The following is a 72,089-nucleotide window of genomic DNA, read 5'->3' on the forward strand; positions in this document are numbered from 1 at the left end:
TAACAACAAGGGGATCCCACAGCCCGAGATCAAGGCATCAAAGCAATAAAACACAAGCAAAGACAGGGTAACAATACGCAAATAAAACCAACAAGATAAAACCAAAACATAACCAAACATAAACGTTAAAAACCCCAAAACACCAGGGAGAAAACCATAAAAGAGAAACCAAAAACCCACAACTAGGGGCAATAACAAAACAGAGAGCAACAACAAGTTTAAAAAAAAAAAAAAGCACCCGTAAACACGCTAGATAAGACCAAGAAGATCAACCCGCCTGGAAACAGCTCGAGCACGAACCGTAGAGACCATAAGGTGAAACAAAGCAAACTCTGACCTCGATCGACCTCCATGCAGCCACCGATTACGCTCCTGCCAGATGTAGTAGATGGAAGCACACCGGAATACATGGAACAATTTAATACGCACTCCTTTACCTGACTCCACTTGGCACAACCAACTCAACTCGACATCTCAACCCGCCACTCGATGCGACGAACCCAACTGACGTAACACCTCCCTTTTTCTCCTTACTTTTCAGCAAGGATTGGTAAGTCTGCAACTCGTTCAGGAGAGTGCTAAGGAAGTATTCCACTTTGTTAAGAATCGTATTGCTAACAAAATGGAGGAAGCTCTCCAGTAATGAATGCAGGATAATGCTAATCTGACTGTCCTCGTCGATTTTAGACCCATTCATCTCCGCCACGTTAAAGTGGACCATCATTTTCAGCACGTGTTCATAAACAGAGGTACCTTCCTCTATTTTGGAGTTGAAGATGCGTTTCAGAGCCTCATGCTTAAGCTGTCCAAACATTCCCCGCAGAGACTCCATGATCTCACGAGCTGAGACCTTAGACTCATGTTTTTTGGCCAAGACGTCACTAAGACTGGCCAGAATATAGGCTCGGGCCTTCTCATTTACCCGTATCCAACGCTCGTACGTTGTTCGAACATTTCGAGCAGCGTCCTAAGGTGGAATAAGAGGACATTCCTCAGTAAGGACAAACTTCAGATCCTCAATTATGAGTATCGTCGTGAGCATATGTTTCCAACTTGAATAGTTTTGGCCATTCAGTTTTTCGGGGCTAAGCAAATTGATAGTGGTTGATGCCATTAAAAAAACCGTTGTTGAAAAAGAATGAAAAACCTTTTTTAAGACTTTGCAAAAAACCACTTTTTAATTAACCAATTGATTTTTAGCAAAACAGATTCCAAGTACCCTAAGTGAAAAGACTTCTATTTTGTAATGATGCCCTAGTGAGGCAGGACAAACATCATCGGTGGGGTGATCGGATGACCCTTCACTAGGATGAGACAATCTCAACCATTAGGCAGAACCAACTCTTGGAACTAAACCTAATAGCCACCATTTGTTCGGTCCATAATAGTTAACCCTTAACAATCCTGCGTAAGTGTAACCCTTCGTTTTCGGCCCCAGAGTCCCGCCCTAATGCGCTTACCGTATGGTAAAGACAGATTAGGATAAGATACTAAGTAACCTTATCCTCTTATAGGAGATCAAATAAAGAAACTCGCAAAACAGCCATTCCATAGGGGGACACTCCCAGGGTGCCACGAGGCGATGCGTAGAAACTTTATTCAATCCAACGAGGGAGACCGAGGGATATGCTGTCGCACTTTCCGCTCCCACTTACTATGAACACTCTCTCCATCCACCTTGATATTGACCTATCCAAACACCATCCGTTGGGGGGACACGCCAAAGGTGCCTCGAGGCCGAGGGTAGATCTCACGGTGTGGACTATGAGGGAGAAACGCAAGAGGTGAAAATGAAGCATCAAATGCCCCAAGAACCTCCCACTGAATGTTCTACCTAGGGGTTTATTAACCTAGACAGTCCGACTACTGATTATGATCAGTCATTTGTAAAGTTTGCTCAAAAACAACTTTTGTCTTTAAAATACAAAATCCAAGTAGTCACATTAAACTCTTTAATGGACTGAACTTAGTCTGCATGCATCAAATCTATCTAAATTACCTTTTCAGGTAGGTTCCCAGGTAGGGGTGTTCCGTTGCCGTCATCTTAAATACCCCAGCCTAGACAGAACCCGCCTTCGACAAAAGGTCTACTATAGATAGACTTACTACATATGGATATTTTAGTTCTAATTTCATTTTATAACCATTTATAAAATAAACAACTAAAACACTCATCCCACATAATGAAGTATTTATAACGCTTATAAATATAATGAAGAAAAAAAAATTAAAGCATACATAAATATAACCCTTATATTATATGATGCATGAGCATGTATTTATGTAAATTAAAACATGCTTCTCTAAATTATAACACTTATAATAAAGAATATATCATGATCTAAGGTGGGGTTTATCTATATGTGCATACCATATGACATATTAAAAACCTACATCACATGTAAAAAATGAAGAATTTATGGACTGGGATGATCCTTTACAAAACCGAAATAACCCTATCTATTACATTTTTCATTGAGCAAACTGGTTCACAGGCGAATCGGGTATTGAACTACCAGGAGGACTCCATCGTGTAGTAAATGCCGTAGGTAGACAATCGTTCAGCGCACATTAGACGATAGGAGCATAATTAAACGATCGCATAGACGACGACGAGGCTGCAAAGCCTATCGTCTATGTGATTGCGTAGCACAACGACAAGTAAACGATTTACCTTGCGTTATTAAGCGATCGTTTAGTCATTTACTAAGCGATGAAGCTTGCTGATCTAAATGATCGTCTACGCGATCACTGAACGCGATGTCAGGTAAACGAATTACCTTGCGTTACTAAGCGATCGTTTAGTCAGTTACTAAGCAATGAAGCTTGCTGACCAAAACGATCGTCTATGTGATCACTTAACCCTGCGTCAGGTAAACGATTTACCTTGCGTTACTAAGCGATCGTTTAGTCAGTTACTAAGCGATTAAGTGTGTTGACCAAAACGATCGACCAAGTGTGCACGTTAAGCGATACGCGAGCATCACCTCGTCTATACGACCTAATACTCAGTGATCACCTAACCGATCTTTAACACGATGCGATCAACCCTTGATCGCTTACCCGATCGTCTACACAATGCGGTCATCAGCGATCGCGTACCCCATCGACTGCACGATGTGATTAACACTTGACTGCATACCCCATAGTTTAACCGATACGATCAACAATGATCGCGTACTCCATCATTTAATCAACAGCGATCGCGTACTCCATTGACTGCACGATGCGATGAACACTTGATCGCATTCCCCATCGTCTGTACGATGGGTCAACATTTGATCGCATATCTTCCTTGAAGAACCACAACGCTTGCTCCGATCTTTTTCACGAACGATTCAAAACTCAAACAGACTTTGAATACAGACTCGATAATGATTATTAATGCCCAAAAACGTAGGGGTCTTTACAAACAACCGCAAATGTAAAAGAATTAAAACAAACTGAGGCTAACATCCACGAAAACATCCATAAATCCGCACATCCACGACAATTTAATAATTAAACAGTGTAGACATGCACCCACCAAGAACGTATTTGCAATTCTTTTGTAGCAATGAATTGGAATATCATAAAATCGAGTGCTAACATCCACGAAAACATCTATAAATACGCATATCCACAGAAATTTAACGATTAAATAGTGTAGAAATGCACCTACCAAGAACGTATTTGCAATTCTTTTGTAGCAATGAATTTGAATATCAGAAAATTGAGTGCTCTGATACCAATTGAAGGAACTCTTATTCATAAGTACCTACAAGCGGAAGCGAATCTTTCCAATTCATTGTGACAGAATTACCGCATATACATTTAAACATACTTTCATGATACAAAAGAGATCAAGAAATCATACTAGATGAAGATTTCTCAAGTCTGAAGCCCAACCGTCTACCTCGAACAGTCACCATTCGAACAGAATGAATGGGAGAAGACAACACCACTTAGAGCCCTCGTATTCTTGGAGTGAGAATCCAAAGTGTGGGCTTTGTTCGGATTTGGTAGAGGGAATGAGAAAGAGCGACCGTACACAATGATTAAGCAAGTGGGAGAAGAGATCATCTATCGCATAGACAGGATGTTTGATCGTTTAGGTGAAGTATATGATCGTGTAGTAAAAGTAAACGATCGTGTAGAAAAATGGTGAGCGATCGTCCAATACGATTGTGTAGGAAAAACTAAGCGATCGTCTATGCGATCGTTTAGTAAATACCGAGAGCTAAACGATCGTTTAGTAAAAAGATAAACGATCGTTTAGATAATAGCGCGACGGTGTAATCGATATGTGATCGCTTAGCAATATCGTATATATAAGCGATCGTGCAGTCCTATCGTATAGGCACTGATTTTCTAAATGTGACACTATCTTCTTCACAATATCCGTACACATCGAGATCAACATACCGTCTGCTATTTATAATGCACTCATCCGTTATTTTAAACGAAGAGATGCTTTCCCATTTCCTTTAAAGTCGTCCATTTAATGTGAACTTATCACATTCATAACTTATAAATTAATATCAAATATTAATTAAAATATTTTTTCCTCTACTAGATATAAATCATATTTATATCCAATTTCCTCCAAATTAATGTATCTCGTACATAAAGTTAATTATATCATATTTAATTAACTCGTTCAATTATATCATATATAATCGAACTCCCTCTTGTCAATTTGAACAATTCAAATTGACCCAAAAATTGACTCTCAACTTGTATCCAAGCTACCAAGAGGATCTTATGGACCTATAGCTTGAAGCTCCAACGGTACGTGAATAGCTGACTAAACTCTTTAGTCACGATATCCACCATCCGTTAACTGCCAGACATTCCACTAAAGACCGACAATTGAACTCTTCTTGCCATAGATGTATTTTTATGTCCATTGGATATAACCAATCATCAGTATGATGACTCTTCACAGATCCTTGTAATTATAGTAGGTCAATTTACCATTTTGCCCCTATAATTACATATTCCTCCTTAAGTACCACTAATCCTTTTAATGAATAATACAACATAGTCCTACTATGTGTGAACACCTCTCGGGCCATGAGAAGGTGCGTGGCGCCACATCGTTCAAGCCCTGGAATCAACCCTTAAGGGAGCTATCTATCTACTTGCCCCTGCCACGGGAAAGGAGTGAATTTCATCTTGTGTAGCTGAGTTCCCAGCTCCCAAATCAGACGAATCCCCAAAATGGTAGATTTGAGTCGGCATTGTGGCCACTCGCACCCATACAAATCAAAGGACCGCCTTCAATGGCAGGAGTTCCCAACTCACTCAGGATTGAGGTCATGTTACCTATGGTCATCCTAGTGAAGTGAAGTTTCAGTTATGAATGGAGTTATATAACGAGATGTTAACACTTCGTGGTCAGGTTTTGTATAAACTCTTTGTATAGGATGCCCCGGCTTGCATGTCCCCTACACGAATGATCAGGATCAGATCATCTGTGACAAGTCACAACACTTGTGACCATTCCATAAAGTGGGTCGCATCCGTAGCGTTACCAAGATAAGGTTTACCTCCTATATCCATATACTACATACCATTTTAGTTATCACTCAAGACATGATCCACTTGTATGTCACCACATACATGCTTAAGTTACATACAAATAACCAGGGATCTTAAGTTTATTGGTTTGTGATAAAATGAAAAAAATATCTAAATGTGCAAAGTCAAGTAGTGAAGTAAATATCATTTATATTATACATCATAAGTGTTCGTACAAAGTTGTTTACAAACTACTGGACACGAGACTTTAGGGCACAAACCCCAACACCATTTACTCGACTCCACTTGGCACAACCAACTCAACTCAACTCGACATCCCAACTCGCCACCCGATGCGACGAACCCAACTGACGCAACATAGCAGACCACACCTCTCTGCCAAACCCACACTCGAAAAATAAATGATCCCACGACTCTATACCTCCCCCACATAGAAGACACCCCCTCTGACAACACACCCCAGCTCCTCAACCAATCCTGCGTACCCAACCCGTCCCTCACAGCTAACCACACACAGTAGAAGTGCACCCTTAGGCCCCACTGCTTGAATAAGACCCCAAATCTCAAGAAACTCCCAAGTCACCGCAGTAGTATGATGTCAATTTCAAAATCTCGAATTCTTTTGAGTCATTCTCTTCAAATAATTGCAACTATTCAAGTAGTTACTAACAAAAAAATTGGTTAGCATTGTACAATATAGAATAATTTGTTGAGGTCTTTTTAAATATAAAAAAATATTTAAAATATTTACACTTTGTAGCAACAAATTCCAAAACTACAAACACTTTTGGAACTTTTTGTTATAAAGTATAAATATTTTTTGGATTTTTCTATTTATAAGAATTTTCCTATTTTATTTATAAAAAAAATGATAATATAAAAATGTGAAAAATAAAAATTGTTACATTTTTCAAATCTTAAAAGTTTATGGTAATTAAAAAAAAAAAAGAATGATTTATTTATTACAGGCTATTCATTATATTTTAATTTTTTTTAATAAAGACTACAAGATTTCACTTGCATATGTACATGTTTCTCAACTAGTTTCATAAAGTCAATTATATGTTGGTCAAATTATATATTTTGTTGATATCTAAACTTTCAAGTTTGTATTTTTTTAGTAAAAATCTCTAAACTTTCAAATTTATATTTAACATGTACTAAAATAAGTTTGTATTTAAACAAATTATTGAACTTTAAAAAGTAACTAATAGGTTTCTAAAAAATTCAATTGTATCTAATAGATTTAAAATGTTTAAAATCTAAAAAATGAATTGATATATTATATATAAAATTAAGTTGGATGTTTAATAAGACCCGAACTTTTAATTTAGTTTTTGGTAGGTCTAAGAGTTTTAAAAAACATTGATTACTATCTATTAAATATGAAGTTAAAGATAGAACTGTTGAACATAAAATTGAAAGTTAATACATATAAAATACTTTTCTAAATTTAGGGATCAAATAGACACAAATTGTAACAACCCAACTTCTTAGGACAACTAAAAAGGGGAATCGTTACTGCATGTATGCATAAATGTTCATATTAAGGGAAAAATAAAATAAAATAATAGGATTTTGGATTGCTTAAGTGTATAAAGAAACCATTTTGACTTTAACTCAAGATTTCAAATCGTTTGACACGGGGTACCTTTTAACATGAAATAAAATAATAATAATAATGATAGAAAAAAACATGAGAAGACATAAAGGTTCAAATGCGGAAGCGTTTCTAGTTCCATTGGCACTGTCACGGATTCCTCATGTCAGTCGCTCGAGTATCCTTGTCCTTACCTGAAAAACATATAAAGATAAAGGTTGAGTATAAAATACTCAGTAAGTGATCCCATTACCAGGATCAGGCTATGCATCTACAAGCAGAGAATGTTGGGCCCGTGGCTCAAACAACTACAACAGTTTCAAATAATGAAAAAAAAACAAAAGACGTATTGTCTTGCCTTGACTCGCATCTCTAGTGGCCTGATGGCACACTGTCAAACATGGAAAAAGAAACATGAATGTGAACCTGTTGATTCGCGTATGTCTAGTGACCCCAAGACATACCATCAAACATGGAAAAAGAAATATGAACGTGAACCTGTCGATTCACGCATGTCTAGTGGCCCGAAGGCACACCGTCAAACATGGAAAAGTAACATGAATGTGAACCTGTCGATTCATGCATGTCTAGCAGCCCGAAGGCACACTGTAAAACATGGAAAAGTAACATGAACGTGAACCTATCGATTCACGCATGTCTAGTGGCTCGAAGGCACATCGTCAAACATGAAACTAGATTCGTCGGTCATCTGAAATAAAACATGCATAAAGGCGAGACGGTAAACTGCTCTATTGGTCTAATCATGCATCACATACGTAATTTTAGTACTGTTTCCACCGCACAAATCATAGCATAATATGGAAGTTCAAACATGCTCATAATACTCACAACTGTCATGCAATAAGTATATCAAAAAAACAAAATCATGCTTCTAAAGTCCATTAATTAACTTTGTAAATCTAATCTAGGCTGCCTGGCACGAAGGCACCGGTAATAGTACCACTTACCTCGCGTCACGAGTCCAAGAGCAATTCAAGAAATCAATCACCAACGACGAATTGAATTAATGTTCCTAACACAGAAACACAACTTTCAACCTCAACCCCAAACTCAAAATTTAAAACTTAGGCAAAACTCCAAAATGTACACAACCTAATCCATAATCCCCCATAAAACTTATTGATGCGTGGAAAATGGAGTAAATAAATATGCGTTTATCGTTCATTCTCCATGCGTCGCTGGTTATGTGCTGGACTAAGGGATATGCAATATGCGTCTAAAAATCTATGCAATGACCATGCGTTCTTGCCATAAGTTTTCTTGCTCTCTTACCAAGTATAATGAGATCGCAAGTTTCTCGGGTGATCCGAGGTCGAACTCAGGGACTTCTAGCTAAATGTTATGAAGTAATGTGTTGCGGCAAAGAATAAAAGAATATTGAAGTTTAAGGGCTATGCGCTACTCCTACTCCTAACTGAACGGATTAAGCAATGGAAGTATGACTATGAGAGTTAGAGACGCGACAACTATTAACGCATAATAAGGTGTATAGAAAAATAGATAAAATGGTGGAGGGGATGACTTCACCGTATCAATAAGCTTGATCGCAAGGGTAACCCTAGCCAACACAAGTTATGCGATTATGCTATACACAATTGACTAAGACGCATGCGATGCATATGCGATAGTGTCGATAGGACTTATGTCTAAGTCTCTATTCTTGCTTACGCGCTCCCACACATAAACAAGGTGACCGCATACCACCGTATCTTACTTCTGGATGCATGTGATCGCATGCTTTCATATCCTATCTATAGGGTGCATGTGATGACATGTAGAAATACATGTCATCTTAGGCCTTTTACTTAGAATTATGAGGGCTGTTAAGAAGAATATGTGGAAATTATGTTAAGAATTCATAAGAAATTGAGTTTGCGGCGTCAAACATTAAGAATCTCAGCTAATTCATTATTATGCATTCAATTGTCTATTTTTGTAGCTAACGCAGGAAGTGGACGCAAACGCGGAAACTGGACTATCGCATAGATGACTGCATACGGAGAAACTCTCCATCGCAAAGGCAAACGCGTTCGATCAACGCATGGTTATTGCGGTAATTAGCCGCATGCGTCCATCGCATGGGAGTTGTGCTCGTCAAGCGATTGCGGTCATCGTGTAGAGTTACGGTGTTAAGCGAATGCGGTCACTGCATGATTGCGGCTACACGATAACACATACTAATGGGATCAACGTAAGGTTGGTGGAATGAACGCATCAACGCATATCTCGGGAAAATCAAAAGCTGATGTTGACATTTCACCTACCACGCCGTTAACAGCAGAGATTCAAAAAGGACTAAACGCGCCAAATGTCAGAATCAGAGCAGTCCATTAATGCTGTCAGCGATCCAGGCTCTATATAAAGAAGTCGATGAGCAGAATTTCAACTCATCTAAGGTTTTTGCCTAAGGTTCGCCTAGGGCGGATCCTTGTAATCCAGACAAATGAGTGAGAAGAAGCTTGAGAGTTCTTCACCTTCTTCATCCATTCCGAGTGACGACCAGAGCCTTCGACTGGAGCTAGATCTCGGGAGAGTTAGCTCCACCGCACATCCATGGCACCACCGACAGCCTTTACGCACATCCGCTGGAAGCAAGTCTTTGCTTTCAGCTGGTCATTTCATTTTCTCTTCTTTTCTTATATTGTATTTTATTACATTTTGTGATTAAGGAATTAATACATTGTATGTTCAATACATTTCTGTGTTTCCTTCGACTCCATTTCCATCTTCTTTACTTAGCATATTTAACTTTCATTGCATCACTTAGTGAGATTGCGAGAGTATCGCATACTTAGTCGTGTAGATTAGGGATATGAAGCATGTAGCAAACCATCGAGAGGTGTGCGTTGCGTGAGTGTGTGAGAAAACCTTATTTTCTTAGTGTGAAGCTGTAGCAACGCTTGTCTATAGGCGAACGCTATACTCGTCTATGAGTAAAGTCAGTAACAACCAACTGCCGGGAAGGGTAAGTGGTTGGTCGCATTAAGAAATGTAAGTCATTGTTCACTAGAGATAGGAATAATCTTATGTCAGCAAAGTTCATGCGGTTACCTTGTCTATGAGCGCATCATTCATCATTTAGACATGCTTGAGAGAGTAGTCTAAAACCCAAATCTAAGACTCGAGAGAGCGGATTGGAATGCATAGGCAAGAATGGGGAACTTAAAGATAAGCTTTGTTTGCTTTCACACAGCTTATGCACCCTACGGATAGGATATTGCATGCGTCCAGGAAGTAGGATATGGTGGTTGTATGCGGTCATCTCGACACTTATGTATACCCACTGCATACGTCCTAGATTTAGGCTTTTAGTGTGTGTAGCATGATCGCATGGCTTGCGTTGACTAAGGTTGTCCTTGTAGTCACTTTTAAGGGTTGCAATGAATCATCTCCGCATTTTATCTATTTTCCCATTCTTTTATTTCATGTCATGAGTTTCTTGTATCTACCTCTCTTTCATATTCTCATCGCGTTATCTGTTAGCTAGAAGTAGAAGTAGTATTAGCTTAGCAACCCCTCCATCATTCTTTTATTTAATCGCCACATGCACATTACCGCATTCATTTAGATATAAGTCCCTGAGTTCGACCTCAGATCACCCGAGAAACTTACGTTCGCGTTATACTTGGCGTGAGCGTAAGAAAACTTGTGACATAATGGATGGTCATCGCATACATTTGTTAATGCATAGTCATTCCAACGCATGACCATCAATACATGACAATCAACGCATACTTCAAGAACATGCATCGCATATTGCGTCCACGGAATTTTAGTTGTTGAGTAATTGACATCTAATTTTTCGTCATTGGCATGCGCTGTGTAATAGCAAACAAAACTCATTCCTAAGCCTCTATTTTTGCTTATGCAATCCAATCTGACTCTCCCAAGCCTAGATTTAATTTTTTGGACTACTCTCCTTAGTATGCCTAAATGATGAATTATGCACTCATAAGACAAGGTAATCTCATAGGCATGGTTGACATAAGTTTATTCCTATCCCTAGGAACACTGCTTACTTCGCTTAGTGCGTTCCACTACTTACCCTTTCGAGCAGTTAGTCGCCGCTGATCAACTCATAGACAAGCGTTGCTACAGCCTCACACTAAGCAAATAGGATTTTCTTACAACATTCGCGTAACGTATACCTCTCGGTGGTTTGCTACATGCTTCATATGTCTATGTCGCATGATTAAGTATGCGATACTCTAGTAATCTTACTTAGTCATTGCAATGAAAATAAAGGATGATAAAGCAGAGGTAAATAGAGATGGAATCGAAGGAAATAGAGAAATGCATTGATCACAAAATGTATTGATGTCTTAAGCCACAGTGTAATACACTACAGAGATAGAAGAGAGATAGAGGGCCAGATGGGCAATGTCTTGCTTCCATCAGATATGTGTCAAGGTTGTCGGTGGTGCCATGGATGGGCAGTGGAGTAGTCTCTCTTGAGATCTATCTCCGATGAAGCTCCGGTCGTCACTCAGAATGGTTGGAGGAATGAAGAACTCTCAGAGAATGTCTTCTCATACTTTCATCTGGATCACAAGGATCTGCCCTAAGACAGAAGCTTGGATGATTTCAAGTTGTGCTCCAAGGCTTTTATTTATAGAGCTCGATTGCCGACAGCATTAATGGTCCTGCTCTGAATTTCTGCTGCTAACGGCGTGATGAACCTGCTCTGATTCTCTACTGCTAACGGCGTGGTAGGTGAAATATCAACATCATCTTTTGATACTCCCAAGGTATGTGTTCATGCTTGGTTTCCAAAGTATCATCACATTCCACCATCTTGCGTTCATCCCTCTATTATGGTTATTACTCTGTAGCCGCAACCTCTATGGACGCATGTGCTTAATAGCCGCAACATCCATACATCGACCGTATGCGATCGCCTCTGCGATGGTGAGATTCACCGCATGAAATCAATTCCTGTGTTAGCTACAAAAATAGACATTTGGACGCAAAATAACATATAATAGTGGGTTAGCCGAGATTTTCAATGTTGATCGACGCAAGCTCACTTTTCTCATAAATTCTTAGTATAATCACCGCATATTCTACTTATCAGCCATCATAATTCTAAATAAAAGGCCTATAATAACGTACATTTCTGCCCATCATCACCTACCCAAATTCATGCTTAAGGTACTGGACAACTAGCTTAAGTACTTAAAATCCTAGACCTAGAAGCCGGAACGTCAAGCCTAATGTTAGTTTGAAATCGAGAATTAATGGACATTAGAGACATCCCAACAATAAATCCAATAAGCACAAAAAAAATCTCACCTAAAAATCCAAGAAACGGCAGTTGGTCGAAAAACGCGGACCAAAACTGGTGGCTCAAAAACCCAGACCGACGTGGACAAACGAAAACAGAGAAGAGATGGTTGACGGTAGCGTGTCGGGCCAAGTCACTCAGATCTGAGTAAGGAATGTGTGGCAAGGTTGGGGACCACGACGACGTGCGACAGCAACACTTGATGAGCCGATGACCTACGACAAAGCCATGGACTCTGACAGCAACGTTCGACAGCAATGCATCTAGAAGAAATTGACCGACGGCGTGCGGCTAGCGAGCTCCCAGAGGACGAAGACTCCAGCTTGAGGGTGAGTAGCGGCGATGAGGGTTTCCTTCGGGGGAGGACTTCACTTTTCTTTTCTTTTTCTTTTTTTGTTCTCCCTACTTATGCCAATATATAATATTTAACCCTCTTTCCTTTTTCCTTTTAAATTCCAAATCTCACACCCCTTTTCCAAAATATTTTAAATCTTCCAACAAAACAAATTGAATTAACTTCATATAATTAAATCTCCATTTGTAAGCCCAAAAATTAAACCCAAAATTCCAAATAATTAAATTGTATTTTAACTTAACTAAATACTTAAACCTCAAATTCTGATTTATCCAAGTAGTTCAACATAAATTAAAGCTTAATTACAAAATAAATTGGGGTGTTACATTCTACCCCTTTAAGAAACTTTCGTCCTCGAAAGTCCTAATCCTGAAAAAGCTCGGGATAATGCGCCCTCACGTCATCTTCACGCTCCCATGTTGCTTCCTTGATCTAATGATTCCGCCAAAGGACCTTCACCAAAGCTATCTCCTTGTTGCGTAAAACTTTCACTTCCCTGGCCAGGATTTGAATAGGCTTCTCTTCGTAACTCAGGTTTGCATTCAAATGCAAAGGCTCATAATCCATAACATGAGATGAACCTGCTACATACATCCCCAACATGGAAACATGAAAAATATTGTGAACTACCGAAAGAGATGGTGGCAAGGCCAGTTGGTAAGCCACAGGACCAATCCACTCTAGGATCTCAAATGGCTCGATGAACCGAGGGTTCAGCTTACCCTTCGCCAAATCTCAACACCCCCTTTATAGGTGCCACTTTCAAAAATTCTTTATCACCTACCTCCAACTTCAGATCTCTACACCTAACATCAACGTAACTTTTCTGCCTATTTTGAGCCGTTAACAATAGGGCCCTAATCTTTTATATCGCCTCGTTCATGGTTTGTACTAGCTCAGGTCCTAGCAACTTTCGTTCACCAACCTCATCCAGCATACGGATGACCTACAATTCTTCCTATAAAGGGCCTCAAATGACGACATGCCAATGGTTGCCTGATAATTATTATTATAAGCAAACTCTAGGGGTGGAATCGGTTCGATTCGGTTCGGTTTGACGGCCAAACCGAACTGAATCGAACCGCTTTTGTTTATACATGAAACCGAACCGGTTCAATTCGATTCAGTTCGATTTCAAGAATTTGTTTGAGTTTTTTTCGACGAAGAAGAAGAAGAAGAATCGGCCTGGTCAATGAAGAAGAACCAGACGGTCTGGTCGAGTCGTCGACAAAGAAGAACCAGACGAAAGAAGAACTCTAGTACAAATCTGATTTCGTAAGGCAGTTTGGTAATGAAGACGAACGGCGGCGGTCGACGAAAAAAAAATCGGCGACAGAAATCCTAGTTGGTATAGATCTGATTGGCGAAGGGGAAGGCGATTGCGAAATGGAAATGCGAAATCGATAGCGTAAGCCGTGAGGAGTGTGGAGGGCGGCGCTCGAGTGCTGAAGATGAAGTGAGTTTAAATTAGGTTATTTATGTATTATTAAATAAATATTAATATTATATATATATATTTATATATAAACGGTTCGGTTTGGTTTAGAAATCGGTTTTCAAGCTTTGAACTGAATCGAACAGTTTAAATTCGGTTTCAACAGCCCAACGAACCACATCGAACTGAAACATTCGGTTTTGCAATTCGGTTCGGTTCGAGTAGTTTTTTTGTCCATCCCTAGCAAACTCTATCAAATGTCGTTGAGAGTCCCAACTCCCTGAAAACTCTAACACACAAACACGTAACAGATCCTCCAGTGTCTGGTTTAAACGCTCTGTCTGACCATCAGTTTATAGGTGAAAAGCCGTACTGAAATCCAAACGAGTACCCAACGCTGCCTGAAGGCTCTTCCAAAAGCTGGAGGTAAATCGAGGATCCCTATCAAACACGATGGAAACTGGCACCCCGTGCTACCTCACCACTTTTTTTATATACAACCGTGACCACCTATTCACTGAATATGTGGGCTTTCCTAGAATAAAATGTGCTATCTTGGTGAATCTGTCCACTATAATCCAAATTATTGCAAAACCCATCGTGGTTCACGACAACCCCACAATGAAGTCCATTGAGACATTCTCCCACTTTCATTCTGGTACGCTAAAAGGTTACAACAAGCCTGCTGGTTTTTATCTTTGGACCTTCACCTGCTGACAAACTAAGCACTTACTGACAAACTCTGCTATCTTCATTTTCATGTCATTCTACCAGTAACAACATTTTAGGCTTTGGTACATTTTGGTACTGTCAGGATGTATAGAAAAGGAGAGTTATAAGCTTTCAACAACAAATCATTCTTGAGGTCACCATTCGCTGGTACGCATAAGCGTCTTCGAAAAGTAAGACCATCATCTACAGACTTGGATAACTCATCACTCTACCCTGACTTCACCTGTTGCACTATTTCTACCAGGTAAGGATCACTCCGTTGAGCATCAATGATAAGGATCACTCCCTTGAGCATCAATGATTCTTTGTCTCAAACTCGGTTGTACAGATAACTGTGCCAACTACACGGAGACCTCCCCTACCACCAGTGCTATCTCGACCAGCTCTAGGTTCGTACATAACCGAGTCTGTCTGGTGATAAGGGCTGCTGAATGGGCTACCTTCCTACTTAGAGCATCCCCACTACATTTGCCTTCCCTGGGTGGTACAAAATCTTGCAATCATAGTTCTTCACTAACTCTAACCACCTACGCTGCCTCGTGTTTAACTTTTTATGAGTGAAAAAGTATTTTAAACTCTTGTGGTCGGTGAAAATCTGTATCTTTTCGCCATACAAGTAGTGCCTTCATATTTTTAAAGCAAAAACCACGCCTGCCAATTCCAAATCACGTGTAGGATAGTTTCGTTCATGGCTCTTTAACTGACGAGAGGCATAAGCAACTACCTTACCTTATTGCATCAATACGCACCCCAAACCTCTCTTAGAGGCGTCACTATAAATAACAAAACCACCTGTTCCATCCGGTATGGTGAGAACTGAGGCAGTAACCAACCTTTGCTTGAGATCTTGGAAACTATCCTCACAAGCCTTACTCCAAATAAAGGAAGCTCCTTTTCAGGTCAACTGGGTCAGAGGGGTGGCTATGCGGGAAAAGTCCTTCACAAAACGACGATAGTAGCCCCCAACCCTAAGAAACTACACACCTTTCCGATTGTGGTTCGACGAGGCCAACTCGTGACTGCTTCAATCTTTGCGGGGTCAAAAGATACACCTTCCTTGGACACCACATGCCCTAGAAAGGACACATGCCTTAACCAAAACTCACACTTGGAAAACTTAGCATATAAATTTTGTGCCCTCAAGGTCTCTAGAACCTTTCGTAAGTGCTCCTCGTGTTTCGTTTTTGTCTTGGAATAAACCAAAATGTCATCTATGAAGACTACCACAAAGGTGTCAATAAATTCCTTAAACACTCTATTCATCAGGTCCATGAATACTGCAGGAGCATCCGTCAACCATAATCTTTTCCTTTGCCAACATAATTTCCCCAGACAGAGTGGATATCGATAACACATAACGCAAGGGCTCTAATTCTAACATGGCATGCTTAACAAATATTGATTATATAAATGAATGGGATGAACCAGAATCAAACAATACCCACGCAAAGTGTCCCAAGATTGGGAGCGTACCTGTCACAACAATCCCTGCTTTCTCAGCCTCCTGCCGAGTGGTTGAGTAAACACGACCTTGTTGTTGCTAAGGTCTATTCGAACTCCTCTGTTCATGGCCTACAGACTCGTTCCCGTAATCGTACATGTTTCTATTAAGGCATCTATCCATCAAGTGCCCCTCTTGTTTGCAATGGAAACAGACCCCGATGCTGAAGGAAATCGAACACGAGGATTTCCATGAGCAGCAGAAAGATCATTCCAAATTACAATCGTATATGAACTTTACAATTACAATCTCAAATAGAAACATAAGATTATGAAAAATACATAAATTATAGCATGCTATTCAAATAATCAAGGACAAAAGTAACACACTTTTGCATACTCATCACAAAGCTCATTGATCACGAACGCTCGATCACAGCAACACAGCAACACACGAATGCTCATCCAACATGACCGCTACACAGCACGAACACCGCGCATTCGAATTAAGTGATCGTCAAAGTCACGAACACAACGAACGGTTTCCACATAACCTCAACAATGTCAAGTTGAGTATGACACCACCAAGAAGATTACCTTGATATTCTCGGTGTGAGAATCTAGTGGGTGGGCTCTGTGTGGACTTGGTTTGAGGCAGGAAACTGGAGGAAACACAATCGTGTAAACGATCGAGCAAGTGGGAGATGGAAGAACCTATCAATAGGTCGATGCCCAATCGTTTAGGAAAAACTAAGCGATCATTTACTAACACTCCACAATCGTTTAGCTAACTCTAAGCTGTCGCTTAGTAAATCTCATTTACTTGACAACTCCCCGTGAGATATTTTCGAGAGAGGAAATCTCAAATCATCATCTTTGCAAATCTTACTAAAATTAGGAAAACATTTTTCCTTTTATCTCATGGTTACCATGAAACCACCAATAACCTCCCATTTAATTGGTTATTAGAGAAAAAAAAGATAATTATCCAATAATTAATATTATTATAAATATAAATGATAACCAACTTATCATACTATATTTATTACCTATAGTTTTAACATTTCATCTCATGAAACATACAAACCATAGCTCTTTGTCTATTTTATGGCACTTAATGTAAATCTCATTTACATTAATCCTCCACTTGATGTATCTCATACACCATACCGATGATATCATATATAATCGAATTACCTCTTGTCAATTTGAACATTTCAAATCAACACCAAGAATTAATCCTCAACTTGAATCCATTTAGCTACCAAGGGGACCTTATGAACCTGTAGCTCGAAGCTCCAACGGCACGTGAATAATTGACTAAACTCTTTAGTCACGAGATCCACCATTCGTTAACTGTCAGGCACTCCACTAAAGATCAACAGCTGAAATTGGACTGCTTAAGTGTGTAAAGAAACTATTTTGACTTTAACTCAAGATTTCAAATCGTTTGACCCGAGGTATCCCTTAACATGAAATAAATAAATAAATAATAATAATAGAAAAAAAAACATGAGAAGACATAAAAGTTCAAATGTGAAAGCGTTTCTAGTTCCTTTGGCACTGTCACTAATTCTTCTTGTCAGTCACCCGAGTATCCTTGCCCTTACCTGAAAAATATATAAAGATAAAGATTGAGTATAAAATACTCAGTAAGTGATCCCATTACCGGGATCAGGCTATGCATCCACAAGCAGAGAATGTTGGGCCCGTGGCTCAAACAACTACAACTGTTTCAAATAATGAAAAGAAACTAAAGGACGTACTGTCTTGCCTTGACTCGCATGTCTAGTGGCTTGATGGCACATCGTCAAACATGGAAAAAGAAACATGAACATGAACCTGTCGATTCACGCATGTCTAGCGACCCGAAAGTACACTGTCAAACATGGAAAAAGAAACACGAACGTGAACCTGTCGATTCACGCATGTTTAGCGGTCCGAAGGCACACTGTCAAACATGGAAAAGTAACATGAACGTGAACCTGTCGATTCACGCATGTCTAGCTGCCTGAAGGCTCACCGTTAAACATGAAACTAGACTCATCAGTTTTCTGAAATAAAACATGCATCAAGGTGAGACGGTAAACTGCCCTATTAATCTAATCATGCATCACATACATAATTTCAGTACTGTTTCCGCCGCACAGATCATAACATAACATGGAAGTTCAAACATGCTCATAATACTCATAACTGTCATGCAACAAGTATATCACAAAGACAAAATCATGCTTCTAAAGTCCATTAATTAACTTTGTAAATCTAATCTAGGCCACCTGGCACAAAGGCACCGGTAATAGTACCACTTACCTCGTGTCATAAGTCCAAGAGCAGTACAAGAAATCAATCACGAACGATGACTTGAATTAGCGTTCCTAACACAGAAACACAACCTTCAACCTCGACCCCAAAACTCAAATTTTAAAACTTTTAGGCACAACTCCAAAGTGTACACAACCTAATCCATAATCCCCCATAAAACTTACCCAAATTCACGCTTAAGGTACTGGACAACTTGCTTAAGTACCCAAAATCCTAGACTTAGAAGCCAAAACGTCAAGGCTAATGTTAGTTCGAAATCGAGAATTAATGGACATTAGAGACATCCCAACAATAAATCCAACAAAAAAAAAATCTCACTAAAAATCCAAGAAACGACGGTCGGTCGAAAAACGTGGACCAAAACTGGCGGCTCGAAAACTCAGACCGACGCGGATGAATGGAAACGAGAAGAGATGGCTAATGGTGGCGCGTCGGGCCAAGTCACTCAAATCCGAGCAAGGAACGCGCGGCGAAGCTGAGGACCCTGACGGCGTGCGACAACAACACTCGACGAGGTAATGACCAACGACAAAGTCGAGGACTTCGACGGGTGGTGGAGTTGAGGACTCCGACAGCAACGCGTCTAGAAGAAATGGACTGACAATGTGCGACTAGCGAGCTCTCAGGGGACGACGACTCCGACTTGAGTGGCAGCCAGGGTTTCCTTCGGGGGAGGGCTTCACTTTTCTTTTCTTTTTCTTTTTTTTTCTCCCTACTTATGCCAATATATAATATTTAACCCTTTTTCCTTTTCCCTTTTAAATTCCAAATCCCACATCCCTTTTTCAAAATATTTTAAATCTTCCAACAAAACAAATTGAATTAATTCCATAAATAATCAAATCTCCATTTGCAAGCCCAAAGTCCAAAATTTCAAATAATTAAATTGTATTTTAACTTAGTCAAATACTTAAATCTCAAATTCTGATTTATCCAAATAGTTCAACATAAATTAAAGTTTAATTACACGATAAATTAAAACTTAATTACAAAATATGTATTTATACTTTATAAAGGTCGTGAGCTAATCTTCTAGGTATATTGAACCTATAATGGAAAAAAGAATCAATAAATAAATAAAAAGAGGGAAAAAAAAAAAAAGAGAACTTGCTATGAAAAAGCTCGCTTTATTCTCCTCCCCACGGTTCAAATCAAAGTCCGGTTTATAACCTCTGTAAAAAAGAAAAAGGAAATCCCGTAGTATAATCTCATTGGTCCGTGACCTTCATGCGGGTGATTATATCAATGTGTACATGACAGCTCTAGCGATAAGATGAACAAACCGCATTGTATTATTTGCGCCTTGCTTCCGAGCTCCGACCCCTTCCAAGCGAAGGCGATCTCTTATTCGAATTAGGGTTTCAGATTATTGAGGTTCTCTTAGGGTTCCTCGTAATAATGGGAGGGGGGAACGGGCAGAAATCGAAGATGGCTCGCGAGAAGAACATGGAGAAGCTGAAAGCTTCTAAGGGCGAGTTTTCTCTCTCTAATTCTTCGCCTTTATTTGTCGACAGTTCTTTATTTTTTTGTTGGATTACTTTTCTTTGATCTCTGAGTGGATTTCTACCTAATCAAATTGACGGCCATGTTAGGGTGAAATTGTTCTAATTGTTTATCCTTCCAACAATAAGAATGTTTAATATTGTTTTGGGATTCGTGGGGGAGGGGGCGTAGCTGCCGAGTTGATTATTTTCGTTCGTTTGTCGATTCAGATTTTTAAGATTTTCTTTGTTCTATTATCAGGAAGTCAGCTCGAAGCAAACAAGAAAGCAATGTCTATTCAGGTATGTTGTCTTGACGATGTTTGATGCTAATTTATATGAAGATAGCTGAATTAGTTACCATATTGATTTCAATTTATTTGTCCATGTTCATCTTTGTTGTGTTTATGAGAATTGTTTCTTCTTTCTACCGCTTGTGCTTTAGATTCTAGTTTATGCTGTACATTTTGATGTTTTAGAATTGGTTCTTTTCTTTTTTTTTTTTTTTTTCTTTTTTAGCCACATTTCAATATATTGAATTTCACATTCAATAGATAAGTTTTTTTAATTTGATAGTATGGGCACCTTACATACGAATAGAATGCTGGTGTTCAATTTCTAAGTAAATCTTTCAGTTCTCTTCAGGAACTTACCAGTAGTATTATGGACTATGGAGTTCATATCTGTATCGTTAAGTTAGGAAGACCTTGCGGATGACCATAGCCTGCAGTTACTAGTTAAAAGTCTTGATGTTGGACTTTGAATTACACTCTCAATATGAGTTTTTTTCGATTAGATAGTATGGGCACCTTACATGCAAATGGAATGCTGGTGTCCAATTACTCAGTAAATCTTTCAGTCTTCTTCAGGAACTTACTGTAAGTTTTACGAACTATGGAGTTCATATCTGTATCCTTAAGTAAGTTAGGAAGGCCTTGCTGATGGCCATAGCCTGCAGTTAGTGTGATGGTTTGGGAGCATCTAGAACTTTATTAAGTTTAAAGTCTTGACGTCGTACGTATTTGGGGTGATGACTTGCTTCAAATGCTCAGGCTGCGATAGTGAAATAACTTGTGGTGCCACCGTAATTCATATATCCTGATTTTAGAAATAGCGTTTTGTCTGTGTCTTTTGTCATGCTTGATTCCACATCTATTCTAGGATGCTCGTGGGTGTCTTTTTTACATGCTTGTCAATTGGTGAATTTCCTAATGAAACAGGTTGTTTGAGATTTAAGTTATGCTTACTTTAGGTTCCATTGATATGTTTTAAGCATTTTCTATGAAACTGAATGCAGTGCAAGGTATGCATGCAAACCTTTATCTGCACCACAACAGAGGTCAAATGCAGGGAACATGCCGAGGCAAAGCACCCAAAATCTGATGTCTATACTTGTTTCCCACATCTTAAAAAATGAAAGAATAAACAAGAAACAGTGTCAAGGCACGCACTGGTAGGCAACCTCCTTGCTTTATTGTTTAGCTCTGAATCTTCGCCTTTTCAACTCTGTAGAAGGATGCATGATTTCTGGACATGAACTGTGTTTGCACGCTAGTTGGTGTGTTTATTTATGGTCTGGCTCCTTGTGTATCACAAAATTAGCTTTGGATTAATATATTAGTGGTATATTTTCCATGGTCTTATTTAATTGGCGTATTATAACTAATTGTTCGGTGGTTTGCTCGACATTCTTTTAGCGAATTTACATGTTAGTTCTAGTATCTTATTTGCAAAGATTGCATTTTACAAACTTACTGAGATTATTTTTTACATGGTCAATATGGTAGTATATATCCTTTCGTTGCGGTAAACAAAATTTGTTTTCTTATTTAACATCTCTTAAAATTCATGAATCTATCAAATATGAACGATAAAAAATACCTACTAGACATACTTACTAGAAGAAAGGTGAGATCAATTACACACTTCATTAAACACATTTCAAAGTTATTAGAACTCTTGGAAGTTTAGACTTGCAATTTGGCCAATATAATGGTCTTGAAATGACAAATTATGAAAAATTTGGCAGTAGTTTAAGAGTATTGAAAGCAGCAGCATACATGATTTAGAATATGCACGTAACATATTGTTTCTCCAGAACAAGAATACGCTGGTAGAGAGCTATCATCCATTATCAAAACAAGAAAAGTGACTTCAAAAATAATATCGAAGTGCCTTTTAGCTTCAGTTTCTTAAACTATATGATACAGGGCAGCTCATATTTTTGTAGTAACGCTAACACTTAAAACATCCCAATGCCAAGCGATATCGCACTTCCCGCATAATGTAGATACTACTGTGTTCGCATGCTGCTATTTTCAGCAGTCCTCACTTGGGAGAAATATGGATATGCCTGCAACATATACGGGCAAACTATTAACATCACTGAATATGCTAGGTAATTATTCAAATGTCGAGCCTTGAGTCTAAAAGCCTGGTGAATTATTTATGTAATGAAGTTTGTTTTTGTTTTTGTTTTTTTTTTAATAATAAAAAGTTGAATTAAAGCTGGGGAAATCTCCGGAAACAGATCAGCAAATTACATTTTACTCTAGTTTGGAATGAAACAACACAATATTAGAAATCCAAAGAAAAATGCAATTCCTGTAAACAATACAAGAAACATCGGGAGTTCAAATCGTATGTACGTTGCTTAAAACTAGAAAATGATCCACATCTCTTTCTCTATATATATCCTTCCAAATAAATTTATTTATTTTACTAATAAGTAAAGAAATGGGATTAAAAAGGAATAAGAAGTATTTAATCTCTAATGGCCTGAGTTCATGGAAATAAGAGGCATGAATGAGAAATGATATTCTATTACTAACTTGAGAATGAGAATGCATTACATATTCCCATCCATGGAGTTTTTCATAACCACTCAAATATATGGATTTTATCCATTTCCAATGGCTTTTCTCTTTCTCTTACTTTTATCATTTTATTTGTTTTTCTTCTTTGTTGGCATTGGTTAATTTATTTAATTTTTATAACTATGTTTAAATTAAATTTATAATTGACAAATGTACTTAATTTGATTAATAATAATGCTAATATAATAATTTATTCTATTATGAATTAATATGAAAAACCATAATCTTTTTAAAAAATATGAATAACCATAATTACGTTTGCTTAAATTCCTTTTTATTGATAATATATATTAACATCATAAATTATTTATTAAAATTATTAATTAATCTTTAAAAAATATTAATTAATTAAATAATAATAAAATAAGTTAATTTTTTTCAATTAAACAATCTTGTACACTTATGCTTCTAGATTAATCTATAATCATAGTTATTTTTTAAAAATTAAGAATATTGTTTAATGACTTCAAATCAATTAGTTTATATCAACTTCTTTATATATATAAGACTTATAATTGACATTAAACAAAACTCTTCAATTAACAAAACTACAAAAAAAAATATATTTAAATTAACTATCAATATTTTTTTAATAAAAATTGATAATATAAATGTGCAATAAAAAAATTTAATTGATATATATTAAGTTAGAGAGTGAGCGGATAAATTTAGTTAAATTTTAATGGCTTAAAATTGATTTAATAACTTAACGTAATAAAATAAATTAACAAACTAAAAATAATTGTTGAAATTAACTTTTATTAATTTTATATTTTAGAATTGCATAAAAAAAAGTATAATACAGTCATCTTATTCTCATTTTCATACATAACAAACACAGTCATCTTTGATTCAAGACATCTAATTCTCAGATATCCTATTCTTAGGCATTGTTTATTCTCAAACATCTACAAAAACTTAATCCAAGCCGCTCGTAAGGGGCAATGGGACAAGAAGCTAGTTATTATAGTCTTAGGATATTATAGTTGGATTATAATAATTTGTATTTGGGATGTTGATTATTTTAGTTCGGATTAATAGCATATGTTTAAGGTGTAAACTATTTCCTTCTCAAACTAAAATAGTTTACCGTTTTCGTCCAAATAACTCTTACTCGCCTAAATCCAATGCATCAAAGATTTTCAAGCAAGCTATAGATAGCAGGAAAATATAATCAACAAGCTCTTAATTAGCAAAATTGATGGGGAAAAAACTATTCTAAGACGATAATATTTAGCCATTGCTATAATAAATACTATTTTGTATTTCCCAATTAGCTACAGTCAATACTATTTCAAAAACTCCTATTTGCTATAGTATTTACTGTTTTATATTCATCATTCTTTTTATTCGTTGCTATAGTGTTTACTATTTCCTTCTCAAACTAAAATAGTTTATACCTCAAACACATACTATCATAACCAAAACTAAAATAATCTACATTCAAAACACAAATTATTATAATCTAACTATAATAACTTAGAACTACAACAATCAATTTTTTGCCCCAAACGACACCTAACTAACTTTTAAAATTTATACTTTTATATAACAGAGTCCATAAAATATAATATTTGATTAATGAATATTAAAATAAATATAATGTTTCGTACAAGTTTTCATTGTTGGGCTTGAGAAGAAGCAGCAGGACGTACTCAAATTATTATTATTCAACTCTATATTAAAGTTTTATCACGTTCATTGGCCGCAAAAAGGCAACTAAAAACGACAGGGAACCGATAAATGACAAATTCAATGCATTCACCCAAAAGACACCATATAAAACTACCTTCTTCCATGTCTATCTCTCTCCTAAAAACAACCAAAAATGCCGTAAGAAAAATATAAAATGAAATTTAGGTGTCACCGACAATCACCAATCTTTGGATATGGTAAACGGTCGATTCTAATGAATAATTTCTTTATTATTATCGTTTTTTTAAAGAGTAACTTCTTTTTTTGTTTTTCTTTTTTAGCATACTTAAAATAGATGAAATCTTTAATAAAGACAACGACCTTCCAATTATCTCTGTAAAAATCTTTATAATTTTGTTTTTGATTTCATCCTAAAAGGTCTCATGCCATTAGCCTATTAAAGATAATTGTTCTTCCTTATAAACCCACGATCGTCCATTTATTTAACCGACATAGAATTTTGATCATATTCTCATCCAATAATCTCAGACTCCGAAATTGATAAATGATAGTTCATGAACTACGAAAAAATTCTGACTTTTTACTTCAAATCTTTATTTCTATTCATTAGTTAATTTCCCTTCAAGAAAAAGAAGTACCAACCAAACACAGTAAAATTTATAAACTTGTTGCTCTACACAATCCAAATAGACATGCTACACTACAAAAATTTAAGATTTTAAAATATTAAACCATATGAAGGGACTGCTTTAAACAATATATAAATTTTGTTTTATGTTTTTAGATTCACTAACTCAATATTTGACAAATTTGTTTTAATACTATTTTTTAATTTATGTGATTCAAATAGTGAAAACTTGAAAACAACATTTTTATATTTTGAGTCTATTTAGATTTTGAACTTTAAAAATTTCAAATGTAGAATTACTTTAGGAAAGACAAATAAGTTTAATTTTATAAATATAATATTTTATGTTATCAATCCTTTTCATTTTTTAAATTAAAATATGAATAATATAAACTATAAATCGTACTATAATTATAAGATGATGAGTATGCAAAATTCATAACATAAATCAGGTTCATAAAATAATTCAATATAATTGAGATTTAAGGTAATATTTAGTTGATAATTATAATAGTTTTTGGTGAACAGTTATTTAAGTTGGAATCCAATTTCAAAATATACAATAAAATATGTATTTAAAAAATATGAAAAGCAATTATGTTTTTCGCTGAATATCTTATTTTCATATTTTTGTTTTTCCATCACTAACTAAATGCACCGTTAGGTATGTACTCGCATAATTTTGAAAATTCAAATTTTCATCTCATAGTTTTTACATTGAAAATACTTTACCACTGATATGAACCTAGTTTAATTGGCACGTTTGAATTGTCACCTCATGTATGGTTGTTGAATAATAATAATAATAAGAAGAAGAAGCCTTGTCCTCCGGGAAAAAAAAGAACTCTTCATTTGGTTTGGTCCAACGAATGATCCAAATGGAAGGTAGAGTGGTCCATGTTTATTTGCCTAAATATTTAAATCTAAAATTATATCTGAATGTTTTTCAATTAGTTAAATGATTTTTTTTTTTTTTTTTAAAAAGAAGGTTAAATAATTCAAAATACCATGAGCTTTATAGTAAATTAATTCATTTCACTTATGTCCTTAAGGCTTTCAGGGCTCTTAATTACCTTTATCGGTGGTTCCAAAAATTACTTTTGATTTTTTTTTTTTTTTTTTTTTTTTTAAATATCAAGATAGAAGTTGACATGATGACTAATGTGTATTAAAAGATTGACATGATATTATTTGCAATATCATTTACATAAAATTACTTGGTGGTTGAAGAAAATTATGTTAATGATTTTAATGATATCTTTTAAGATAAAATAAGTGATAACAATGATTTGATCTTCTATATAATTTTTTTAAAAATAATATATTTATCACACCACAGGCAATCGTAACAAAATTTTCATGAGTCAGATCAAGCACTACTATAAAATCTACATTATTTGACATTTGTAATTTTTAATTACTTGACATTTATGTAGAAAAAAACGTCAAGTAATGATCTTTTAAGAAAGAAAATGTCAAGTAAAAGGGTTAGAAAAGTAGAGATTGACGAAATATTTGGATATTTTCACGCGAACCATTACTTGACACGTTTTTCGTGTCAAGTAATATAAAGCCTTTCTTGATACGTTTTTCGTGTAAGTATAAGAAACTCTTACTTGACATATTTTTCATGTCAAGTAAAATATAAAAAGCAATATTTTTTTAATCTTTATTATTTATTTCCCTCTCTCCCCATTTTCATTTCCCTTTCAAATTTGGTTTTCCTTCTACCAAAATTATCAAATAAAATATAAAAAATAATTAACTTATTATTTCAAATAAATAAAAACAATTATCAAATTAGAAAATCCCTTTATTCTCTCTCTCACGCTGCAACCCCCTCCCCCCTCCTGATAACTCTCTCTCCCTCTAACCGTCTATTGCCACCGATTTCAACCATCACTTCAACGAAACGATCCTCCTCTGTACCGATTTCGTCTCCTTCTCGTAACCCATCCCTCCTCTGTGCCGCACCTCCAAGGAACGACCGACTGCGAGCACCGTTAGAGCTTCCATGTGCACCCATCGCTGCCGATCTCTCCATTTCCGTCTGATCTTTCTCTTTCAGATCACTCGTTGTATGGTTTTGTCTTACCGTCGCCCAATCTCAGACCTGCCGTCGGCATCATTGCTTTCCAGAATCGGCATTTTGGGTAAGTTTTTGGTGTCTTGTATGGGTTTTCTTGGCGAATCTTAAATACCTACCAGATTTGAGCCAGATGCCATCGGATCCACGCCAGATGCCCACCCGTCAACCACCGTACAAGACCCACCGGTTATTCCTCCACCGAATTCGCACCAGTCACCTAGCCTAGCCTCGCACCAAATCTGGTCAGTCCTCGCGTTGAATTCGGTCAGTTCTCCACCAACAACTATCAGTCCTCCACCGAATTCGTCGTACAGCCACGCTGCCTCTAAGAGCTTCTTATAGTTTTATAAGTGTTCTTGTTCCTCTTTTATTTTTCTTTTCAGATAAGTTAGTCGAGGCTTGAATGAAGCATTGATTTGAGCAAACACTTCGAGTAAGTGTTTTGGATGTATTGAAATGAATTTGTGATTTGGGTTATAATGTAGCATCTTCTATAATGATTTGCTTGTTTGAATGTTTGATGATGAGATTGATTTTGAAGTGTTGGAAGGAGTTGAGTTGCTGTCTAATAGGTTTGAGACCGATATTGGCAAGGTTTTGGTAAGTTTGGAGCTTAGTGTTAATAGTTCATTGTTACCCGTTGAAGTATTGGTTTAATAATTGAGTTATTTTCAATTTTTGATGTTCAATTCAAAGATTTCAAGGGACTGGAGCCACTTTCTAAAAAGTTAATGATGTTTGAACGTTTTGATAGGTATTAAAGCCTTGAAACTCTTTTGGTTACATAGTTGCTGAAATTTGGATATTGTAACTATTATTATTGAACTTTTCGTAGGTTGGATTGCTTTGTTGTAGTTTTGAAGCGACATTCAAATCAAGCCACACTTTGGGTAATCTATTTGAAGTTAATCGATTATTTTGGTGAATGAAAATTTGAAGACTTGGGCTTCCAATATTATGTAGTTTTGAATGAAATTTTGTAGATAAGATTGGATTACTTTGTTGTAGGTTTGAACGACATTTTGTAGATAAGATTGAGCTTCCAATATTCTCTATTTTTTATTGCTTGTAGATGAGATAAGTTGTGAAAGTTGGGCGAAAGGTATCTGCATTCTTCTATTTTAAATTTTAGCATATGCTTGATTTGTTGATAATCTTCTTCCTCTTTATTATATTTTCTCAAATCTCTCCCATCTTCCTTTGTTTTGTAGTGAAAGGTAATTGTTCCTCTTGAGACTGGATATGGTCAAAAGAGAATGAATGAAATCCCAATAAATCCTTAACTTTAGGTTGTAGATATTTTTTAAGTCTCGAGTATGATATTTTTCCATTGCATAAAGTAAGCAAATCATGTACATTTTTCCTTGTGCGTGACTTTTTGTCATTGTTATATCTTAACACTTATTTTTATATTTTTAAATTTGATGTTATCGCTCTTTATTCTATTTTTTCGGTTGACTTGCTTAAATATAGCTTGCCTGACCCTTAGGTCTCGATCTTTAGACTTCAAAACTCAAAGTATAGATTAAATAATGTGCTTTGTTGAGCAATTACTTTTAAACAATTGCTCACTTTTGTGTTTGTTGAAAGTTGAGTTTTATATACAAAAGCAATAGTTGAGATTTTATTTCGTGTATGTAATTTGTGAAAGAGAAATATTGTTGTAATTTGTGAGGAGTGTTCATATGAAAGGTCATAGTTGAACATATGAAATTTTTAGTGAATATATTGAGTTGATAGATCTTAAATGTATAATTTTTATTTAGTTGATGTAATTGTATTGTTAGAATACAAGGCAGAAAATGAGAATATTAATTAAGACATTTAATTTGAAAAAAAAAAAAAGACATATACTTAACAAATAACAAACATCAAGAGTTATTATATATGATATGTAATCAAGACATACCACCAATGTCAAGTGTATTATATTTCTTGACACGAAAATTGTATCAAGAAATATTTGTCTTGACGTTTTTTCGGAGTCAAGTTATCATACTATACTTGACAGCCGAATATTCGATGCTTTTATAAGCGTCAGGTATACCTTTTACTTAACCTTAGAAAAACATCAAGTAATCTAATTTTTGTAGTAGTGACTTAACATGAACGATATATTTGATTTTCTATATAATTATAAATAATATTAGATGATACACCTTCTAAAGTTTTATACCGCTATATCAATTTCATCTTTTTATTAAAAAAATAAAAAAAAAAAGATATATATTTTTGTTGGAATCATTTCTAAGCCTAAGAACTTTGAACAAATATTTGAAAGAGTAAAAACAGATACATAGTTGAACCTACCTCAAAGTTATAAATATTTTGTATAATTTACCTATTTAAAGTGTGAGGTATCGTATAATTTACCTCAGACCACTCTTGTTACTCTTGTTAATAGTATAAATATTTTGATTTTCACCATATTTACTCTTGAGCTATTAATCTCGATGTCTTATTACCATAGTTTAAATTTTCAATTGAAATCTCGAAAATCAGTAGGAGAAAAATTTTGGTCGAAAATTTTCAAAAATTCTATCTTAAACTTGAATTTATGTGAGTTATCTGATCCTCTCATTTTCTCCCAAACTCTATCTACTTCGAGAATTTTTTTTTCTTTTCCATTATATTGTGTTATGTTTAATGTCATGGTTTTATATCTTTCTTATATTCAATGTTATAATTTTATATTCTTATTATTTTATATTATGTTAAGTTTAATATTATGATTTTTCATTTTTGTATCCACACTATTTTATGATAAATCATTTATAATTATTTTATATCCAAATATTTCACATTCTTTAACTTTTAAATAATTTTCAGTATTTGATACTATTTTATAATTATTTTTCTATTTCTTTTTTAAATTTGTGTTCTCGTATCAACATTTAAACAAATATTTTACAACATACATCTAAATATTGTCTTATTTGAAATGATAATTTAAAATGGTTGTATTTAATTCAGTCTCAATCAAAGTTTCATTAAGTAATTATATAAATTTTCATAAAGTTTCCAAACATTTCCATCGATATCGATATGTACATAAAATCGGGATTTTGATATTTAGAACCTTACTTATTTTACTCATCTAGACTAACAGAGTGGATATCACACTATATTAAAGGGGACAATAAGGGGAGAATTTTTCTTTTTCCTTTTTGTCCTAACAATTAGTTACATTTCCTATTTTATCCCAATTATTTTCTTCGGTTAAAACCTTTTATGAATCAAATTCTTTCATCAAAGCATCCTTTTGCAGAGAGATTTCATCTCTTCTGACAACCACCCTAACCTTTTTTTTATTATTAGTATTATTATTTAAGTATTTTCAAAATTTTATTTTTGTTAGTTGTTCATAAGTATCAATTTCTAAATTATTAGAGATTGAAATGAGACCAAAGTGCACAAAACTCTAAAATTTATGTCAGCATTGATAGGACGGAATGAAAATTCCAAAATGAAAAATTAAAGTCGAATTTAAAAACGATAATTTCAAGTTAATTTTTTGATCTATTTTATTCAATACGTTTTGGTGAAAATGTTAATGGTAGTGGAATTTTTTCTTTGTTTAACGAATTTTTGTAACTTATGTTTTATAGGTGTTGAGATGGCAACGGATCTACGACATTGTTAATGTTTTAGAAAATGTTGAACAATGAACTGATTATTGTTGTTTTTGTTTTATGCATATTTTTGTATTTTTAGTTTAGCAGTTTTCATTTGATTTTTTTGGGAATAGTTTTCATTTGATTTTTTTTTTTTTTTTTTTTTTGGTAGAAAGACAACGAATCAATATAATTGGATATGATTTTCTGACATTTCCTAGGCATAACTATAAGGTATCTGCATCGATTTGTTAAGATTCATGTTTCGTTATTTTTTTTAATATATTCCAATATGTAAAAAGGCCTATAAGGGAAAATTTTAATTTTGTATATTTGTCCTTTTATTTTTAGTAAATTTCTATGTTACCATTTGCCGACAAAATAAGTTTCCTCAAGTGTAGGTGTCTATCCAAAGGACAATAGATGTGACTTTTCTAAATTTCAGTTCACAAAATATATTTATATATTTCAAAATTAAAGTTTTATGTCGATTAGGTGTAAATGGTGCTAGTGGAAGGCAGCTCTTCAAGTGGATCTATTTGATGAGCATCAATTAATTCAAATGATGTCAATGAGATGTGAATATTTTGAGGGTTGTGGTTATACATCTAACAAATGCTTCCTTTCACGTTGATTAGAAATGCTTATATAAAAGAAAAAAAATGAAAGTGTTTGATCATGTTCTTAGATAAAAGAAATTTCATATAATTAAAATTTAGAAAAGAAGCACAAGATCTTTTTAAGAGACAAGTTTAAAAGTAAATAAAGTAAGATTTATATATTAAAAAATTCTGAAGACTTAAATTATAAACACATGTAATTAAGAATCTTTAATTTTTACTAAAATTTGAATAAAGAATTCAAAACATTTGAAAAAAAGTTGAGATTATTGGATATTCCAAAGAAATGATGAGTTTTCAAATTAAAACTTTATTTTTATTGCATTGGTCTTTTTTTAATTTAATTATAATAATCTTAATCTTTCAAATTATAATGTATTAATTTTTTTTCATAAATTTTATGGAGAATGAAACAAACTTCAAATAAAAGTTAAACATCTTTTAGCTGTTGGAAATTAAAACTATAAGATTTTACAGGATTACATAGAAGAATATTTATCATACTATTTAATTATTACTTTTTCATAAAATTCTCTTTTGAGTCATTCTCTTCAAATAATGGCAACTATTCAAATAATTGCTAATTAAAAAAAAAAAATGGTTAGTATGGTACCATATAAAACGATTTGTTTTGAAAAAAAGCAATAATATGAAAATGTGAAAAATAAAAATGGTTCCATTTTCTAACACTTAAAAGTTTATGGTAATTAAAAAAAATAATGATTTATTTATTACATGCTATTCATTATATTTTAGTTTTTTTAATAAAGACTACGAGATTTCATTTGCATGTGCACGCATTTCTCAACTAATTTCATAAAATCAATTATATGTTGGTCAACTTATATATTTAGTTGATCTCTAAACTTTCAAAATTATATATTTTTTTAATAAAAATCTCTAAACTTTCAAATTTGTATTTAACATGTACTAAAATAAGTTTGTATTTAAATAAACTATTAAACTTTAAAAAGTAACTAATAAGTTTTTCAAAACTTCAATTGTGTCTAATAGATTCAAAATATTTAAAATCTAAAAAATGAATTGAAATATTATACATAAAATTAAGTTGGATGTTTAAGACCCAAACTTTTAATTTAGTTTTTGGTAAGTCTGAGAGTTTTAAAAAGACTAATCAAATATGAAGTTAAAATTAAACCAGACATAAAATTGAGAGTTAATACATATAAAATACTTTTCTAAATTTAGGAATCAAATAGATACAAATTCAATCATCTATTATTTATTTATACTTAATAAAGGTGGTGAGCTAATCTTCTACGTATGAACCTATAATGGAAAAAAGAATCAATAAATAAATAAATAAAAAGAGAGAAAAAAAAAGAGAACTTGTGATAAAAAAAGCTTTATTCTCCTCTCCACGGTTCAAATCAAAGTCCGGTTTATAACCTCTGTAAAAAAGAAAAAGGAAATCCCGTAGTATAAACTCATTGGTTTGTGACCTTTATGCCGGTGATTATATCAAAGTGTACATGACAGCTCTAGTTGTAAGATGAACAAACCGCATTGTATTATTTTATTTGCGCTTTGCTTCCGAGCTCCGACCCCTTCCAAGCGAAGGCGATCTCTTATTCGAATTAGGGTTTCAGATTATTGAGGTTCTCTCAGGGTTCCTCGTAATAATGGGAGGGGGGAACGGGCAGAAATCGAAGATGGCTCGCGAGAAGAACATGGAGAAGCTGAAAGCTTCTAAGGGCGAGTTTTCTCTCTCTAATTCTTCGCCTTTATTTGTCGACAGTTCTTTATTTTTTTTGTTGGATTACTTTTCTTTGATCTCTGAGTGGATTTCTAGCTAATCAAATTGACGGCCATGTTAGGGTGAAATTGTTCTAATTGTTTATCCCCCCAACAATAAGAATGTTTAATATTGTTTTGGGATTCGTGGGGGAGGGGGCGTAGCTGCTGAGTCGATTCAGATTTTGAAGATTTTTTTTTGTTCTATTATCAGGAAGTCAGCTCGAAGCAAACAAGAAAGCAATGTCTATTCAGGTATGTTGTCTTGACGATGTTTGATGCTAATTTATATGAAGATAGCTGAATTAGTTACTATATTGGTTTCAATTTATTTGTCCATGTCCATCTTTGTTGTGTTTATGAGAATTGTTTCTCCTTTCTACCGCTTGTGCTTTAGATTCTAGTTTATGCGGTACATTTTGATGTTTTAGAATTGGTTCTTTCTTTTTGTCTTTTTTAGCCACAATTCAATATATTGAATTTCACATTCAATAGATAAGTTTTTTGAATTAGATAATATGGGCACCTTACATACGAATAGAATTCTGGTGTCCAATTTCTAAGTAAATCTTTCAGTTCTCTTCAGGAACTTACCATTAGTTTTACGGGCTATGGAGTTCATATCTGTATCCTTATCTAAGTTAGGAAGGCCTTGCTGATGGCCATAGTCTGCAGTTAGTGTGATGGTTTTGGGAGCATCTAGAACTTTATCAAGTTTAAAGTCTTGATGTCGTATGTATTTGGGGTCTTGCTTCAAATGCTCGGGCTGCGATAGTGAAATAACTTGTGGTGCCACCGTAATTCATATGTCCTGATTTTAGAAATAACGTTTTGTTCTGCGTCTTTTGTCATGCTTGATTCCACATCTATTCTAGGATGCATTTGGGTGTCTTGTTTACATGCTTGTCAATTGGTGAATTTCCTAATGAAACAGGTTGTTTGAGTTTCAAGTTTTGCTTACATTAGATTCCATTGATATGTTTTAAGCATTTTCTATGAAACTGAATGCAGTGCAAGGTATGCATGCAAACCTTTATCTGCACCACAACAGAGGTCAAATGCAGGGAACATGCTGAGGCAAAGCACCCAAAATCTGATGTCTATACTTGTTTCCCACATCTTAAAAAATGAAAGAACAAACAAGAAACAGTGTCAAGGCACGCTCTGGTAGCCAACCTCCTTGCTTTATTGTTTAGCTCTGAATCTTCGCCTTTTCAACTCTGTAGAAGGATGCATGATTTCTGGACATGAACTGTGTTTGCACGCTAGTTGGTGTGTTTATTTATGGTCTGGCTTCTCGTGTATCACAAAATTAGCTTTGGATTAATATATTAGTGGTATTATAACTAATTGTTCGGTGGTTTGCTCCACATTCTTTTGGCGAATTTACATGTTAGTTCTAGTATCTTATTTGCAAAGATTGCATTTTACGAACTTACTGAGATTATTTTTCACATGGTGAATATGGTAGTATATACTCTATTCATTGCGGTAAACAAAATTTGCTTTCATTTAATATCTCTTAAAATTCATGAATCTGTCAAATAAGAACGATGAAAAATCCCTACTAGACATATAATCGAAAGGTGAGATCAATTACACACTTCACTAAACACATTTCAAAGTTATTAGAACTCCTGGAAGTTTAAACTTGCAATTTGGCCAATATAATGGTCTTGAAATGACAAATTATGAAGAATTTGGCAGTAGTTTAAGTATTGAAAGCAGCAGCATACATGATTTAGAATATGCACGTAACGTATTGTTTCTCCAGAACAAGAATACGCTGGTAGAGAGCTATCATCCATTATCAAAACAAGAAAAGTGACTTCAAAAATAATATCGAAGTCCTTTTTAGCTTCAGTTTCTTAAACTATAATACAGGCAGCTCATATTTCTGTAGTAACGCTAACACTTAAAACATCCCAAAGCCAACCGATATCACACTTTAGCTTTTCAGCATGTAAATACTACTGTGTTCGCATCCTGCTATTTTCAGCAGCCCTCACTTGGGAGAAATATGGATGTGCCTGCAACATATACGGACAAACTATTAACATCACTGAATATGCTACGGTAAATGTCGAGCCTTGAGTCTAAATGCCTGGTGAATTATTTATGTAATGAAGATTATTTTTTTAAAAAAATAAAAAATAAAAAATAAAAATTTGAATTAAAGATAGGGAAATCTCGGAAAACAGATCAGCAAATTACATTTTACTCTAGTTTGGAATGAAACAACACAATATTAGAATCCTCGAATCCGCTGAGTTACAGCTGTATTCAAAGAAAAATGCAATTCCTATAAACAATACAAGAAACACCGGGAGTGCAAATCGTATGTACCTTGCTTAAAACTAGAAAATGATCCATCTCTCTCTCTATATATCCTTCCAAATAAATTTATTTATTTTACTAATAAGAAAAGGAATGGGATTAAAAAGGAACAAGAAGTATTTAATCTCTAATGGCCCGTTTGGTTCATGGGAATAAAAGAGTCAGGAATGAGAAATGATATTCTATCACCATGTTTGGTACAAGTTTTTAACATCGAGAATGACAATGAATTTCTTATTCCCATCCATAGAAGTTTTTCATAACCACTCAAATATATGAGTTTTCTCCATTTCCAACGATTTTTCTCTCTCTTACTTTTTTATCTTTTCATTTTATTTGTTTTTCATCTTTATTGATATTGGTTAATTTATTTAATTTTTATAAATATGTTTAGATTAAGTTTATAATTGACATATATAATTAATTTTATTAATAATATAATATAATAATTTATGAACTAATATGAAAAACCATATTTTTTTTTTAAAAAAATATGAATAACCATAATTATGTTTGCTTAAATTCCTTTTTATTGATAATATATATTAACATCATAAATCATTTATTAAAATTATTAATTAATCTTTAAAAAAATATTAATTAATTAACTAATAATAAAATAAGTTAATTTTTTTCAATTAAACAATCTTGTACATTTATACTTCTAGATTAATCTATAATTGTCGTAATTTTTTTAGAAATTAAAAACAATGTTTGATGACTTAGAATCAATAAATAAAACTACAAAAAGAAAGTATTTAAATTAACTACCAATATTTTTTTAATAAAAATTGATAATATAAATGTGCAATAAGAAATTTAATTGATTATAAATATATTAAACTAGAGAGTGAGGGATAAATTTAGTTAAATTTTAATGACTTAAAATTGATTTAATAACTTAATGTAATAACATAAATTAACAAACAAAAATTAATTATTGAAATCAATTTTTATTATTTTATAGATTGCATAAAAAAAAGTATAATACATTCCCAGACATCTTATTTTCATTTCTATACATAACCAAACAAATCATTCTTGATTCTCAGACATCTTATTCCCAAATATCCTATTCTTAGTTATCCTTTCTAGACATATACAAAACTTTAATTCAAATAGTTCCTAAGGGGCAATCGGACAAGGAGTAGGTTATTATAGTTGGATTATAGTAGTTTGCATTTGGAGTGTAGATTATTTAGTTTGGATTATAATAATATGTGTTTGAAGTGTAAACTATTTCATTTTCAAACTAAAATAGTTTACCATTTTCGTCCAAATAACCTTTACTCCCTAAATCCAATGCATCAAAGATTTTCAAGCAAGCTATAGATAGCAGGAAATTATAATCAACAAGCTCTTCATTAGCAAATTTGACGGGGAAAAGTTCAAATAAGAGTTCACATACCATGGCTTCTCTTGCCGTAAGCCTGTCCTGGTGATCATATCGAAGAAGCTTATCGAGAAAATCAATAGCCTATATTAAGGAAGTGACAACTCTATGTTAGAAAAATATTGAACATTTGAAAGGACATTTCTTTGTCCTTTGAAATATTTAAGAATGTTCCATTCTTTTCAACTCAAAGATTTATCATTCTCTTTTATTGGAAATACTCATTCATTTAATATGGAAAAAGAAAAAGATTATATGTCAGGGAGATAACATGACGTAAAAGCTTTAATTTAAGCACTATGGTTGAAAAGAAACCAAAGGTTTTTGAAGACGGACATTGCTTTTGGCTAAATTGGTTCGAGTCAGCACATTTCGAAGCCTCTCTTTAGTGTTCTATCTCCAAATACTTGATGATTTTTCTTTACAAGGTATTAACGTAAATTAGAATGTCAGTTTTCTTTTTTTGGAAAAAAAAAGAGCATATAATGATAAACTGGTGACGCATATGCCATACTTTCAAATAACCAAAAGATAGATTACCTCGGGAGAAACAAGATGTTGGTTGTCTGCATTGATAAATTTAGACCACGGTTTCCTGCTGTGCCTGCAGATGCAAATGTACAAAGATTTAGTAATATATATCTCCACTATTATTTTTTAAAACAAGCATGGGAGACCAAGCCAATAAATATACACACGGCTTGATTGATCTTAACTGAACTTATTCGACTCTAAAAACTCAAAGAATATTAAAATCTTAGCTAGGCATCTGGATTACAACTTGTCCCTTCAACTTCTAAATGCCCATTAGTTTAATCCATCATTCAAATACAACTTATTCTACAAGAAAATTGATCATATCTTGGAACAAAAGGCTTCTCTGTGCTAAATTAGAAGTGTTTTTTTTTTTTTTTTTTAAATTCACACAAATGATTCCTTCTCCACAAGATCGTATCAAATTTTAAGCACACCTCCCAACAAGTGCATCAAGTTGAGGATCAAGCTCTAGATGATACTTGTTCAAATATGCATTCAACTCATCTGTCCCAAGAACCTGAAATTGCATCCGAAACCATTAGTTATATTCTTTATTCAGATCCTATTTATTATCAAAGACCAAAAGACTGAAAAAATAATTGTCATTTTCACCAACTTTAAGTACTTCACCTTGGCAATTTTTACAAGCTGGTCATGATTGTCGTGGCCATAAAAGAAAGGTTCCTTGCGAAAAATCTACAAGAGAACAAACATGGAAACACTTGCTCAAGCACAAATCATGGGCTTCATAAATTCATGGTTTTCAAAGTTCAACATCTTTAGAAAAAAAATTCTCACCATTCCAGCAAACATGCAACCGAGGCTCCACATGTCCAAAGAATAATCATAATCTTGCAAATCAACCAACAATTCAGGACCTTTAAAGTATCTGAGAAAATAGATATAAATTTCATTAACTGACAAAATAACTTATACCTAAATGGATGCAGAGAAACTGAAAGACATTCTTCATAAACCTCAAATAAAATGGCAACATAGCTTTTCATTTATTTATTTATTTATTTTTAAAATAAGAAAGCATGCTTTCGTTAGAAAAAGTGAAAAGATGCATAGGGTCATATAAATAAATAAATAGAAAAGCCCGACAGAATGGAATGCCCCCAACCAAACAAGATATACAAAAAGGGAGGTCCAAACTAAAAGGACCAAGACCTAGAGGATAGTTGCAAAAAACTTCAGTCACCAATGGCCAAAGGGAAGCATTAAAATAAACCTATGATGGAAACGGGTGTTTTTCAAGCTAAAAGGACCAAGACCTAGAGGATAGTTGCAAAAAACTTCAGTCACCAATGGCCAAAGGGAAGCATTAAAATAAACCTATGATGGAAACGGGTGTTTTTCAAGCATTCAACTAAATCTATGATGGAAAAACATCAATAGTGTTTTTAGGCATTAACATAAATGATTAAGCTCCTGAGCCAGAACAACCAAAATATTCCATTAAAGTCTTAAACAACCTTATAATTAGGGGTCAAAAACAACTTAATGACTCAGAAACCTAATCAGACAAAGTACAAAGTATTTGGGTTATAAAGTTCTAAGTTGGTTTACGTTGATCCATGGGTATTTTAAATTAGATTGGATTAAAATGAACTAAATTTATGAATGAAAAATTGCTCGTTCTGTCAAAGATGATATCAGTTAATAAAATAAATGATTCCTTGGTTCTGTACCATTTCTAATATTTTCTTTTAACACCGAGTCCAACAATGATTAACTGCCAATGACAAAATTCAAAATCTAACTTCAATGGATGTTACCTTGATGCTACACGAACATTATATTCCTTGCCAGGATGATAAAATTCAGCAAGGCCCCAGTCAATCAAGCGAAGTTTTCGCAACTCATGGTCAATCATAACATTGTGAGGTTTGACATCCCTGTGCATTATCCCTTGAGAATGGCAATAATCCAATGCCTGTATTCAAGACATGGCTGCATCATATACTGAGAAGAGCTATACAAAGAGGTGAAGACCTAATATTTCAGACCCCCACACTGCTCTTATGAAACAAAGGAAGGGCTATAACAAAGTAATGATTTGGACTAATACCACCAACGGTAGTAAGTTAAAGATAAACAACCAATGAGCTTAATTGAACCATAACCCTCGTCAAAGAGCAATAACCTTCATAGAATTTATTCAATTTCTTTTAAATAATAATAACCTGTACCCATGCCCAGCTAGTTCCTGACCCCAAAAAGATTATTCAAACGTCTAAAACATACACAAGTTATAATTTCTAATGATTGCACCACTAGAGGTTGAAGGAAGAAAAGGAGAACTGACATACAAACATACATTTCCATGAAGCATGCTGTATGCTTACCTTCAAAAGCTCATATATGTAGTAGCGTATATCATAATCAGTCAGTGTTGGATAAAGTACTTTGAAATCCGTGCTGTTCACATACTCAAAAATCAAGCTTGGTGTTTTTGAATGTTGATCTCTGACAATGTCAAAAAGCTTGACAATGTTTGGACCCCCACAGAGGTTCTGAAGTATTTTTATCTCTCTCTTTATCTGCGGAAGATCAACTTAATCTTCAAATCTGTAGCTGACATGATCTCATTGAACATATAGGTCTCAAATACAAACTACTAGCATCGAAATAAAGTAATTTTCCACGGCATTGTTGAACACTTTTAATTATCAGACCGACAGAGTGACATTGTCTTTCACATAAACCATTGATAGAGACAACTGAAAGAAACGTACCTTCTTCTTCTTAACAGGCTTAAGGATCTTGATTATGCACCGCTCGTTGTTATTAATATTTATTCCCTCAAATACCTCACTATATTTTCCTCTTCCCACTTTCCGGACAACCTCATAATCGTCTTGATCACTGGGGAAAGGGAGAGAAGAAATCCAGTAAACAAGTCAGAAAAAGGAGCTCACGTATTGAACCAAAAGTTGAAAATACTAATACAACAAAAAATTTCCGTTTGATTGGGAAAGAAGTGTATAAATAAACAAACAAAGTTCTCCAAATTCAGATCCAGTTTTACCAAGTACAGTCTCAACCTCAACGATCCCGACTATACTAGTAGAATAGAAAATGATAGAGAGAAAGAAAGTAAACTACGCACATTCAACTGTCCTAATAATTGTATGAAACCAATTTACTAGCAATTATGTCATAGATCATGCAGTGATGATTTATATACTAAAAAATGGGATATTATCGCAACAACCAAGAGAAGAGACCATCAATCAAGTTGCCACCACCGAAAACTTAGGGTTTGAAACTTACCCCCATTGAACAGCAAGAGATTCGTAATCCCAATAGTCCTTGGGGCGCAGAACATTGACATCTGCATAAACACGGGCTTTAGACATGGGTGGGTAGTTAGAGCTCAACAATCCGATCGGTGTGATCTTATCCTCGTGAACAACACCAGCAGCAGAGTTGAGGAAGCTGCCGTCGGAAGGAGGTGGAAGGGGAGGGGAGCGTAAGGTCGGAGAGTGGGCGACCGGAAGGAGGATGAAAAAGACGGCAGAGACTAAGAAACGGCGGAGGGGCGGGAGGGGAGCATGGTTCATGTGGCGGAGGAGCAGACCATGAGAGAAGGCTTGAGCTCCGCAAAAAACGCGAAGTCCGAACACACAGAAAAGAAAGAGCGCGACGGCTCAAGTGGCTAATGGAGACGTCGTGATAGAATTGAGAATTATTATTGCAGTTTTGACGCAGAAACTTTGGCTTCCATTGCGTGTGTCACTGTGTCACTATCCCCATTTTATTTCCCCTTGATTTTGCAATGTGGAAGAAAAGAGAAGGCAAAGGAAACTTGTCGGGGGAAAAATATTAAATGAAAATCACAAATCACAAAATTTTCAATTTCATAACTAATATAACAGATCATGGGGTTTTTACATTTTTATGTCTAATTAACTTTTTGCTTATTCATTTTTTTTTCAAATATTACCAAATTATCAAACGTGATATTAAAAAATTTAACTCAACAACTCAAAATTGAACATTTTTTAAAATTTAGAGACCATTTGATATAATTAACTAAAATTGTGATTTAACTTAAAATTTTTGTTGGTTTGTTCTTTTAAATTTTCATAGGCTATATATAATGTAAGTATAATAGTTAAAAATATTGTTTTCTGGAAAAAAAAATTGCCATGCAATACATTTCAAATTAATGGAACATATTGGATTTTAATATGATATTTTATTCCAATCCAGGGAAATAGAAAGACTTAAAAGTTTATTTTGAGTTGAAAAAAAAAAGAGCTCCCCATAATTTTTAATATTTTAGAGAATTTCTCATGTTACAACTTACAAGTAACAAAAAAATAAAGCTAAATATCATTTATTTTATCACCTATACCTATGTACTTTTACGATCCTAAATTTAGTTTCTTTACTTTTCAAAGATAGTAAATCTTAAAACTAGTGTTTATTGGTAGTTTAAGAGTTAATTGGTCACCGACAATAATACAACATCTTTGGTTTCGCTGTCTTTTCATGATGTTCTTTGGCATCATAATTCATGGACGACTTCAGAAAAATACAAACTATCGGGAGAGACATCAATTAGATTTGAAAGAATATTGCAAGAAAAAAAGTATTTAAAAAAAGAATTACCATAAATATATATTTCACATCAGCTTCTTTATTGGCCAAGTTTTGTACCACATCTACTTCAATTATGTGTAACAAGAAGCTCCTCCTAATAGAGAAAGGAGAGAATCAAGCCCGAAGGGCATGAAGAAATAATTAGTTCCCCTTTTCTCCCTTCTTTTGCCTTTGATTGGACAATGATATCTACCTTCTAGAACCTCATACAGCTTTAGGTTGGATTTGCTCAAAATCAAAAACCTCAAACATGAGACGTCTCACATCAGGCTTTCCATAAACTACATAAGAAAGTCCATGAAGGGCTTGCTGAACAGCTGTGGTGGCCGGGTTTCGAAGCCTCCGGTTGTTCTCATATGCATCTTGAACTTTCTCGGAATAGATGATAAGTTTATGAAGATATTTTTCCCTCAAATACCGACCGCAAAACTTGTTCATGAGCAATCGCCGGTGCTTTTCCTGCAACCACTTCCCAGGGGCATCTAAATGCTTCATCAACAGTCTCTCAGCCATCACGATATCCTTGAACAAACGCAATCAGACCGACGATTATAAGTTTCTTGAAGCAAACATAAAGGACAGGATTTTGATAGAGAGAAAGGAGTGTGTCCCTAATACATGTAAGAAGGGTCTTACCTGGATCTTTTGGCCGAGGTATTCTAATCGTTCATAGCAGAAACGAGGGTGCTCAAACTTGTGTTTTGACGGGTGCAAAAAACAAAGCTGCATGTGATTAAGAAATTGCCTTAGATTAGCTTGATCATGCTATTCCACAGAATTTACATATAGCCTAAAAAGGTATTTTAAAGTTAAAACCATTATATTGATCTATATCGAACATCAAGCAGAAATTCTAGACTACATGCATTCTTTAGGCCCCGTTTGATAACTATTTGATTTTTGGTTTTTAGTTTTTGAAAATTAGCCTATAAACATTCATTCCACCTCTAAATTTATTTTTTATTATCCACTTTTTACCATTGTTTTCAAAAACCAAACTGAATTTTGGAAACTAAAAAAAGTAGTTTTTAAAAATTTGTTTTTCTTTTAAAATTTGGCTAAGAATTCAACCCTTGTACTTAAGAAAGATGCAAATCATTATAAGAAATTTAGAGAAAATAGACTTAATTTTCAAAAACTAGAAACCAAAATACAAATGGTTACTAATCGGGGCTTTAATTACTCTCCTTCACACAAAAGATGTAACAAAGATCATAATCAACCATCGCCTTGGTAAACATAAACACACATACAAGACAATAAAAACCGACAATGAGAATGTAATAATACTATGATCATCACGTGGATATGAATGAGAGAAAAGAAAGGTTACCTGCAGTCCAAGTCCGAGTTCAATATTTCTTGCTTCCGTGATGTCAGGAATTTTATCAGTAACAGGTAAAGGGTATCCTAGTGCTTGCATGACTTGAGGTCGGCTATCATAATCCCATATATTACCCCGAAATCGATGCATGCCAGGTGGGACACAAGCTCTGAAGAGCCTAGGGTGCGCAAACAGAGCATCTTCTGGAGGCTGAAAAATGAGAGAAGGAAAACACGATCACAAGATTAGATTTCATTCTTAAAGAAGGATAGACAATAGCATAATAGTTTATTGTGCTGTTAAAAATAATAAGCATGAAACTTACCTTATAGGAAACCATATCTTGCCAGCTGATCCTTTTGTCCTCAAATTCAACAGAGACATAATCTACATCTTCAAGTTGCCTGCGTAACCTTGGTTCGCATTCCTCTGCATCTGGATCCATTCCAAACACCTCAAAAAGGACCCGGTACACTTCTGGCATTCCAAAACATAAATATATTGCCCCAAACAACGCCCAAAATACAGATCTGCTCAAAGAAAATTAATTTTAGGCTTGCATTGTTGAAATAATATTTTGAGTCAAACTATTTTAGAAAGAAAACCAGCAGGAGTTTTACTCCCAAGTGTAAGCTATTAATCTACCAATTACGTGCAAGATAATTCACTCAGAAATGCAACAGAAAGGAATACCATGATTTGGATGTAAAACCACATCAATTTATCTCTAGTATTTTCTTCCCAACCCTTGCTGCTATCAAGCATTGGTAACAAGAATTAACATATAACAGAAAATGAAAGGAAAAAGGTCTGTTATATCAGGTACCCCATAAGCTAATCAGAAGTAAAATGAATTTCGAAACAACACATGTTTCACTATGTAACCTATAGTACATCTTCCATCATACTAAAATGCAAATTTGATGGATCATGCAAACTAAGATGGGTCTCGTGCAAATGAAGTACATAAGTAGAATGGGTACAGAAAACCCAATCTCCCAAGTCCCACTATAGTATATAAATCTCGCAGGGCCAATTCTTTACCGCATATTTGACTTGTGACAAGTAGTATAAAAAAGCTACATTTGCCAAAAAGGGGCAAACGGAAAGTCATGTTGGTAAAAAGCAATCATAGTGGCCTGGAAGAAAGTCTGTGAAGGATGGACGAATTTGGAAGGAAGCCAGATTCATGGAGTTGTCCATTGCTGCAGGTACTAGACTTGAAGAAAGAACGTGTGGTGCTAGGTTCACAAAGAATTCACAACGTGGCATGACCTATAAATATCTCATAGAACCTAAATCAAGGCTTTATGCTACATTTCCAGTAGATCAACTTCCTTAACATTGTCTCTTAGCCGGTCATTTGTAGCGTCATCTTCATGAAATGGGGACCATCTATATAATGAAGTTCAGTGTCCATAACCATCATAACTAAGGTACCTAACTTTAGATTATCAGGAGCAGCAAATACGCCTTCAACATTTACCCTAATCCAATGCCAACTTCTTAATGTCTCTTCTGGCCCATAAATCCTAGTTCCTAGTCAACCATACATTACATTACCATCACATTACACAATCAACTTCCCTAAAGCATTTGGTACTTTTCAGTCTGATGATACCACATTCTGTGATTCTTCTCAAACTTAACATGGGGCTTAGCTTAACACATCAATGACATAACTTTTCGATCACTTCAACTCAAAAAATATTTCTTACAAATATCTTATTCACAACATTATATTGCAATGGCAAAAAGAAGAATTAGAACTAATGAAAAGACAATACCAAACTTACTTGACAGGTGGTTCCCGGTCCTTCCTAATCATCTTGTCCATATCATCATATGGGAATATCAAATTCTGTAAACTGGCAGCTTTAATCCACTTTGGAAGGTTCCTCTTCCCAATTAACGCAAAAACCCTCTCCCTCATTGGACCTGGCGATTCCCTAGGATACCTCTGCAGAAAATACTCTGCTAAAGCCAATTCGATTACATATTGACCCAAAAACAATAGCCTCGAATGCCCCGATCTTATGTGCCGGGCCTTAGTTCTTTCGCATGAGGGATGCTGAAAGGCCAAGTACAACAAAGTATCAAATTGTTTTGCAGGATTGTCGTCTCCATAACTATCGGAGGGCTCAAGGGGGTATCCAAGGGCTTGCTTGGCTTCCAGCAAGTACTCGTCCATCCAAGTTTTATCAGCATTGTTAAGCCGCGAAGATGGTAAACAAGAACTCAATAATGGGAATGATTTGAGAGTTAATTGAGGGCTATTGAGAAACCTTTCCGCTAATTTCTTATCATCCAATGGCGGTCTAAGAATAAACCTTTTTGGGGGTACCTTTTTCTTCGGAGAAGTGGCTCGTTTTCGCTCCGCAAGCTCTTTGAGCAGTCTCTGAGGATTGTTTTTGGGCAATTCTTGTTGTGGGTCAACTGCAACTGCAAAAATACGCAAATTCGCCGACGAGGGGTTCGGGAAAATGGGATGATTGGGGTGAATTTTAACAATAAATGGGGTTAAAGAAGACGAGAAAGAGTAATTAGGAGAAGGGGATGAGAGTTTAACAAAAGAAGAAGAAAGTTCCATTGGTTGTGAATACTGGGGATAATGTTGGGGTGGGTTTACCCGGAAGTTCGGGGGCCGAGCACTGAGAACTCCGGTTACGAGAAATTGGGCATTGCCGATTTAAGGATGGGGAAATCCTCGCTAGAAAGATGAATATTTTGCCCTTTGTTGAAGGGTTTTGGGAGGGGTTGGAGATTGAGAGTAGGATACTGAAGAGAAATGGATAAGATGCCGAGGCGTGGCAAAGAGCAATTACGGAGTCTTGTGAAGGGTTTATCATAATTTGGTTAAATTATTTTTTTTTTTTTAAAAAAAAATAATAAAAAAAAAAGTACATTTGCTTTGGGTTAAAATACCATTTTCATCTTTGGTTCAATTTTAGTAAATGTATTTTGATAAATTTTAAATTTAGTTTGAAATTAAAGTTTATCGATATTAAATAAATAATGATAATAAAAACAATTTTCTTTCATGAAATACAAATATGAATATATTTTCAAGATTTTAGTGAAAATGTTAATAAATAATAAAAAGAATTGAAAAAAATCAACAAATGTGATGAAATAAGAAGAATATGAACAACAAAATAACAATAAGAGTAAGACAAAAGAGAAAAGTAGAAGAGAAGTAGAAAGCTAATATTGAACTCAATTGTGGTGTGTTCTGCAAAGGCATCTTACAACCCTATTTGTAGGGCATGGAGATAAAAATTAATAGGGGAGGTTATGAGATTGGATAACCTATGAAGGTTATGGGTTATTGTAACATAAAATTATGGATATCTACAATATTACATTTACAATACTTCCCTTTAGATATCTATAGTATGTAAAATAATGTCTCGTTAAAACTTTACTAGGAAAAATCCAGTGGGATAAGAACTTAGTGAAGGAAAAAGAGTACATCATTCATATACTTTAATGACTGCCTCACTAAAAACCTTGCTAGTAAAACCTAGTAGGACAAAACCATAGTCAGGGGAAAAAGAGTGCAACATATTTACTACTCATCATGAAAATATCACTTGATACTCATGGTCGTCACATACAAATGTTATGTGTTAACTTCTCAAATGTTGTTGCAGGTGATACCTTCGTCAATAAGTCTCCAATTCGTCTTTTGAAGAAATTCATTGAATAATGATGCCGGTACTTTATGCTTTATCATCTTCATATAATCACACTATTGGCTAGCCTCATACATCATCAAGATTGTAACATGATTAAAGCAATTGTCATGATTTGCTTCATAAACTGCCATAATACAAAAATTCTTCTCTATGTACTAAGTAACCTGTTTAAGATTTAGTTCTTATGGGTTAGATAAGTAACATGTATCTTCATATTCAACTAGAACATAATTAGATTTATGAGAATAAAATAAATTCATGTAAACTAATTCTCAAATAAAAACATAACATATTTTTAACTCTATTCTAATATCTTTCTTTGGAGGAATATTATATTTACGCTACGACACGTAGTAAACTAGTAAAGATATAAATGCACTTATTTCCTAAAAATTATGGTTCTTTGGAACCCAAAGTTCTTCATTATCTTTCTAGCATCAAATGATATAAACTTTTCACACTAAGTGAATAAACTATCATAGGAATATTCAATGGTAGAACTGTTGGGTTATATGTCCTAAAACTCGCAGTTTGTAAACATTAAACATAGTCTATTTACAATAAAGATGTTATTGAGAGTTTTTCAATAAAGTTGTTATTGAATATATAAATTGCATTCATAGATTCATAAATTCAATAAACTAATGAACCCTTGGCTATGACATGAATACTTAAATTTTATGTAGAGACATAAAAGTGGATCAAGTTTGTGATCCCAAAGTCGTTCATGTGGAGACAAGTGAGTGGAGGCATCCTATGCAAAAGATGTTTGCATAAGACTGTTGAGATTGGTGTTCTAATTCTCCTGGAGTCTCGTAATTTGTAAACAGTTTGTACACATTATTTATAATAAAATTAGAGTTATTTTATTTGCATTTACTTATATCCAATAAACTAAGATTCGTGGTTATTTTATGTAAACTTAAGCATGTATGTGAGATATACAAGTGGATCATGCCTTAAGTAATAATCTAAATGGTCTGTAGTATAAGGATAAAGGAGGGATACCTTAACCTGGTGATACTATGGATACGACCCGTTTTGTAGATAGTTGCAAGTGTTGTAACGTGCTACAAATGGTCTGATACTGACCATTCATGTGGAGACATGTGAGCGGGGGTGTCCTATACAAAGAGTTTGTATAAGACCAGACCACGAGATGAATAGTCTTTTTATATAACGTCGTTGATACTTGGGACTTACATCTCACCTAAACGACCATAGGTGACATGACCTTAATCCTGAATGTTTTGGGAACTCTTGCCTTTGAGGGTGGTCTTTTGGTTAGTATGGGCGAGAGTGGCCAGATTGCCAACTCAACAAGCCTATCTTTTTGGGGATTTTTCTAATTTGGGAGTTGGGAATTCAGTTACACAAGATGAAATTCACTCATTCTCCAAAGCAAGGGTAAGTAGATAGATTGCTTCTTTAAGGGCTGATTCTGGGTCTTGAACATAGTGGCCACAACTTCTCTTTGGAAGAAAGGACTCAGTCATAGTAGGACTATGACTTATGTTAATTAGAGGGATCAATGGTACTTAAGGAAGTTAGATGTAACTACAGGGGCAAGACGGTAAATTGGCCTAGCTGTACTGACGAGCGATTTGTGAAGGGTTATCGCATTGTTGATTGGTTAATATGGACACATAAATATATCTGTAGTAAGAAGAGTGGTGCTGTCGGTCTTTAGTGGAGTGCTCGACAGTTAACGGATGGTGGATCTCGTGACTAAAGAGTTTAGTCAGCTATTCACGTACTGTTGGAGCTTCAAGTTACAGGTCCAAAAGATCCCCTTGGTAGCTCAATGGGTTCAAGTTGAGAATTAGATTTTTGGTTAGTTTGAAGTGTACAAATTAACAAGAGAAAATTCAATTATATATGATATAATTGGTATGATGTATGAGATACATTATTTGGAGGAATTAATGTAAATATGATTTACATTAAGTACCATAAAATAGAAAAAGAACTATGGTTTATATGTTTCATGAGAAGAAATATTAAAACTATAGGTTATAAATATAATATGATAAGTTGATTATCATATTTATTTATAATATATTAATTATATGATAATTAATTCCTTTTCTCTAATAACCGATTGAGTGGGAGGTTATTAGAAGTTTTAATGGTAACCGTGAGATAAAAGGAAAATTGTTTTCCTAAATTTAGAAGTTGCTTCATTCGAAAAGTACTCATGGAAAAAGCTATCAAGTAAAAGAGTTTTACTAAGCGATAGTGTTGATAGAGACTAAACGATCATGTAGAGTTGACTATACAATAGTCATTCAGCTGATCGTTACTACACAATCGAGTAGCTAAGTCTATGCGATAGACTACTGTTTACTAAACGATTGAGCACATCGTCTAGGCGATAGACTGTGTTCTTATCTCCCACTTGCTCAATTATCTAATCGATCGTAGACCTTCTCTCTTCCTCAAGCTAAGATCATACAGAGCCCATAACTCCTGAATTCTCACACCAAGAATACTAAGGTAACCATTGTGGTGGTGTCTTTACTCAGTTCATGAATCGAGTTGGACTCGATTGGGTTCAAGGAGCATTCAGACAATCGTTGTGTTTGTGGTCATGTTGTTCCGGTTGTTGCGTTCGAGTGTTGCTGTTATTGGGTGCATTGAAGACCGATCGAGGGATTCTTGAATAATGGTTCTTCAAAGTTATGCATACTCTATCCCTTGGTTCGTATTGTAGCATGCTGTAATTTCTAGTGCATGACCTGTTAGTTTCTTGTTAGACTATAATTGTTTGTATTCATTCGAATGAAATTTGGAATGATCCCTTCCGCTGCTCATGAAAATCCTCATGTTAGATTTCCTTCAATTGGTATTAGGGCTAGGTTGTTATGATATTCCAAATACCATTGCTGTTTTGAACTTCTTTTACAGTCATGGTGGGTTTTACGTTTTTTGCATTGCGTTTAAGAGTTAAATGCGTTTGTGGATGTATTGATGAATGTTTATGGGATGGTTGCCTTTGTTTAAAGCTTTCTTTAAGTTTAAAAAGTGTTAATTTGTAAGGGCCCCTACGTCTTTGGGCATGATTAATAAGAAATCGAGTCTGTATTCAAAGTGTTTGAAGTTGTTTGAGTCGTTTGTGATGAAGTTTCGAAGCATGAAGATGCAGTTCTCATCGAGGAAGAAGACCAAAGGTTGGACGTATCGTGTAACCAAGGTAAACATGTAGGATTGTATCAATTGCAGCGAAATCACAAGGATCATTTAAGCACTCAAATTCACTAATTTTGATATAATATAAAGCATGGTTCTGTAGAAAAATGGGTTTCAAGACATATCTCTTGTAGAATTTCTTCAAAGCTCTTTCTCCAGCTGCAATCTTCTCCATATCTTGTTGTAGACCACCTCAAAATCTTCCTTACTATTCTCTTGGTGTTCTAGATTGAGTTGTGGGACTCGAAACAAGCTTGAATCAAGGGATGAAGGAGAAAAGCTCACTGCAGCAACCTTGTTGAAGAACCATTCTTCAAACCGAATTTTCTCTCAAAATTCTGTAGATTGCGTGCCCGATTTTCACTCCAATCTTCTCATTATATTGCAAATCAACATGCAAAGAGAAGAGCTGCATGAGTTGCAGCTCATGCTTGGAGAAGACAAGGCAAATATATTACTTCATGTGTGAGATAGTTCAAAGATGGATAATGGAAAAAACCATTTTTCCATTTAAGTGTTTTAGTTTTCCAATTTTTCAATTCTACCCAAAAATCAAATTTTGATTTAAAAAATCTATTTGATTTTAAAAATGAAAAATGAATTAATTTCATAAATTAATTATTAAATAAAACTTAATTAATTTAATATCAAATATTAAATTAATTTTAACACATATCCATCTTATGATTTAAATATATAAATTCTCCTATTCCGTTTAATTCTAAAATTAAACATAATTATATCTTATATAATTACTAATTCCCTTAATTCTAATTTGAACGTTTCAAATTAACTTATCACGTTATTCTAGAGCTAGTTCGTTACGAGCTAGTAGGGGGACCTTGCGGACCTACAGATCATGGGCTCCAACGATCCGAGATTAATTAGCTAAACTTATTATACTAGATTAATCTCCATTCATTAACTAATGGGTCATTCCACTAAAGCCCATAGTTGCACTCCCCTCACTGTAGATATATTATGTCCACATGATTTGACCATAATCAGCAAGTCGACCCTTCATAGGTTGTTCGTAATAACGGCTGGGTCAAATATCTGTTTTACCCCCGAGATTACGTCTTATTCCTCAAGTCCCTACTGATCCTCTAATGAACAATTGGTTTGTGATCTAATCACTAAACCAAACTCTCTCAGCCCAATGAGAGGGTGAGGCCCCTTGTTCAAGACCTGGATTTAGTACTTGAGAGAACAACCTTTCTCCTACCCCTAAATCGAGTATGCGTGAACTTCGTCTTGCACCTTATGTCCCCAGCTATCTATCCGGTCTTACCCATGAAATGGGAGTCTTATTGAGCCGGTGCTGTTGAGTCAACCCTCAACTATACAAATCTAAGGGCAATCCCGAATAAACAGGAGTTCATAGTTAGCTTAGGATTAAGATCGAGTTACCTAGGTCATCTAGGTGAAATAGTCAGTCTTAAACAGTAAACAATGTTATAAAGTAAGAGTGACTTATTTCTTGGTCCTGATCTTATGCAAACTCATTGCATAGGACGCCCCGACTCCTCATGTCATAACATGTACGAATTAGGATCACATCGTATGTAGCACTTTACAACTCTTTGTAACAACTACAGAGTAGGCCGCATCCAATGGTGTTACCAGAATAAGGTACCCAACCTCATTCATGTACCATAGATCATTTTGACTATTTACTCGAACTTGATCCACTCTTATGTCTCCACATAAAGTTCAAGTACTCATATAATAGTCATGGGTCTTAGTTTATTGGATTTAGACTTTCATACAATTTATGAGATGAATAACAAATATATTGATAATAGAAAATGTTTATCATTTTACAAACTGCGAGTTTTTAGGACATAAAACCCAACAAAACGATCGTTGAGATTTGGCTAAACGATCGTGTAAAAAAGTTCTGCTCGATCGTGTAGTATTTACTAATGCTAAATGATCGGGTAAAGAGTTTACTCTATCGCGTAGCGTTGGTTTCTTAATCGCGTGGACGCTTGATGTAAAAGATCACATAGATTTAACACTCATCGTTTAATAAAAGGCGCGCACACTAAACGATCGTGTAGTTTAGCATGCCTCATCACATAGTCACTGACTACATGATCACCCGGTATACGATACCTTGACGCTTGCTTAGAAATCGTTTAGATGATTATGCTTCACCACATCATTGTCATTTACTTGATCGTTTAAAGCTTGCATTGCACGATGCGTGTTGCACGATCGCATGCCTTCATGCTTCATCGCATAGTCAAAGGTACACGTGTTGGGATTGGTATCTTAATTCTCCCGGAGTCTCGTTGTTTTGTAAAGATACACATTGTTCAATGAATAAAATAAGTGTTATTTAATTTTGGCATTTACTCATATTCAATAAACAAAGCTCCCTGGTTATCTTATGTTAACTTAAGCATGTATATGTGATATACAAGTGGATCATGCCTTAAGTGATAACCTAAATCGGTCTGTAGTATAAGGATTAAGGTGGAATACCTGATCCTGGCGACACTAAAGTATTGTAAACTACTACAGATGGTAGATCCTGACCATTCATGTGGAGATGTGGAGCGGGGGTATCCTATACAAAGAGTTTGTATAAGACCTGGACCACGAGATTAGTAGACTCTGTATATAACGCCGTTGATACTAGAGACTTGCATCTCACCTAAACGACCATAGATGAGACGACCTCAATCCTGAGTGTTTTGGGAACTCTTGCTTTTGAGGCAGTCGTTTGATTAGTATGGATGAGAGTGACTAGATTGCCAACTTAACATGCCTATCTTTTTGGGAACTTGTCTGATCTGGGAGCTGGGAACTCAATCCACAAGATAGAATTCACTCTTTTCCCGAAGCAGGGATAAGTAGAGAGATTGCTCCCTTAAGGGCTGATTCCGAGGCTTGAACATAGTGGCTACAGCTTCTCTTTGGAAGAGAAAACTCAGTCATAGTAGAACTATGACTTATGTTTATTAGAGGGATCAGTGATACTTAAGGAGACAGATGTAACTATAGAGGCATAACGGTTATTAGCCAGCTGTACTTATGAGTGATCTGTGAAGGGTTGTCGTACTGCTAATTGGTCAAGATGGACACATAATATATCTGTGGTAAGGAGAGTTCAGCTGTCAGTCTTTAGTGGAGTGTCTGGCAGTTAACAGATGGTGGATCTCGTGACTCGTTGGAGCTTCGAGCTACAGGTCCATGAGGTCTCCTTGGTAGCTTGGATTCAATTGAGGATCAGTTCTTGGTGTTGATTTGAAATGTTCAAATTGACAAGAGGTATTTTGATTATATATGATATAATCGGTATGATGTATAAGATACATCTAGTAAAGGATTGATGTAAATGAGATTTACACTAAGTACCATGGAATAGAGAAAGAACTATGGTTTATATGTTTCATGAGATGAAATATTAAAACTATAGGTTATAAATATAGTATGATAAGTTGGTTATCATTTATGTTTATAATAATATTAATTATTGGATAATTAATTCTTTTTCTTTTAAATAACCAAAGTAGTGGGTGGTTATTGAATCATGGTAACCGTGAGTTTACAAGGAAAGTGGTTTCCTATTTTGAAAAGGAGGTTTTACAAACGATTGAAAAATTGTTTTGAGTTTTCTCTCCGCGAAAAAGAAACTCACGAAGTCGTCAAGTAAATACGGATTTACTAAACGACGGCTGGGCGAGCTAAATGATCATGCAGTGGTAAGCTAAACGATCGTGCAGTATTTACTAAACGATCGCATAATTTTGCTAGACGATCACTGGCCCAAGGTAAATGATCATGTAGAGTCTGTAGGCGACAGATCGAGCTAAACGATAGACTAAACGATCACATAGCTTTTGCTAGACGATCGCTTAGCTTTATCTAAACGATTGGGCATCAACCTATACGATAGGTCTCCACCTTCTCCCACTTTCCTAGTCGTGTATGGATCGTTGTTTCCTTCTTCGTCTGCTTCATACCAAGTCCAAATAGAGCCCGCTCTCTGGATTCTCACACTGAGAATACCAAGGTCGCCTTGTTGGTGGTGTCAGACTCAACTCGACACCGTCGAGGTTGTCTAGAGGTCGTTCGTGGTGCTGTGGAGGCCGTTCACTGTTGCGGAAGAGATCTTGGCCGAAGAGATCATTGAGGACGAGCGCGAAGTGTTCGTGCTATGTTGCGGTCGTGTAGATTGAGCACTCGTGGTTACTGTTGTTCGATCAGAGTCACGCAGCGGAGTGTGGAGATGCTTTCTCATATGTGCGTAGAGTTTGATCTCTATATATTTAAGATTTTCATGCTGTAATTTATGTATTATTTGCATAACTACTTGTTTGAAGTCGACTGTAAATGATTTGTTAATTCAAGATTGTAATTTGGAATAATCTTGTTCCGCTGCTCATGGAAATCTCACTTTCGATTTCCTTCAACACGACCGTTGCTAAACAATCGCTTATGCTCACACGACGTTGCTAAACGATTGAGTAAAGAGTTTACTCTCTCGTGTAGACGATCACAAGGATTTGGTACACGATCAAGGAGACACATTTCTTCATCCGGACGGTTCAAGACTCGGTTCGCCTGTTTGAACCGGAGACTCATTGTGCTTTGTAATAGCTAATTATCCCAGTTCATCAATTTTTTATTTAATGTACATGAGATGTGTTGGGGTTGATGCCCTAAAGTCTCGTGTCCTGTAGTTTGTAAACAGTTTGTACGAACGGTTGTGTTGTTAATATATGATATTTACTTCACATCTTGTATTTTTGCTCAGTTGCTTGTTTTAATTTGTTTTACCATAAACCAATAAATATAAAATTTCTGGTTATCTGTATGTGACTCAAGCATGTATGTGGTGACATACAAGTAGATCATGTCTTGAGTGATAACCAAAATAGTCTATAGTATATGGATATAGGAGGGAAACCTTATCTTGGTAATGCTACGGATGCGACCTGCTTTGTGGAATGGTCCCAAGTGTTGTGACTTGTCACATATGGTCTGATCCTGATCATTCGTGTTGGGGACATGCGAGCGGGGATATCCTATACAAAGAGTTTGTATAAGACCTAACCATGAAGTGTTAATGTCTCGTTATATAACACTGTTCATGATAGAGACTTCACTTCACTAGGATGACCATAGGTAACATGACCTCAATCCTAAGTGAGTTAGAAAATCCTGCCATTGACGGTGGTCCTTTGATTTGTATGGGTGCGAGTGGCCAAGTCACCAATTCAAACCTACCATTTTGGGGATTTATCTGATTCAGGAGCTGGGAACTCAGCTACACAAGATGATATTCACTCTTTCCACGAGACAGAGGTAAGTAGATAGATAGCTCCCTTAAGGGCTGATTCCAGAGCTTGAATGATGTGGCGCCACACACCTTCTCTTGGCCTGAGAGGTGTTCACACATAGTTGGACTATGTTGTATTGTTTGTTAGAGGAATCAGTTGTACATAAGGAGTGAGATGTATCTACAGGGGAAAAACAGTAATTTGGCCCAACTGTACTTACGAGTATCTGTGAAGAGTCATCGTACTCATGATTGGTTATATCCGATGGACACAGAAATATATTTGTGGTAAGAAGAGTTTAGCTGTTGGTCTTTAGTGGAATGCCTGACAGTTAACGGATGGTAGATCTCGTGGCTAAAGAGTTTAGTCAACTATTCACGGATCGTTGGAGCTTCGAGCCATAGGTCCATTAGGTCCCCTGGGTAGCTTGGATAAAGTCGAGAAATAGTATTTGGTTTAATTTGAAATGTTCAAATTGACAAGAGGAAGTTCGATTATATATGATATAATTGGATTAGTTAATTATATATGATATAATTGGCTAAATGTATGAGATACATTATTTTGGAGGAAATTAGATATAAATATGATTTATATCAAGTAGAGGAGAAAATACTATAGTAGATATGTGATATCAAACTATAGGGTAAAAATATAATATGATTATATTTATTTATTAATTAATTAGTTAATTATATGATAATTAATCCAAAAAATCACGTTTGGACGTGGGTTAGTGGGAATGAGTCGGTTATTGTAACCGATGAATTAAAATGAAAATTTTTCATTTTGAATGGCTCGGAGTTCAATCGTCCAAAAGAAATCAAGCGCGCATTGTTGAACATCTAAACGATCGCTTACGTAAAACGAGAGCCTATATGATAGTTCTCTCTGCCTAAATGATTGTCTACCTCGCACCTAAACGATCGCACACTGTTTCCTACATAATCGGATAGCTTCTCTAAACGATCGTATACCTTTTCCTAAACGATCGTTCAGTAAATCCTACACGATCGTGTAGCTTCTCCTAAACGATAAGCAGTCTGCTATGCGATAGTGTCTTTTTCTCTCCCACTTGCTTATCGCCTACACGATTCGTGTTTCTACCTTCCTCTACCAAATTCACCAAAGACCACGGTTTGGGTTCTCACTCCGAGAATACCCGGGGCTCTTTACTGGTGCTGTCGTCCCCGTTGCGGTCGTGAGTTTGTGGTTGTTCGTGCTGCTGTTGTTGACGCTGCTGCTAGGCGTTGGTAGATCGCTTGGAGGGTTCCGCTGTGTTGAGTTCCAAAGTGTCGAAGACTATCTTCAACTGGTATGGAACTCTCTCTTTTGTTATTTTGTTGTTCATAGCATGCCGATAATTAGTGTTGTATGGTAACTGTATGTATTGAATGTATAATATGTATTTCGGTCACGGTGAGATCGGAGCGATCCGAACGCACTCATGGAACTCTTAGATATGATATCTTTCAACTGGTATCAGAGCCAGGTTCTGATACTCCGATTTCATCTATTGCAATGAAATGAGATTTACATTCATGGTGGTGCATTTCTACATTGGTTTAATGGTTAAATTTGCTGTGGATGTGCGGATTAATGGATTTTTTCGGGATGATTAGCCTCGGTTTAATTTAAATCCTTTTACATTTTCGATTGTTAGTAAAGGCCCCTACGTTTTTGGGTATTAATAATCGTTATCGAGTCTGTAAAGTTTGTTTGAAGTTTTGAGTCGTTCGTTGTTGATGTTCTGAGCAAGTGTTGCGGTTCTTTAAAGAAGGAGGCGATCTAGGGTTGATCTCATCGTGTAGAAGATGTGCTACGCAATCGCTGTTGATCGCATCGTAAAGATGGAGTATGCGATCGCTATTGAACGCATCAGTTAAATGATGCGGCATGTGATCAAGTGTTGATCGCATCGTTTTGACGCTTGGGTACGCGATCGCTGAGCATCGCATCATGTAGACGATGAGATGCTCGCGGATCGCTTAATGCACACGCGCGCTAGACGATCATTTAGGTCAGCAAGCTTCATCGCTTAGTAACTAAGTAAACGATCGCTTGGTAATGCAAGGTAAATCATTTACCTGATTGAACGCATCGTGTAGACGATGAGATGCTCACGTATCGTTTAAAGCACGCGCGCTAGACGATCGTTTAGATCAGCAAGCTTCATTGCTTAGTAACAAACTAAATGATTGCTTAGTAACACAACGTAAATCGTTTACCTGTCGTCGCACTACACGATCGCATGGATGATCAAGCTTCGCAGCCTCATCGTCGTCTACGTGATCGTTTAAATTATGCTCCTATCGTCTAGTGCGCGCTAAACGATCGTCTACCTGCAGCGTTTGCTGCACGATGAAGACCTCTTGGCGGTTAAAGACCCAGTTCGCTTGTGAACCGGTTTGCTCGATGAAAAATGTAATAGATAGGATTTTTTCATTCCGATTTTTGTAAAGGCTCATCTCAGTCCATTAATCCTTTATTTATTATAGGCAATGTATGTTTTTTATATGTCATATGGTATGCACATATAGTAAATCCCACCTTAGGTTATGCAATGGTGATGCATCATATCTTTATTGTAATTGTTATAATTTAGAGAAGCATGATTTAATTATGTAAGAGCATACTCATGCATCATATAATATAAGAGTTATATTTATGCATGCATAAAAAGAATTTACATGCATCATCTTTATATTATTATTGTTATAGTATAAGGGTGAATGATAGCATGTTTGCTTGGTTGTTACACGTCATATAAAAGTTATATATAGTAATGACCGGACATTGCATGAAGCATGTGGTGCTCGATTTTATGAAGTAGAAATGTGGATGATATACGATGGTGAAATTATGTTGTGCACTCAAGTTTCCTCAGCGGAATCCAAATGTAAATTCCACTGAGTTTCCTAGTAAGTCCAGGATCGAACACAGGGACTTGTGAAAATAGGTTGCGTTAGTAATTTTTATGAAAGCTTTGCGGTGGCCAAATAAATAGATTGTTGGTTTGTTGTTGATTGTGTTAGTGAGAAAATAAACAAATGTGGTGGATTTGAGAAAAGTCAGTTGTGTGATAGATGCACTGAGTATGCGATGTACGGGTTGAGAAGATCTTTAGCTAGCGTTAATTGGGAATGCGTCAGACTATGCGATCATGCTACCACCATGCACAACAAGTCATTTTCCAATGCAAATGCGATGCTCCTAAATCTAGGATGCATGTGTTGACTGCAAAGTGTCCATAGAGCTTATCCCTAAGTCTCTACTCTTGTCCTATGCGATGATACAAAATGCATAAAAGCAAGGTGACCGCATACAATCATATCCTATCTCTAGGATGCATGCGATGTGTTGATAACAAATAGTGCTTATTCCTAAGCTTCTATCTCTGTTTATGCATTTTAATCTGACTCTCCCAAGCCTAGATTCTAACCTGACCTTTCCAAGCCTAGATCCTGTCCTTAGACTACCCTCCCGAGTATCTCTAATGGACGAATGAAGCATATATAATACAAAATAATCGCATAGAGTGAAGATTCCCTAGTTGTGCTAACTAAATGCTTGTCAATCCATTCAACTAATTTAGCTACTCATGCGTAAATAACAGAGAGTGAACAGATATAGAGAAATAGATTCTATTTCGATAAATGAGTGGAGTATAAAATAATAATGGAAGTTAAAGGTGGAGAGCCTGGTAGCAATTCCTTGCTGACCGAGGCTTTTATACTGTAATCTCTATTCGTTCTAAAGATGTTCTCGCTTCCGCAGGCGTCGCCCCTCTCTCTGTCCTTGAAGCTTCTGGAGCTCTCCCAAGCTTATCAGAACGATCGATTGGCACAACCTTCTCTCTCGCGTTCGTCTTAAAACGAAAGAAAACTATGAACAAAGACGTGCGGACTAAAGTATGAAATCTCTAACTGCTGAACTTGTTAACCCATTTTCTAAAGGATGCCTCTGGTATTTATAGAACATCCAAGGCGAACGACGGATTCTCTCTCATGATTGTACAGATGGGACGACTTTAATTCCTGACTGATGCGCCGAATATTTGTCATCGAAAAGCTGAATGTACTTGTGATTGTTATCGGCTGTTAACTTAATTTGGATTCGACTATCATCAGCTTTCTGTCTCATCACGATTGATTAGCCTTTCACCCAGATGCGCCCACCATCTTGTGCTGATCTTGTAGGATTCCCGAGAAATTCTTCGATTTCTTCTGGAAGCGGATGATTATTCATCTGCTTCTCCAAGTTGTAGCAATCCTTCTCAGGCAAATGTTTGTGAACACAATCATTGCAAAGCCTTGCGGTGAAGTTTCGCTCGACCAACGATTTCCTATGATCGCAATTCTTGCATTGCGTCAACGCATATTCTGCATAAAAATACTAAAATCAATTGTTCCTATGCGATGAACGCATGCGACCGCAATATTATGAAATTGGTGCTTGATGGACGCAATTTAACATGTTTTATCAACACAATCCAACATTGTTTAAGAACTTAACACTATGATAACGTGCATTTCTACCCATTATCATCATGACACATAGGTTATTTTATAAATGTTATAAACACCTCGTTGTGCATAATGGTTTTAGTTGTTTCTTTTTAAAAGTTAAAGAGAAATTAGAACTAAAAGGAATAAGAAAGACATGCATACTTACTTAGGTTTAATTCATAGTTTTGAAGTGTTTAAAACTTGGATCACATAGACCTAAGATCACGGTTCTAATATGATTAGCAACCCTAAGGCTTTAATCTTTTAGTCAGTTTAATAGGATTAAATTGGCAAATAAAAGGTTAAAGTGTAGCAAATCTATCTATAAGGGACCTTTTGTCTAAGGTAGGTTCTGTCTAGACTGGGGTATTTAAGTTGACGGAAATGTTGCCTGCCTGGAAAGGTGAATTAGATAGATTTGATGCATACATGTAAGTTAAGGACAGTCCATTAAAGTGTTTAAATGTGACTACTTGAACTTATTCATATTTCATAGACAAACGTTGTTTATGAGCAGAGTTTAAAAAGATAACTTAGACTAAAATCAGTAGCTGGATTGTCTAGGTTAATGAATCCCTAGGTAGAATATTCAGTGGGTGGTACTTGGGGTATGAGATGCTTCACTTAAACCTTTCACATTTCTCCTAAATAGTCCACACCGTGAGATCTACCCTCGGCCTCACGACACCTTTGGTGTGTCCCCCTAACGGATGGTGTTTGGGTAGGTCAATATCAAGGTGGATGGAGAGAGTGTTCATAGTAAGTGGGAGCAGGAAGTGTGATAACATATCCCTTGGTCTTCCTCGCTAGGTTGAATAATGTTATTGCGCATCGCCTCAAGGCACCCTGGGAGTGTCCCCCTAAAGGATGGCAGTTTTGCACGTTTCTTCATTTGATCTCCTGTAAGAGGATAAGGTAACTTAGTCTCTTGTTCTAATTTTCTTCTTCCCTACGGTGGGCTCATTAGGGCGGGACTCTGGCACCGAAAGCGAGGGGTTACACTTACGCGGAATAGTTAAAGGTTAACAATTTTGGACCAAAAAATGGTGGCTGTTAGGTTCAGTTCCAAGAGTTGGTTCTGCCTAATGGTTGAGAATGTCTCATCCCAGTGAAGAGGCAATTGATCACCCCACCGGTGGCATTTGTCCTGCCTCACTGGGGCATCATTGGAAAATAAAAATCTATAACTTAGGGTACTTGAAACTGTTTTGCAAAACTGATTGGTTTAAAACTGGTTTAGCAAATTTTAATAAACTTTTGTTCATATTTTAAGCAACATTTTCAAAATGGCAACAACCACGTTAGCATTGTTAAGTGTCAAGAAATTATTGGCGATCATTTCATAACATGGAAACACATGATCACGACGATCCTGATCATCGAGGATCTCATGTTCGCTTTCACGGAGGATTGTCCTTCTATTCCAACTTCTAATGCCACTCGAAATGTTCGAGAGACATATGAGCGATGGACAAGGGCGAATGAGAAGGCCCGAGCCTACATCTTGGCAAGTCTTTCTGAAGTCTTGGACAAGAAACATGGGCCTATGGCCTCAGTGCATTAGATCATGGAGTCCCCGTCGGGGATGTTCTGACAACTGTCTGAACAACTTATGCATGAGGCTCTTAAATACATATTCAACTCCAAAATAGAAGAAGACACCTCTGTTCGTGAACATGTGCTTAACATGATGGTCCACTTTAATGTGGCGGAGTTGAATGGGTCTACCATCGATGAGGCAGTCAGGTTAGCATAATCCTGCATTCTTTGCTGGAGAGCTTCCTACACTTTGTTAGTAATGTGATTCTTAACAAAGTGAAATATAACCTTACAACTCTCCTCAATGAATTGCAGACATACCAATCTTTATTGAAAAGTAAGGAGAGGCAGAAGGGTGAAGCTGATAACTTGTAGAAATACAAGTTATTTATACTGCTTTATTTAGATATTGCGGCCAAAAGAAAGAAAAGTTACGTCAATTGTATGGAAATTAGCTAAGAAATACAATAATTTTAAATGGTCGTCAATACACCCACTGACACCATTGTGATGGTAGAAAAGAATATTTCAAGTCTGTTTTGCAGGAAATCAAGTCACCGTATGCGTTCATGGCTCAAGAGAAAAAGATTAAGGCATCTACGTCGCATTGCACCCATCATTCAGTAATGAATAGATGATCAACGCAATGACGGTGCATGCGACAATCGATCTAGAGCTGAACTTCAACTGCATGCGGTAATAAAAAACAACACGCATGCGGGCACACGATCGAAAGATGAAAATGAGCAATGCAATCGCGGAGGATTTTGACACGTGTACAACTAAGCGTTGTGCATTTTCGACGGATTGAGTGCGTAACAGAAGGAATATTATTCCACCATTCTCGAAATTTCCATAACAATAAAGTGGGGACCATAAGTCAGAGAGTCAAAGCTTTCATCTATAAATACCCTCAAAGAATTCACTGAAAGATATACTTGATAAGGGGAATAATTGATACGAGGCTATTGAGAGAGAGACTGATCCGAGTGTTGATCGGAGAAGATACGGGAAGAAAAGAGACAAAGCCGAGAGGTGAGTTTCAGGACGAATCATTCCAAATCCCCGCCGTGAAGCTTTGTACCTAGATCAACTCTACCAGTTGAGCAAGCCTGAGAGGGAAGCTCATCCTTCCGTTCACTCCATCTATGCCGACAAGCAATTTCTCCATCCAGATCGGTGTCATGACATTGGCACTCTTCGGTGTCAAGACATTGGCACTCTTTTGTATCTGTTTCTAACTCTTATTCATCAATTGTATTTCATCTTCTTAGTCTAAATCATTCACAACCATGTATCAGACGCTTGATTTTATAATTAAATGTCATGATCACTTTCATTTCCACATTTATGTCTATTTCCGTTCCTCCATTAATCGCTTTCTCCACGATGTTTTCTTAATCCCATGGTGATTAATAAGAATTAAACAAGTAACTTAATCTATGCTAAAGAGATAAAGATGTTTAGCTAAAGCATGCTAGATGGCATCTTCACCTGTGAGAGCAGAAGTGAAGATGCCATTCTGATATGTCGAGAGAAGATTAGAAGAATGTGTTAACTAAAGCAAGAAGTACTTCCAGAGATGGAAGCAACCTTGCGTTCACTACGTTGTCCCTGTTTCACCACAGAGATGTGGGAAACGCGGCCGATCATCGAGAGGCATACGCCAAGGGAAAGTAGAACCGTTCGTATATCTTTAACACAATTAAGGAACTTGCGATGTTTATATTAATTATCCTTTCTCTTTCTGCTTCGCACATAAGCCTTGCTACCGCATAACACGACCTTTGTATAATCTTCACAGTCAGTCTCAACCTCGGTATCTTGTATCATGTAACCTGTATCTTGTATCATCATAGCTTAGGTTTATTTTATCACACTTTACTTTTATCGCAATTTACTTTATTATGCATTTTTATCGCTTATCTTTACTTACTGCACAATTTATTTTATCGCATGTACAAACCATACTTTTATTAAATTGAAAAACCCCGGTCACATAAATCACGAACGTAACACAATCAACCTAAAACAATCCCTGTGTTCGACCTCGGATCACACTGAGAAACTTGCGGTGGAATTATACTTGGTTCCAACGCAAGTAAACTTGTGACAAAGCACAACATACTACAAGAACATTCATTAATAATGCATACATCTAGAAGTAGTATCACACATCATCGCAATCATCCATGCATTGTATGGCATAATAAAATTAATTTTATTCATTCATATTCATATTTGTCCACATGCTTAAAATAAAAGCATCAATTTTTATGTCAACAAGTTTATGGCATCATCGCATTTTATGTCATATCAAGTTTATTGTATCGTTACCGGGGAACTGGTAACGGGAACATGGACTTGTAGCTTGGATTAAAATTATGTCATCAAGTTTATGGCGCCGTTGCCGGGGAACTGGTAACGGGAACATGGACTTGCAGCTTAGATTAAAATTATGTCTATCAATTTTATGGTGCCATTGCCAGGGAACTGGTATCGGAGACATGGACTTGTATCATGCATTATATATCGTAGTGTGTATGCTTAAAGACAACTTTTTATGTCATATCAAGTTTATGGCGCCGTTGCCGGGGATTGGTTAACGGTTATTGTTTGAGTATGTTTGTGATATTTTGCAGGACAGATCTCTTTGTACTGGCTGTTTATTGCGAAGAGCGGTCTGACGGCTTATGAGCTCTAGAGTGATCCATATATTCTAAGCGGACCCAAAGATCAGGTGTATTATTCGCACGGAAGCACATCAGGGTCGAATTAATTGGTGAAGAAGCATGGCTACTAATAACGAGGCACTAGCAGGGAATCAAAGGGAAAATTGGCCAGCGCAAGATTCCATATTTCTTGCTTCTGATCGCAACGTCCCAATGAGAGACTATGCGACACCGGATTTCTACACCAGGAATATCAAGGCCAATGGTTGAAGAGAATGTAAGCTTTGAAATAAGACCAATTATGCTACAAATGATTCAGAATGTGGGTCAATTCGTAGGATTACAAGGAGAAGACCCACATGCGCATTTGATGAATTTTGTAGACAAGTGCAGCGCATTTTCCATGCCTGGTGTGACTCAAGAAGGACTTAGGTTATATCTGTTTCCATACACACTGTGGGATGAAACAAAGAGGTGGGCTCAGTCGCTAGAGCCAGATGATATTAACGCGTGGAAACAGTTGGTTGATAGGTTCATGAATAGATTCTTCCCTCTAGCCATCAACGCAAGGTGATGGAGGGATGTGTTGAATTTTGAGCAAAAGGGTTATGAAACTTTGAGCACCACCTGGGTGCGTTTTAAATAATTAGTGAAGAGTTGTCTGTATATCGGGATTCCCGATAGCATTCTGATGGAGACGTTTTACAATGGCTTAGATCAATCAATGCAACAGTTGCCGATGCCTCTGCAGTAGGAGGATTGATGGACAGATCATATATGTAAGCCAAGAGCATATTAAATCGCATCTCGCGACATTCTGATGAGTGGATTGATACCGGGCTTGAGGAAAGTGGTCTAGAGCAAGAAAGAGTAGAAAGTGTCGAGGTGTCAACTGATACAATGAGCACACTGGTAGATCAAATGACCACAATGAACTCTCTTCTTCAGACGGTGGCTAATCAACAGAGAAATCTCTCTCAAGGTTCAGTGCAAGTTAATGCATTGATGCACGTGGCCGCAGTGAACTACGTTCAATATGGGAAGGGACATCCAGTAAAAGTCTGCCCGTGGAATCAACAGGCCATAGATTCTGTCTATAATGGGTCATTTGGCAACATCTACAACCTTGGTTGGTGGGATTACCCAACTTTAAGTTGGGGTGGGAATCACAACCAGGGGAGCCATAGTTTCCATCAGAACAGTTATCAAGGGGATCGAGGCAACCCTCTAGTCTTCATTAATCCGGACTGTAGTCTAGGTAACTCTCAAAGTATACCACCCTGTGACCAACCGTTCTTATACGATACCTCTTGTAGTACCTCGTCTCTGGAGTCTTCACCGAAGCATTATATCGAAAAGAGCGAGGCAATTAGACAATCGCATGCTGACTCCCTTAGAGGCTTGGAAGAGTAGATTGAACAACTTGCAATTGAGTTGAAAAATAAAGCACCTTGTACGCTGCCTAGTAGTTCAGGAGCATCGGGGCCACGAGGTAAAGAGCAATGCCATGCAGTGACATTGAGAAGTGGTAAAACAACAGCCCCTATGCCACCAGTACTAGATCAAATAACAAGGCCAGTAGATCTAACTGTCGATGATGACCAATCAATCAGTAGTGGAATAATTATCAGTTCAGAAGTAAGTACACCTACTAGAGATGAAGCTCCTCAAGACCTGAATTTTGAATCAACGCAACCTCCAGCTAATGAAACACAGCAAGAACAAAACCTCAACAAACAGCCAACTAAACAAGAAGTAAGGCGGGATCCTCCACCTTTCCCGTCTAGGCTGAAGAAGAAAGATGATAGTAAGCAATTTCAGAGGTTCCTGGACATTCTCAGACAATTACACATCAATATTCCCTTAATAGAAGCTTTGAAACAGATGCCGAGCTATGTAAAATTTCTCAAGGATATTCTTGCTAATAAAAGAAAGATCGGGGAAAATGAAACAGTTGCACTAACATATGAATGTAGTGCACTGTTTCAAAACAATATCCCCACCAAAATGAAGAACCCTGGGAGTTTTACATTTCCCTGCTCAATAGAAGGGAATAAGGTCGGGAACGCGTTGTGCGATTTAGGGGCGAACATAAATTTAATGCCTTTATCGATCTTTAAAAAGTTGGATATCGGCAACACAAGACCAACCACGATCACACTACAGTTAGCCGATAGATCGATAACGCATCCTGAGGGCAAGATAGAGGATGTACTCGTGCAAGTGGAAAAGTTCATCTTCCTGGCAGACTTTATCATATTGGATTACGAAGTTGACAGAGAAGTAACTATCATCTTGGGTTGCCCATTTCTCGCAACAGGGCGAGCGCTGATCGATGTGCAAAAAGGAGAACTTACCATCAGAGTTGACGATCAGGAAGTGAAGTTCAACGTTTTCAATGCGTTGAAGTACCCAAGTGATATGGAGAATTGCCAATATATTGAGGAATTACGGGAAGAACCTTGGCACGAACCCCTAGAAGAATTGGAGGAAGAAGAATTTGAAATCAGCGCAATATGGGAGGAGGATTGCGCCGTAATTCAAGTTGAATTAAATTTTGACCACTCAAGTTATCTGAACGAACTTCACAACGCACTAAGCCATCCTTGGAAGAACCACCCGTGCTAGAGTTGAAGCTGTTGCCTATGCACCTCAAGTATGGTTACTTAGGAGATAACAACACGTTACTGGTTATCATTTCTGCTTCGCTGAGTAAGGAGAAGGAAGATGCATTCATCTAGATCCTGAGAAACAACGTAAAGGCTTTAGGATGAACCTTGGCAGACATTCGAGGAATCAGTCCCTCGTATTGCATGCACAAGATTCGTCTGGAAGAAAGAAAAACATGATCGATAGAAAGGCAACGTCGCTTGAACCCTGCAATGAGGAAGGTTGTAAAGAAGGAAATAATGAAGTGGCTGGATGTAGGTATCATCTACCCAATATTTGATAGTAGTTGGGTGAGTCCAGTGCAGTGTGTTCCGAAGAAAGGGGGGATGACAGTCGTCACTAATGACAATAATGAATTAATTCCCATAAGAACGACCATGGGGTGGAGAATATGCATGGATTATCGCAAGTTAAATTTGGCCACTAAAAAGGACCACTTCCCACTCCCGTTTATTGATCAGATGTTAGACAGACTTGTTAGGAATGAATTCTTCTGTTTTCTTGTCGGCTATTCAGGGTACAACCAAATAGCAATTGCACCGGAGGATCAAGACAAGACAACCTTCATGTGCCCATTTGGTACGTTTGCATTCCGACGCATGCCATTTGGACTCTGCAATGTGCCAGGCACTTTCCAATGCTGTATGATGGCGATTTTTTTAGATTAATTGGAGGAGTCAGTCGAAGTATTCATGGACGATTTTTCAATTTTCGACAATAATTATGACTCCTATTTAGCTAACCTCGAGAAAGTCTTGAAGAGATGTATAGCAATGAATTTTGTTCTGAATTGGGAAAAATGCCACTTTATGGTTGAAGAAGGAATTGTTCTGGGTCATAAAATCTTAAAAGCAGGATTGGAAGTTGATCAGGCGAAAATCGATGCAATTTCCAAGCTACCCCCACCAGTAAACGTGAAAACACTTAGGAGCTTTCTAGGACATGCTGGGTTCTATCGAAGATTTATTCGCAAATTCTCCCAGATCGCAAGGCCCCTAAGCGCGCTCCTTGAAGCTGACCCTGAATATAATTTTGATGATGCATGCACTGAAGCATTCAACAAATTGAAAGATGCGCTCATCACCCCACCCATTTTGATTGCACCGGATTGGACGCAACTATTTGTGTTGATGTGTGATGCAAGCAGTTATGCAGTAGGCGTAATGTTGAGTCAGCGCAAGGACAAGTTATTGCATCCTATCTATTATGCGAGCAAAATGTTGAATGATGCGCAGGAGAATTATACAACCACAGAGAAGGAAATGCTTGCAGTGGTATTTGCACTGGAGAAATTCCGTCAGTACTTAATCGGAACAAATGTTGTGATGTATACCGATCACTCTGCGATCAAATATCTAATGACAAAGAAGGATGCGAAACCAAGGCTTATATGGTGGGTGTTGCTCCTACAAGAATTTGACCTAGAAATCAAAGACCGGAAGGGTACCGAGAACCAAGTCGCTGATCATTTGTCAAGAATGGAGAATTGCGAGGTTCAAGGGAAAGAAAAAGATATTGAGAAAGATTTCCCGATGAGCTGCTGATGTCAGTAGACATTAATGTTCCCTGGTATGCGGACATTGTGAACTTCATCATTTGCGGTTAAATACCAAATGACTATACTTACCAGTAGAAGAAGAAGCTAAGACACGACGTCAAATTTTATTTCTGGGACGACCCATTCCTATATCGATTTGGACCTGATCACATTCTACATCGATGCATTCCTGAGCACGAAGTCAAGCACATTCTAGAGCTTTGTCATGAGTCCCCTTATGGAGGACATTTTGGGGGGCAGCGGATTGTCGCAAAGGTCCTATAGTGTGGCTATTTCTGGCCAACGCTGTTTAAGGATGCCGATGCCCACGTTGTGCAGTGCGATAGATGCTAGAGAATGGGGGAATATGTCTAAAAGAAATTAAATGCCGACGTCAATCTTAGAGGTTGAATTAATCGATGTTTGAGGAATTGACTTCATGGGCCCATTTCCACCATCAGAAGGTCATCACTATATCCTGGTCGCGGTTGATTACGTATCAAAATGGGTTGAGGCCATCGTATGTGCTAAGAATGATGCGGCCACAGTGGCGAAGTTTCTTAAGAAGAATATTTTTGCTCGATATGGGACGCCATGGGCATTAATCAATGCTCTCACTTTATCAACCGCATAATTACCAACCTGTTGACTAAATTTAACGTCAGCCATCGAGTTGGAACTGCTTATCACCCATAGACTAATGGGCAGGAAAAGATTTCTAACCGAGAGATCAAAACTATCTTGGAGAAGGTAGTTAATACTTCCAGGAAGGATTGGTCACCCAAGCTCTGTGAAACACTATGGGCATACAGGACTGCTTATAAAACACCAATTGGCATGTCCCCATATGCCCTGGTCTTTGGAAAAGCTTATCATCTGTCGCTCGAGTTGGAACATAAGGCGATGTGGGCATGTAAGAAGCTGAAGTTTGATTTAGTAAGTGCGGGAAAAGTTCGGATGCTGCAACTGAACCAGCTGGTCGAATGGTGAAGGGACGCCTATGAAAATGCCAAAATCTATAAGGAGAAAACCAAGAAGTGGCATGACGACCGCATAAATGATCGGACATTCGTCGAAGGTCAACAGGTATTATTATTTAATGCACGTTTGTGATTGCTCCCAGGGAAATTGAAGTCTCGTTGGTCTGGGCCGTTCAAAATCAAGACTATCTTTCCCCACGGCATAGTGGAACTAACAACTTTAGATGGGAACAACGCGTTTAAATTCAATGGTCAACAGATTAAGCCTTACTACGGAGGTGACATAGATCGACACATGGATACCATTGACTTGGGCAAGCAGGGTTAACCGCTTGCAGGGGATGTGATTGCGGAAATTGTAAGAACTTCTTTCAATCAACATCCCTATCTATGTTTACTTGCTTTATTACAGCTTTCCTTTACTGCTTTCTAAATTGCGTTATTTATTGCTTATTAGAATTAACTTTTAATGCTTTTTGTATTTACCTTCAATTTAATTCACTTGAGTATTTTCATGTCATGTTGAATTTCTTTAATTAGTATGCATGAGTAGCGTTGTTCTTCAATTTTTGTGAATGACTGGATGAAACAATGAAAACTGCAAAGTCTTTTTGACTTGCGTTTTTTATGAATTAAAAAGAAAAAAAAAATAAAATTTGATATGTAACGTAATGATAGGTGCATGGTGTGCTAACAAGATATACCTTGCGTCCATTACACCCAAACGCATTGCGTTGAGGGGTGTGTTGCGCGCGTATTGTTGGCTTTTCGGCCCTTAATCTCAAACTAATTAATTTTAATTAATTAATTAATTAATGTTTTGATGATAACAAACTCAATTTTTAATTACTGAAAATCTTAGTGTTTCAATATATCCATAGCGTAGAGCTCGGAACAACGATTCTAACACCTCTTGAATAACTCAAATCGGAGCTAAAATGAAGACGATATGACCGAAACAAGTCTATAGAGAAAATATCGTGGTGGATGACGTGGCATAACCAGACCCTTTGCATGTAGACATGTGACATCATATTGGTTGAATGATGGATCATTAAGAGATTAACATATGATGGACTTTTGATTTTTGGATTGATTTAAAATTTAAAAAGAATGAATTTAAAAAGAAAATGAATTAAAAGAAAAATAAATTTAATATTATTTTATGTTTGTGTCTAACGGCTAGTTTTTTATACATGGTATGTTTTTTATTTTTGGATTGACTTTAAAAAGAATGAATTTAAAAAGAAAATGAATTAAAAGGAAAATAAGTTTAATATTATTTTATGTTTGTGTCTAATGGCTAGTTTTTTTACACATGGTATGTTTTTTATTTTTGGATTAACTTTAAAAAGAATGAATTTAAAAAAATGAAGTAAAAAGAAAATAAATTTTATATTATTTTATATTTGTGTCTAATGGCTAGTTTTTGACACATGGTATGTTTTTTTATTTTTTGGATTAATTTTAAAAAGAAAATGAATTGCAAAAGAAAATGAATTTAATATTATATTTTGTTTGTATCTAACGACTAGTTTAGTTTAAAATCTCCACCATTGATTTTTCTTTTCCAAAATCCAATGGTCCAAATTAATTGTGGTTTCTAAAAAATTTTCCATCTCTATATAAACCATCTTCCTCTCCAAAACTCAAAAGTTCTATTGTTGCTCTCTCTAAGTTCCCAATTTTTATTTTCATCTTATTCTTGAGAGAGTGTTATTGTATTGAGAGGATAAATTTGTTGAGTGCTTAAACTTGTAAATCACTATAGTGAGAGTTGTATTGTGTTCTTAAAAAATTCCAACATTTGTAACGGTTTGATCCTAAACCGTGGAAAGGATCGGGTTTGCTCTTGAACTCGTAAAAGGAGCAGTGGTATAACGGTTGGGCTCTAATCCGTGGAAAGAGTCGGAAAGATTTTATTCAAATTCCCAAGAGGCGCTTGGGGAGTGGAGTAGGTCGAGTTTGACCAAACCACTATAAAAATTACGATGTCTTCTTCTCTAACTCTTTCCTTTTTATTTTTACAATTAATTTGAGCAATTTATTGTATGTTTTAGTTTGTTCTTATTTATTTGCTAAAATTTGATAGAATTAAATTATCACATTTTTGTCATCTTATTTGTTGCATAAATTTATTTTTTCTTATTATTTATAAAAAGTGTATTAATTAGTTTAATTGGGTTAATTTAGAAAAAAAAGTTTAATTAAACCCTATTCACCCCCCTCTAGGGTTGCCATATCGATCCAATAATTGGTATCAGAGCGGGTTGCTCTTCTTGAAATATTTATTTCTTGATAAACTTAATTGTTTTTGAGCTATGGCAACTTTATGTTTTATCCCTTTTACCGATAGTCAATCT

General features: G+C 36.0%; 5 protein-coding genes and 1 long non-coding RNA gene across 8 annotated transcripts in view; 4 read left to right on the forward strand and 2 right to left on the reverse strand.

The window, feature by feature from the left end:
- Positions 1 to 19,990: 19,990 nt before the first annotated feature.
- Positions 19,991 to 21,839, forward strand: LOC120074565 (uncharacterized protein At2g23090). The gene is made up of 3 exons (XM_090312467.1): positions 19,991 to 20,190; positions 20,463 to 20,499; positions 21,494 to 21,839. Exons 1-3 carry the CDS (start codon positions 20,114 to 20,116, stop codon positions 21,611 to 21,613), a joined length of 234 nt encoding a protein of 77 aa, XP_090168593.1. The 5' UTR covers positions 19,991 to 20,113; the 3' UTR covers positions 21,614 to 21,839.
- Positions 21,840 to 27,143: 5,304 nt separating this feature from the next.
- LOC120073999 (uncharacterized) lies at positions 27,144 to 28,885 on the forward strand. 3 transcript variants are annotated; one of them, XR_016528256.1, is made up of 5 exons: positions 27,144 to 27,878; positions 27,987 to 28,045; positions 28,142 to 28,199; positions 28,281 to 28,547; positions 28,657 to 28,885. It is a non-coding gene; the product is annotated as an uncharacterized LOC120073999 (long non-coding RNA). The 3 variants fall into 3 exon arrangements; XR_005480859.2 differs by having other exon boundaries at positions 27,147 to 27,878; positions 27,974 to 28,045; positions 28,281 to 28,885; XR_005480861.2 differs by having other exon boundaries at positions 27,148 to 27,878; positions 28,281 to 28,885.
- Positions 28,886 to 33,212: 4,327 nt separating this feature from the next.
- Positions 33,213 to 34,784, forward strand: LOC120073325 (uncharacterized protein At2g23090). Its single transcript, XM_090312468.1, has 3 exons — positions 33,213 to 33,399; positions 33,653 to 33,689; positions 34,446 to 34,784. The coding sequence occupies exons 1-3, from the start codon at positions 33,323 to 33,325 to the stop codon at positions 34,563 to 34,565; spliced, it is 234 nt and encodes a 77-aa protein (XP_090168594.1). The 5' UTR covers positions 33,213 to 33,322; the 3' UTR covers positions 34,566 to 34,784.
- A 339-nt stretch (positions 34,785 to 35,123) lies between these two features.
- Positions 35,124 to 41,571, reverse strand: LOC120073324 (casein kinase II subunit alpha-2). The gene is made up of 10 exons (XM_039026096.2): positions 40,981 to 41,571; positions 40,443 to 40,572; positions 40,053 to 40,247; positions 39,483 to 39,640; positions 38,500 to 38,590; positions 38,332 to 38,397; positions 38,136 to 38,218; positions 37,705 to 37,768; positions 37,180 to 37,248; positions 35,124 to 35,464 (listed from the first exon to the last, which is right to left on the reverse strand). The coding sequence occupies exons 1-10, from the start codon at positions 41,268 to 41,270 to the stop codon at positions 35,405 to 35,407; spliced, it is 1,206 nt and encodes a 401-aa protein (XP_038882024.1). The 5' UTR covers positions 41,271 to 41,571; the 3' UTR covers positions 35,124 to 35,404.
- A 736-nt stretch (positions 41,572 to 42,307) lies between these two features.
- On the reverse strand, positions 42,308 to 46,475 carry LOC120074424 (Ribonuclease III family protein). The gene is made up of 5 exons (XM_039027543.2): positions 45,436 to 46,475; positions 43,965 to 44,169; positions 43,649 to 43,849; positions 42,952 to 43,038; positions 42,308 to 42,837 (listed from the first exon to the last, which is right to left on the reverse strand). Exons 1-5 carry the CDS (start codon positions 46,227 to 46,229, stop codon positions 42,520 to 42,522), a joined length of 1,605 nt encoding a protein of 534 aa, XP_038883471.1. The 5' UTR covers positions 46,230 to 46,475; the 3' UTR covers positions 42,308 to 42,519.
- Positions 46,476 to 66,084: 19,609 nt separating this feature from the next.
- The window catches only part of LOC150037134 (uncharacterized), a 16,144-nt gene continuing 10,139 nt past the window's right edge, over positions 66,085 to 72,089 (forward strand). The window contains exon 1 of the mRNA XM_090311889.1: positions 66,085 to 67,074. Coding sequence (XP_090168015.1) covers positions 66,085 to 67,074 — 990 coding nt within the window. The remainder of the gene's footprint in view (positions 67,075 to 72,089) is intronic.

The sequence above is a fragment of the Benincasa hispida genome, chromosome 3, assembly GCF_027475165.1.
Source record: "Benincasa hispida cultivar pf3 chromosome 3, pf3_genome.v1.1, whole genome shotgun sequence".
Lineage (NCBI taxonomy): Eukaryota > Viridiplantae > Streptophyta > Magnoliopsida > Cucurbitales > Cucurbitaceae > Benincasa > Benincasa hispida.

What these genes read in the sequence shown, in the direction of transcription:
- LOC120074565 (XM_090312467.1), top strand. Translation starts at nt 20,114, where the DNA reads ATGGGAGGGGGGAACGGGCAGAAATCGAAGATGGCTCGCGAGAAGAAC. An exon ending in CTGAAAGCTTCTAAGGGCGA is followed by an intron (nt 20,191 to 20,462) that starts GTTTTCTCTCTC and finishes ATTATCAGGAAG; the next exon opens with TCAGCTCGAAGCAAACAAGA. An exon ending in AGAAAGCAATGTCTATTCAG is followed by an intron (nt 20,500 to 21,493) that starts GTATGTTGTCTT and finishes AACTGAATGCAG; the next exon opens with TGCAAGGTATGCATGCAAAC.
- LOC120073325 (XM_090312468.1), top strand. Translation starts at nt 33,323, where the DNA reads ATGGGAGGGGGGAACGGGCAGAAATCGAAGATGGCTCGCGAGAAGAAC. An exon ending in CTGAAAGCTTCTAAGGGCGA is followed by an intron (nt 33,400 to 33,652) that starts GTTTTCTCTCTC and finishes ATTATCAGGAAG; the next exon opens with TCAGCTCGAAGCAAACAAGA. An exon ending in AGAAAGCAATGTCTATTCAG is followed by an intron (nt 33,690 to 34,445) that starts GTATGTTGTCTT and finishes AACTGAATGCAG; the next exon opens with TGCAAGGTATGCATGCAAAC.
- LOC120074424 (XM_039027543.2), bottom strand. Translation starts at nt 46,229, where the DNA reads ATGGAACTTTCTTCTTCTTTTGTTAAACTCTCATCCCCTTCTCCTAAT. An exon ending in GACCGGGAACCACCTGTCAA is followed by an intron (nt 44,170 to 45,435) that starts GTAAGTTTGGTA and finishes TTCTTTGAGCAG; the next exon opens with ATCTGTATTTTGGGCGTTGT. An exon ending in AAGATATGGTTTCCTATAAG is followed by an intron (nt 43,850 to 43,964) that starts GTAAGTTTCATG and finishes CTCATTTTTCAG; the next exon opens with CCTCCAGAAGATGCTCTGTT.
- LOC120073324 (XM_039026096.2), bottom strand. Translation starts at nt 41,270, where the DNA reads ATGAACCATGCTCCCCTCCCGCCCCTCCGCCGTTTCTTAGTCTCTGCC. An exon ending in TCTCTTGCTGTTCAATGGGG is followed by an intron (nt 40,573 to 40,980) that starts GTAAGTTTCAAA and finishes CCCTTTCCCCAG; the next exon opens with TGATCAAGACGATTATGAGG. An exon ending in TTACGGCAAGAGAAGCCATG is followed by an intron (nt 35,465 to 37,179) that starts GTATGTGAACTC and finishes TATATGTTGCAG; the next exon opens with GCACATCCATATTTCTCCCA.